Here is a 64212-nt window from a genome sequence, read left to right as displayed (position 1 = left end):
TGTGAGAAAAGCAACTTCTGGGTAGTTTGAAAAGTAGTCCACCATAACAAGGTAATCTTTCCCTGCCAGGTGAAACAAGTCTGCACTAACCTTTCTCCAAGGCTCGTTGGGTCTGCTGTGAGCGAGAAGTGGCTCCTTTTGTTGTTGGTATCTGTGTTGTTGACACGTCTCACAGCGTTGGATGTAACTGTCAATGTCCTGGTTCATTTGTGGCCAATACAGTAAAGCTCTTGCACGTCTTTTGCACTTTTCAATGCCTAAATGTCCTTCGTGTGTGAGATGTAACATTTGTGAGCGCATTGACATGGGGATGACAATCCTTTTTCCTTTCAGAAGAACTCCCTCCACTACGGACAGCTCCTTTTTGAAGTTTTGGTGTGGGTGGCTCAGGTTTTGTTCTCCTGGTAAACTGATCTTGTTTATCACATCTCGCAGCGTTGTGTCATTTGATGTAGCTCCTGCGATTAGTTTCCATTTGTCTTCCGACACAGGCATGTGCTTTCTCATGGTATCCACATGCACTTGCACATCATGTTCAGTGCTGCTTGGCTCTTTACAGTCCAGAGAAGCTCGGCTGAGAGCATCTGCCACAACGAGGTGTTTCCCAGGTTTAAACTCAAATGTGAGACTGTATTTTTGAAGGCGGAGCAGCAGGCGCTGAATGCGTGGTGGTGCTTCTCCCAGAGGTTGTGTGGAGATTGCGATCAGCGGCTTGTGATCCGTCTCTAGCACTACCTCTTGTCCATAAATGTACTCATGAAACTTTTCGCATCCAAATACTGCTCCCTGAGTCTCTTTTTCTATTTGTGCGTAGTTTCTCTCTGCTGCTGTTATAGTGCGAGAGGCATGCGCAATTGGAAACCATGTGTCCTCATGCTGCTGAAGCAACACCGCTCCTAACCCATCCTTAGAAGCGTCTGTGGAAACTTTGGTTGGAAGAGCAGGATCATAAAATTTCAGCACTGGCTCTCTTACAAGGCTGCTCTTTAGCATCTCCCATTCAGTGTTGTGCTCATGGCTCCACTGCCATTCTTTGGCGTTTTCCAGCAGGCTACGTAGTGCTTTTGTGTTAGCCGACAGGTTCGGAATGAAACGGCCTACTATGTTGATTAAGCCTAAGGCTCGCTGCAAGTCTGCTTTGTTTTGTGTGTGATTGCTCTCACCTTTTCGGGATCCGGCTGTATCCCTGCAGCAGACAGCTTGTCTCCCAGGTAAGTTATTTCACTCACCCCAAACTGACATTTTTGTTTATTCAGTTTCAGCCCTGCTTGCTTTGCTTTTTTCCATTACTTTTGCTAAGCGCTTGTCATGCTCAGCTTGTGTGGTTCCCCATATGACCACATCATCCAGGAATACTCCAACTGCTTCCACACCATCGAATATTTGTTGTACAGTCCGGTGAAAAACTTCAGGTGCGGAGGCAATTCCAAAAGGCAAAGGAAAAGTAACGTGCACCTGCCATTGCACTTGTAATGTCTGTCTTCGTAGGCAACTTGACATGTTCTCTCTTGATCCACTTATTCAAATCTCTTGGGTCTATGCACAATCTCAGATCTCTGTTTTTCTTCTCCACAATAACGAGAGAATTGACCCAGTCTGTCGGTTCCTCAACTTTTCGGATAATTCCTTTATCAATGAGTGTTTGTAACTCCTTCCTTAGTCTGTCTTTGAGTGCTACAGGCACTTTTCTTGCTGCATGTATCACTGGTTCTGCATTGGTTGTCTATCCTCCTCCACAAGGACAAACAGAGCATTGCAGAAACGACCGTCTCCTTTGATAGTCGCTCGAAACACTCCTTTGTGGGGAATAGGCTGGTTGTTGTATGCTCTCAAGTTCAGTTTCTTTGGTCTCACTTGCGGTTTTGGACTCAGTTTGTTGAAATATTTCAATGCGCAATCCATTCATCCTCAGTACCGTCCAGGTCCGTTAGTGTAACTGCATCCAGATACAGCGGTTCTTCCTCGTCGCTGCTGCTCGCTGACTTGTCCTGTCTCACCATGTGGACTTTTCTCTTTGCGTAACAGCACTTTGCAAAGTGGTTTCTGCCACCACATTTCCTGCAGTCTTTTCCATATGCTGGGCATTGCTTTGGACCGTGCTTATTCCCGCATCTTTCACAGTCCCTTTTGTCTCTCTTTTTGTCTTTAGTGTCTCTGAAACGCCTCTTCTCTGTCTCTCCTTTCTTTATGGCGTCCACAGCCGCTGGTCACCGTCATTGTCAAAAGTCTTTAGCTGTAACTTGGTGCTCTCGGATGCTTGACAGATGCGTATGGCTTTTTCCACCGTAAGATCCGTTTCTTTTAGCAATAGCATCCTCACCCTCTTGTCTTGTACTCCGATCACAATTTGGTCACGTATCATTGAGTCACAGAGGGGGCCAAAATGACAGGACTGACTTTTGAGACGTAGATCTGTTACATACTGCTCTATGGACTCGTTGTCCTTTTGCATCCTGTTTCTGAACACGTACCGTTCATAGGTTTCATTTCTTCGTGGCGTGCAGTAGTCCTAAAATCTTGCCAAACATCATCCAATTCAAAATCTTCATTGTCGAATTGAAATGTGTGGAACATATCCAGTGCTCCGCGGCCCGCAACCGTTAGCAACAATGCTACTTTGTGCTTTTTATCCGCGCCATCGAAGCCAGCTGCCAACAAATACAGCTCAAAACTCTGCCTGAAGGATTTCCAGTTTTGGTTTCTGGTGGTCGAATGTTGTTCATTTCAGTACATTTTCTTAACCCCACTCCTTGTACCATGTAATGACTGCACTCGTACTCAGGATGCCATTTCTAGTACAACGTTTATTCCGCACCAGGCAGTAACTATTAGGCAACAGCGCCACATAGTGGATGGATGTATGCATAGTATCAGTACACACGCTGCCTCTGTCCTTTTGGATTGAACCTTAGTGCCTTGATTCACAATTTTTCACTCTTTTTGGCCGTTTTCTGTCGAACAATAAACATTTATGACACTCAAGCAAAGTTGAGCCAAAATCAGGTCCATATTTTCACAGCAAAATGTTCCGCTGAATTATTAATTGTGCCCAGAGGGCATTCTTCCTTCTTCCTCCATCAGTTTAGTTTAGTTTATTTCACTATTTCGCTCACACAATCTGGAAATTCAACTTATAACCCATCAAGCAATGCTACATTGTTAAAATGGACACCCAAAAAGCAAAATGCTTTTCAACAGGGGTCCATAACCCACCTCCCTGGGCAAAGATACTTAGCATAAAAACAAGCAAGAATGGCTCAAATAAAAATAGTTCATCTTCCAAAAGGTGAAGGTGGACAATATCACCACATGCAGGTGGCCTGTGTTGTGACAGGTTTAGTTAAAGCTAAGCTGGTAACCAAACTGGCGCCCTGCCGCCGGGTGACCTGCTGGGTAACCAGACGGCTTCTTCCTGCACCCCAGACGGGGCACAATGTTTAGGTGCATTAAAGAGAATGAAATATCCTCGTTTAGTTTAAGTTCTTCAGGTTTATAATAATCACAGGTTACATTAGTGGAGGCACAGAGGTCATGTTCAAATATCTCATACTCAATACAACAATTTATCTCAGATATTCCCATTGTTTTATTGTGACACAATATTTTAGGGTGTAAGTGTTCATTCTATAAACAGAGCTTAGGACCACACTATACTTCTCCAGTAGTGAAACACCATGTGAAATAGAAAAAAAAAACATAAAATAAACAAAACAAAAGAGGTTGGACTACTATCCAAAACATTCTCAATGTCCCTGTATCACCTATAGATTCGAAAGCGTGCATTGTGCCACATATTCCGTAACAGTCAGTCCAATTATCAATTTTGAAATAATGGGGTGGTAAGCACTCTTCTTCTCACCATTTAGAAAATGAGGCCAACTTTACAAGTCATGTGAAGGTTGAGAGGAAAGCTTGGGCCTTGTTGGGGTCTTTGAAGGACTTGCGCTCTCTGTTCGCCTCAGAGGACAGCGTGGCAGGGTAGGTCATCCTCAAATGTATCCTGATAAGCAGTGCTTAACTTGATCCCCCGTTTGGGAACGCATTCCCCCAATTACATTTTTTCAGGGTAAAGGATCCGGGAAAAAATGTGTGTAATATAATGGTGTCTAATGAGAGTGTTCCGGCAAATGTTTTGGCCTGTTCCCCCAATCCATCAAATCAGACCAAAAGTGTTCCCTTAAAATACTAATTTACAAATCAAGCACTGCTGATGAGCTCCGCACAGAGAGTGTTGAACGCTCGTCTCGCAGCCCGGACATCTGGAGGCGTATCTGGGACAATTCCATAACTAATCTACTTGTACAGCCTGGCCTTGGACATTAAGTGCTCATTAGTTAACCTGGTTAAGTTTTAATAAAGGAAACGTCTCTTGTTGATTGGTCAACAATGTCAATGGGGAGGAGTTGGGAAGAGTCATCTGTTTAATATTTCTTTGTGAGAAACTCAGGATATAAACTTACCCAGCATGCAGCATTCACCTGCAGTCACACACAGACGAACCTGAAGCGTCTTGTCCAAGGACACGACCATCTGCACCTGCTGGATCCAGGATCCAAACCTTCAACCTTTCCATAAGACGACCTGCTCGGCCATTGTTGCCCAATACAAGTAAGTGAAGTTATACTTATACAATATTATTACTAAGTAGATGTAAAAAGAGATGTTGAAGTAAGAAGATGTAAGAAGAGTTGTTCTTCCTTACATGAACTATTGCACTGAGGTCTGGGGTAACACCTACATGACCCAGCTGATGACTGTCTATAGGCTTCAAAAAAGAGCCATTAGAATAGTGAATCATGCTGGTTTCAGGGACAATACAAATGCACTGTTCCTTAGATCGCAAATTCTGAAACACGAAGATTTCGTAAAATTTAAAACGCTAATAATAGTATATAAAGCAAGACATAACTTACTTCCAAGCAATTTCCAAAAAATGTTTAATAACAGAGATGGGAAATACAATTTGAGAGGACCACTCAATCTAAAGGTACTGTGCGTTCGTACCACCCTGAAAAAACAGACCATTACACATAGAGGTGTGAGCCTATGGAATAATCTAGATGACAATTTAAAAAGTGCTAAAAATGTATATCTTTTTAAAAGAGAACTAAAAGCCATTATCTTTAAGACCTACGCTGATGGTTGACAACCAAAATTTCTCTTGAATTACTCCTTCTGGAGATCTGTGAAATTATACAACTGAGACAAAGTAACAGACCTTGCAAATGTTGTCATTGATATTGCTGCTCAATATATTTAGAAGTTAACCAGGGTAGGCGAGATGTGGTTCTGCTGGTCTGAGAGGCCCCTCCCTGCCCAGCAGACTCATAAAACCTCGTCTTTTAAAGCATCTCACAGCTTTGGATACAACACCTCAACAACACAGTCCACTAGTGAGGGCAGCTGGGGGAGGGCTTGTTGGTTGGGGCTACTGCCCTTTCCTAACTGGCCCACTCCACACCCTGGCTTTTAATGCACCACACTATATAGGGCAAAAAAAAAAAAAATAATAATAATAATAATAATAATAATAAAAAATAAAAAATAAAACAACCAACACTTGTACATAAAAATATTGTAGTGGCAATAGTAATGACAACAAATGTTTTATCAGGATCTCAGTGTCTAGTAAACAAGATCCCACTTAATCTCAGAATATTAAATATGCCTGTATAATAGTATAATATTGTAATATTATAATATTCATTCGCAATATCTAGGATGTCATCATAAATAATAAAACAAATAATTATAATGATGGTAATAACATTCAAATATTAATAAAAAATAACACATTCACTTGTTTTGTATGATCATAATTCATAATTCTCATTTTTGATGTATGCAACAGCATAAATGTAAATCTTAAACGCAGTTGTATGAGCCTGGGTTTGGAAAATCGAATACATGAATTTTCTTATTTTCTTATTTTCTTGTTACTTGTTTAGTATCTAATAGGAAATGCTAGCTATGGAGTCTATGCGTTCCACTCATGTAATTTCATTTTGCTTTTATGCGCAAACTTCTTCTTGGTTGTGGATACAGTCCTCATGTATATCTGTAAATGGTAAACGTTTATTATAGGCGCTCATAAGCTTCTTGCTTCAGCCTACTCCTTTTGAGCATCTGTGACTGGTTGTATATGTGTATTTGTAAATCAGGTAAATGTAGTTGCTCAAATAAATTAAACTAAACCTAAAACCTAAAAAGTACTGTGTGGAAAATAATATTCAAGTACAAGTTGAAAAACACTTGACATGACTAAATGTGAATGAGAATGAATCACCTCTGACTAAACAACATGAACATAAAGCCAGGTCTGAACAAGGACTAAACTAGGGCTTTCATTTGACTTTATAAACTCATGGAGACTTTTACTAAAAAGTAAAACACTGAGGTTAATGTTCACATAAAAGCATTGGAACACTACAGTGTGATACATGTGTTCACCAGTAGTGAATCAGCAGCTCATGAAGTTGTTCCACGGCTCTTTTGTATTATGTTTTGCTCGTGTTAGTTTATGGACAATGTTTGCTATTACCTCCAAACACAGATGTCCATATCCTCCTTAGCTCCATAGACTGGACACTGGCTTTGCAGAAGTTCTGTTGTGACTTTCATCACAGGTTAATCCTCACATGTTTTGACCAAAGACACTTATTTTTCATTAAATTTTGCAATAAACCTGGAGCTTTGATCCGCACCTTTTGGTTCGGCTCCTCAACACTCGGGCCTATTGCCTTTTTTAACCATTCTGAACTTGACTGAATTGTCCAGAACATCCAAAGACTTGATGTCTGGGTCTTTCTTTGTGAACTTTTTATGTTCTCATGTAGCTCTGTCACTACACCACACAGTGATGCAGCTGCTCAGGAAGCTCTCTGTTGTCCCACAGAAGCTTCAAACAGATTCTGTATCTCTTTAATTGTTTAGTTTTTGCTGCTCTTTACCTGCAGAGTTTCTCCTTACACTCGTGGTCAGTGCTGGTCCAGTTCATCGTCTTCATCGTCTTCGTCTCCTTGGTGTTACAGAGATGTCCTCACGTCTGCGTCTGATCCTCCTGCCCAGCGCTCGCTGCATGTTCGACGACCCGCTGCAGATCCGTGTGACGGGGCTGAGCTCGCAGCAGGACGTGGTGCTGAGGGCCAGCGCCACCGACGAGAAGGGCTCCAGCTTCAGCTCCTGGGCAGAGTTCAGGGCGGACCACAGCGGACAGGTACTGCACACAGATTCATACATCAACTTTCATCAGGACCAGTCCTTACAGGGGCATTATGCATTAGGCTACAGTGGAGGAAAAAGTGAGTACACCGTGTGGAATCCATCCATTTCTGCCTAAGTTGGTCACGAAATGTGGTCCGAGCTTTATTAACATCACAAGAATTATTAAACAGTGTCTGCTTGAAAAAATAGCATCTGAGTGAAATGAGCGTCTAATCTGCAACGACAGGAAAGCAGTTATTGCTGCAAAAGAAGAGTCAGTCAGCTATTTAATACACGGGTGGACTCACTTATTCATATCTCAGGCTTTTCTGCAAAATATTGTGATAAACGCATGAATTGATTTAGATTAGCCTTAAAATTTAAGTTCGAAAAAGCGAACAAAATAAAAGTAAGAATAGGAGGCTAAACTACAGATTTATCTGAAAGAAGCAAGGTCTTGAACGTACGCATTTAGTCTGAAATAATAAACACAGACATTACCAAAGCAAACTGTGGTTTATGGAGGTTTAATGATCAGAATCAATTAACAGACGGCATTAAATACTAAAGTGCAAACAGGATAACCTAGAGGGCTTACATGATGAATAATCAGATAAAATGTTCTAAAATGGTATCTGAAAGTCAGTAAGGTTGTTTGCGTAGAAGTTATGTGGGTCTTATTGAGCCAGGTCTGTGAGATGCGCTTACGACCGTGAGAGAAAGGTTTTCCACGCCAACTGTGGTCCGGCGCTCCAAAGTCCTGGTGTCCTGGTGGTCGTGGTCTCTCGGGTGGCGATTTCAAGCTGATGAGGCAAGGCGGGGGGGGCAGCGGTCTCTCTCCAGCTCCTCTGGGCCTTGGGCCTTTAGCTTGACAAGCTAGACTCAAAATGGTTGCGCTGAAAGCTCAGCGATCAAAAATGTTGTTGTCTTGTCGGAAAAATGCAAATGTTCTTAAAAGAAGTAACTGATAGTTACAAATCACGTCAAATGACGGGCTCAAACTTAAAGATTCTTGCGGTCCCTCTGAGACAAAGAGAGGTCAGAGTTCAGCGGGGGATGTCACCATGCGCTCCCTTCCTGCCGTCTCTCCTTCTCCTTCTGTCTGAACTCCAAGAGAAATCTCAACTCTCGAACTCCAACTCAAGTCTTGCAATTCTCACAATTCTCACATTTCCGTATTTCTGTCCAACTAGTTCCATGCACCCTTCCTTTATACCGGGGGCGGCCCCTTTGTCTCCGCGGGACTCGACCAATCGATTCAGTCCGTAACTTGATATGATTGGGGCCCAAGTGGGAGGGGAAATACATTTCTATTGCGATAAACACATTAACAACTTCACAAACTTTCCAAATGCATTACCGACATTTCGACAGTATGTATGTACATTGCATCTTTGTTGACCTTGGGAAGAATTCATCATTAGAACAGATTGGTTGAGTTCATTCTCACTGTCCATGAATTAAAGAATTGGCTTATTACTCAAATCGGAAGTTTTGAGACAAATATACAAATATAATAAAAATATAATAAAAACCTCAAAATCCACTGTTCCAAATTCTTATGCAACTCATCGTTTCAATACATTTTAAAGCTTGTAATTAACTGAAAAATGGTCATTTGTTGAATTTGTAGCATTAGGAGGTCATACTTACTGAAATCAAAAGCTATTTCAATCAAAAAAGTATCAACAGGTCAAGTTATGTTTTACCATAGGAGCCCTTGTGTGATAGCAGCTTCAAAATTCTTAAATCCATTAAAATTGTGAGTTTTTGGACAGTTTCTGCTTGGATTTCTTTGTAGGATGTCAGAATAGCCTCCCAGAGCTGCTGTTTGGATGAAAACTGCCTCCCACCCTCATAGAAGTTTTTTTTTGTTGAGGCTCCAAAGGTTCTCAATAGGGTTGAGGTCAGGAAAGGAGGGGGTCCACATCATGAGCTTCTCTCCTTTTATGCCCATAGCAGCCAGTGATGCAGAGGTTTTCTTTACAGCAGGACATGGTGCGTTGTCATGCATGGAGAGGATCTTGTTCGGGAAAACACGGCTCTTCTTTTTGTAGCATAGAAGACAGTGGTCAGTCAGAAACTCCACATATTTTTCAAAGGTAATTTTCACACCTTCAGGGAGCCTAAAGGGGCCGACCAGCTCTCTCCTCATGATTCTGGCCCAAAACATGACTCTGCCCCCTCCTTACTGACGTCACAGCCTTGTTGGGACATTGTGGCCATTCACCAACCATCCACTACTCCATCCATCTGACCATCCAGGGTCACACGGCCTCATCAGTGAACAAGACTGTTTGAAAATGAGTCCTCATGTATTTCTGAGCCACTGCAGCCGTTTCTGTTCATCAGCTTCAATTAACAGTTTAGGGGAGGCCCGGATAGAAGTTTTATGCACAACTGCAGCCTCTGGAGGGTCCTACACCTTGATGTTCGGGAGACTCCAGAGGGACCAGCAGCTTCAACTACCTGTATGCTGCTTTGTAGCATCTGTTCTGTTGTGTTTGTCTGGCAGAAACCGTCCATATTGTGCCTTTATCTGCACAAACCCGAGTGTGTCTGAATCATCCACAAATCTCTTATCAGTACGATGATTACGCTTAATCTTTCATGAAATATCGAAGGTTTTCAGACCTAGACCAAGGCATTCAACTATTAATGTGGAACACCCTTTTTCAGTAGTTTTTCCCTTAACTGGGCTTAACCTGAAAACTAATCATCCCAGGTCTCTGAGAGTAATGTCAGTGATTCATAGAGCCCCGAGACCCGATACCATCCATGAGTTTCATTATTTATTTATTTATTTTTTACCTTTTTGACACAAAAATACAATTTGCATAATAATTTGGAACGCAGTGTATTGTCAGAATATCGGGACTCCGGTTCACGGCTCCGCATCGTCCAGTTACTTCTGGTCATGGACGCCTCGTCGTGTATTATCCCTCATGCAAACTCTGTGCAGAAGTGCTGCCAATGCCACTGACACGATGAGAAAGAAGAGGTGAAGAAGAGTTATTTTTTGACACTGACATGTACTTTCTACTTTGAGTATTTTGGAGAGCAAATACTTAAGTACTCTCACTGAAGTAATAATACAATGGAGTGACTTTTACTTTTATAGCAGTATTTGATCAGTAGTTATAGTATTTGTGCAGCTCAATACAGTCCATTCTGGGCTGTGGCCACCAGATGGCGACACAGACCTGATCCATAAAGTATAAAGAAATTTTTCTACAAACATCAAACCTCGTGTTTCTAAACATTTACATTTTGAATAATGAGACACACTGTTGGAGCCATTTCAGCCATGTTTGATCCTCCTGCCACTGTGTGGCGCTGTGTGTGTTTATATAATTACCTGCCCTATATAAGGGGTGAGGAAGGGGCACTCAGGTGTTGCAGTATGGGGGCATACATCTTTTTGACCGTGTCCAGTGTCTATGGAGTCTGAAGTCTGTGTCCCTGTCGATGGCTGTGAGGTTTGCCAAATAAACCTTTGAAATACAGTATTCTTTGTTTTGGAAGACACGCGTCCGAGACGCCTCATTACTGCAGCCAGAGCGGACCTTTGCATAGGGCAAATCCTGGCCGCTTCACACACATTAATACTAAAAGTGTTCACACGTGTTTTAAAAGCACAGTCTGAGCTCATCCACTGACTCTGGACTGAAATGTTTTCAAAGCTGTGCAGATGATTAATGATGAGGTTATGTGTCAAAATGTTCTTATCGTCCTGTCACGCTCCTCTGCCTCAGGTCCACGTGTCACGGGACGCCCCCCTCAGGGGCTCCTACAGCGGGGTCCAGCCCATGGGTCTGTTCTGGTCCCTGAGCCCAGAAGTTCCACACAGAAAATTCTTCAAAAACCAGGCCCTGAGTCCACACGTGGTCCATTTCTCTGTGGTCGACAAGCAGGACGGGCAGATACTGGCGAAGGAGACCAACGAGAGGTGCATTCTGGGAGACGGAGTCCAGAGACAGACTGTGACGGGGCGGGGCTTCACCGGGGTCCTCTTCACTCCCCCTGGTCTGTGTCCTACTCAGTCTAATGTTTTTGAATAGAACCAGGAGAGGAATGATTGAAAATGTCTTTTTAACAGATAGTGATTTCTTGAAACCTGTTTATTAACAGTTATGTTTCTCTTGTGACGTCACAACATCACCTGCTCTCCAGGGTTTTAAGTCACTCTTAAAAACACGCCTCTATGCGTTGGCTTTCAACACGAGCTGAGTTGAGCATTCCATGTTGTTATTTTGTACTGTGTGTATATATATATACACTGTGTTCCAAATTATTATGCAAATGACATTTTTCTAAGATTTTCTAAATTGTCAACTCAAATTAGAGTCAGCATAATTTTCAAGTCTTTAACTGGTAGAGGATCATTTTAAATGTGGTGGGGAAAAAATTCCTAGTGATAACAGAATCAATAATCAATCAATCAATAATAATAATAATTTTTCAAAAATAAATGTAGTAAAAACCTCAAAATCCACTGTTCCAAGTTCCAAATTATTTTACAGTTTCTGCTTGGATTTCTTTGCAGGATGTTAAAATAGCCTCCCAGAGCTGCCGTTTGGATGAAAACTGCCTCCCACCCTCATAGAAGTTTTTTTTTGTTGAGGCTCCAAAGGTTCTCAATAGGGTTGAGGTCAGGGGAGGAGGGGGTCCACATCATGAGCTTCTCTCCTTTTATGCCCATAGCAGCCAGTACAGTATGACATGGTGCGTTGTCATGCATGAAGAGGATTTTTTCAGGGAAAACACGGCTCTTCTTTTTGTAGCATAGAAGACAGTGGTCAGTCAGAAACTCCACATATTTTTCAAAGGTAATTTTCACACCTTCAGGGATCCTAAAGGGGCGACCAGCTCTCTCACCATGACTCTGGCCCAAAACATGACTAAAAACTAATCATCCCAGGTCTCTGAGAGTAATGTCAGTGATGCATAGAGCCCCGAGACCGATACCATCCATGAGTTTCATTATTATTGTTTTTTTTTTTTACCTTTTTGACACAAAAATCCAATTTGCGCAATAACTTGGAACGCAGTGTATATATTTGTCTCACTGAAACATGTACAGCACGTTGGGCCATGTCAACTGTATGTTAAATGTGCTTTATAAATATACTTTGACCATGACCTTGACCTTCAGTCCTGGAGCTCACACCTGGCTTTGAGTGTTGAAGAGAATAATACGCCTCTTTAACATGTGTCCTGTTGTCCCAGGCTCCGGGCCATTTCCCGCGGTGCTCGACCTCCCCACCTTCCCGTCAGAGAAGAGGGCGGGGCTTCTGGCGAACAAAGGCTTCGTGGTGATGACTGTCCCGATCTTCACCTGCAAACCGGACCAGACTGAGCGGCTTCATCTGGATCAGTACGAGGCGGCCGTGCAGTATCTACTGCAGCACAGCAAGGTCTGAGTCTGAACTGCTCTGTTCTTCTGTAGCCGCTCCTCCAGGAGCAGGACCCGACTCACACCAGAGGCCCGACTCACACCAGGGCCCGACTCACACCAGGACCCGACTCACACCGGAACATTCAAATTGCCAAAGCAATTGTCCGTGTATAGCAGGAAAAGGTTGTCTTGTGTTGAATATTTGCTATTTTGCGAAGCTTTGAGTGATGATGATGGTGGGGGTTTAAAACAGTGCTATTCTCAAAAGTGACCAGCAGGAGGAGCTCTAAGCACAGCTCACTTTGTTCTGCTTTGATGAAAATCCAACTTCGTAACTCGACCTGTGGGGCTTGTGAGAGAAACTTTTGTGAGATTGTAAACTCAGAACACGATACAGTGTGGCTAAGGCTACGTGATCCTGGAGTAACCTTCTGTGCTGTGTTCCAGGTGGGCGGTGCGGAGGTGGGGGTGGTGGGCCTCTCTAAAGGGGCCGACGTGGCTCTGTCTGTGGCCGCGTTCGTGCGAGGCGTTGGGGCCGTCGTCTCGATCAACGGCTGCAGCGCTGCCGCTCAACTGCCGCTCTTCTACAAACAACAGCAGATCCTCCCAGCGCTAAGACCTGATCCGTCCAAACGCATCGCCCTGACCTCTGACCTTTATATGGTCAAAAACGCCCTGCCCATCCCGACGTCCGCAGAGCACCGTGACTCGGTCGTGCCCATAGAAAAGGCCAGTGCTCAGTTCCTGTTCGTGGCCTCGGAGGACGACCTGAACTGGGACAGTGTGGCGTTTATGGAGCAGATGGTGGAGCGGATGAAGCGTCACGGGAGGAATAATTTTGAGGCGGTTTCGTACCCTCAGGCGGGACACATGTTGGACCCTCCGTTCTCACCGTTCGAAGTGTCTGGGTTCCATGGAGTTGAAAACATGGCGGTGCTTTGGGGAGGAGAACCCGCGGCGCACGCAAGAGCCGAGGTGCAACTGTGGAAGAAGATACAGGAGTTTTTCAGGAAGCACCTCAAGTGTGAGGCTAACCAGGCTAATGTTAAACTGTGAGGCTAACCGGGCTAATGCTAAACTGTGAGGCTAACCAGGCTAATGTTAAACTGTGAGGCTAACCAGGCTAATGCTAAACTGTGAGGCTAACCGGGCTAATGCTAAACTGTGAGGCTAACCAGGCTAATGCTAAACTGTGAGGCTAACCAGGCTAATGCTAAACTGTGATGATTCAGCGTGAAAGCATTCTGTTTTCTCTCACACTTCAGCGCAAAATTGATCGAAGCTTCTGTGCCGCAAAGTAAATTTTAGAAGATGCAGAACGACGGAAAAAAGGGTTTAGTTTTTTGACGTAGACATGGCTCGACAAAGACACAGCAGTTCAGATTGAGTATCGTCCAATTCACTTCAATTTTGTGTCCAAAACGCGCCAAAACCAAAGAGGGTGTAAAAATGGAGATTTACTTTACATGTACTTTACATGACCATTAACAAAACCCCACATAATAGTTTTATTGAAGATTGTATTGAATTACTTTCAGTTGTGTGCACTGAATTTGATTTAGTGATTACAGGTGATTGTTCATGTGAATGAAGCCAATAACAGGCACGTTAAAGAACTAAAGAGCAAAATGTCGTTCTCAAGGAGGAACTGAAATTAATGAGTTTGTGAATGTAGTAACTCTTGAAAAAAATTAAATTTATAAATGTATCAATAAATATATGGAATCATAAATTAACAAGACAATTGTATTTATTTCCTCTGTATGATGGTAACAAATAATCATTGGTTGTTATACTGTTTATGTCAGCAGCTTATTGCTTTGGCTACTCCTCCTGGGGTCTTTTTTTTGCAACAAACAAATGCAATAAGTACTAGCAATCATTATCAATACATTTTGATATACATAAAACACAATCAAGCTTTTTGTTTAGTTACAACAGTAATCTGATTTTTTTTGTTTCTATTCCCTGTCCATTCTACACAGGGAAGTTAGTCTGGTAACGGAGCAGGGCGGGCCTAACGCGCACAAATGGTCAATGAACTAAACCAATCAGCAGCAAGCAGATTCTGCATCTCACCAAGCGCAAAGCATGCTGGTCCAGGTTAAAGGTCAGGACTACCCAGATTGAATCCCAAACAATGGCCGCTGGCTGCTCTGCTTTAAAACGACGACACTAGAGGCCACCATTGCTCCGCCGTTGCTGCAGTACCTCCATGTAGCCGCTAATGCATTGGACTTTAGACACGTGAAAAACAACTTTAGGGCCGGTACCTAATTTTCTTAAACTTAAACTGATTCAGAGCACACAAATACATCAGATTAAGAGAACAGCTGCTACAAAGCAGCAGACAGGTATTTGAAGCTGCTGGTGCCTCTGGAGTCTCCCGAACATCAAGGTGTAGGACCCTCCAGAGGCTGCAGTTGTGCATAAACCTTCTATCCGGCCTCCCCTAAACTGTTCATTGAAGCTCATGAACAGAAATACATGAAGACTCATTTTCAAACATTCTTGTTCACTGATGAGGCCGTGTAACCCTGGATGGTCAAATCAATGCAGTAGTGGATAGTTGGTGAATGGCCAAGGTGTCCCAACAAGTCTCATGGATTCTTCCCCAAAACTGTAATGACTATAAATCATAAACCTACAAAAATCCTCCCCAAATCCCCCAGTTTTACCATGACATGATGGTAATCCGCCACACAAGGGGGCGTGGCCAAGCCGAGAGGGAAGAAAACCTCTCATGGGAATCACAATTTTTCAGTCTTTTTACCTGTTTTCTGGCGAACAATAAACATATTTATCACAGTCCAGTAAAGTCGAGCCAAATTCTGGTCCATATTTTCACAGCAAAATGTTCAGCTGAATTATTAATTGTGCCGTGGGGGCATTCTTCCTCCTTCCTCCATAACTAATCTATTTGTACAGCCTGGCCTTGGACATTAAGTGCTCTTTAGTTAACCTGGTTACGTATAAACGTATTAATGAGGGAAACTTCTATTGTCAATAATGTCAATGGGGAGGAGTTGGGAAGAGTCATCTGTTTAATGTGTCTTTGGGAGCAACTCAGGATATAAATGTACCCAGCATGCAGCATTCACCTGCAGTCACACACAGAGGAACCTGAAGCGTCTTGTCCAAGGACACGACCATCTGCACCTGCTGGATCCAGGATCCAAACCTTCAACCTTTCCATAAGACGACCTGCTCGGCCATTGTTGCCCAATACAAGTAAGTGCAGTTATACTTATACAATATTATTACTAAGTAGATGTAAAAAGTATTGTGTGGAAAATAATATTCAAGTACAAGTTCAAAAACACTTGACCTCGACTAAATGTGAATGAGAATGAATCACGTCTGACTAAACCACATGAACATAAAGCCAGGTCTGAACAAGGACTAAACTAGGGCTTTCATTTGACTTTATAAACTAATGGAGACTTTAATAATCCTCAAATGTTTTGACCAAAGACACTTATTTTTCATTAAATTTTGCAATAAACCTGGAGCTTTGATCCGCACCATTTGGTTCGGCTCTTCAACACTTGGGCCTATTGCCTTTTTTAACCATTCTGAACTTGACTGAATTGTCCAGAACATCCAAAGACTTGATGTCTGGGTCTTTCTTTGTGAACTTTTTATGTTCTCATGTAGCTCTGTCACTACACCACACAGTGATGCAGCTGCTCAGGAAGCTCTCTGTTGTCCCACAGAAGCTTCAAATAGATTCTGTATCTCTTTAATTGTTTAGTTTTTTCTTTACCTGCAGAGTTTCTCCTTACACTCGTGGTCAGTGCTGGTCCAGTTTATCGTCTTCATCGTCTTCGTCTCCTTGGTGTTACAGAGATGTCCTCACGTCTGCGTCTGATCCTCCTGCCCAGCGCTCGCTGCATGTTCGACGACCCGCTGCAGATCCGTGTGACGGGGCTGAGCTCGCAGCAGGACGTGATGCTGAGGGCCAGCGCCACCGACGAGAAGGGCTCCAGCTTCAGCTCCTGGGCAGAGTTCAGGGCGGACCACAGCGGACAGGTACTGCACACAGATTCATACATCAACTTTCATCAGGACCAGTCCTTACAGGGGCATTATGCATTAGGCTACAGTGGAGGAAAAAGTGAGTACACCGTGTGGAATTTCTTACATTTCTGCCTAAGTTGGTCACTAAATGTGGTCCGAGCTTCATTAACATCACAAGAATTATTAAACAGTGTCTGCTTGAAAAAATAGCTTCTGAGTGAAATGAGCGTCTAATCTGCAACGACAGGAAAGCAGTTATTGCTGCAAAAGAAGAGTCAGTCAGCTATTTAATACACGGGTGTACTCACTTATTCACATCTCAGGCTTTTCTGCAAAACATCGTGATAAACGCATGAATTGATTTTTCTATTGATGTTTGCACGTTGTCCAGGCCCTGAGGCAACAAAACAGCCCCACACATGATTCTCCTGCTCCAGACTCCACAGTGAGGGGAGGGTTTTGATGTCGGTGCTGTTCCATTTTTACTCCACAAATGACATTGTGTTTTCCTCTAAAACTATTCAACTTTGGGTCCAACCGTCCACTGAATGTTTTGCCAGTTGTGCTGTGGACCATCTCAGTGCTCTGTCGCAAACCCTATCCCCACTGTAAAGTATGATGCAAGAGCATCAAGAGAACGAAACTATAACTAGTGATTATAAGTGTAAAACTACAACTAAAACATGTGGTCCTGTTGTGGCTTAAAGGGATATTTCAGGATTTTGACATAGGGCCTCATTTCCTAGTTATCCAGAGTGTTGCTGATTTCTGGAGATATTTTTTTTTTTGTAATTCATGCAGTTCTTTTATTTGAAGAGTTTCGTGGCGCTAGGCTAGTGCAAGGCTAGTGTATTTCTATGGTATCAGCTAGCCTGCATTAAAAACAGTCTGACCCGCTCCACAGTGCACCTGAGGCCAATCACTTATAACACCAGACTAACCATATAAATGTCTGTGTCCATAGAATCATGTTTGGAATATAACTGACCTGCATCACATGAATGATCGCATTTTGAGGGGCTATTTTCTAGCATTTCACTTTGCGCAGCGTGGCCACCAGATGGCGACACAGACCTGATCCATAAAGTATAAAGACATTTTTCTACAAACATCAAACCTTGTGTTTCTAAACATTTACATTTTGAATAATGAGACACACTGTTGGAGCCATTTCAGCCATGTTTGATCCTCCTGCCACTGTGTGGCGCTGTGTGTGTTGATATAATGACCTGCCCTATATAAGGGGTGAGGAAGGGGCACTCAGGTGTTGCAGTATGGGGGCATACATCTTTTTGACCGTGTCCAGTGTCTATGGAGTCTGAAGTCTGTGTCCCTGTCGATGGCTGTGAGGTTTGCCAAATAAACCTTTGAAATACAGTATTCTTTGTTTTGGAAGACACGCGTCCGAGACGCCTCATTACTGCAGCCAGAGCGGACCTTTGCATAGGGCAAATCCTGGCCGCTTCACACACATTAATACTAAAAGTGTTCACACGTGTTTTAAAAGCACAGTCTGAGCTCATCCACTGACTCTGGACTGAAATGTTTTCAAAGCTGTGCAAATGATTAATGATGAGGTTATGTGTCAAAATGTTCTTATCGTCCTGTCACGCTCCTCTGCCTCAGGTCCACGTGTCACGGGACGCCCCCCTCAGAGGCTCCTACAGCGGGGTCCAGCCCATGGGTCTGTTCTGGTCCCTGAGCCCAGAAGTTCCACATGCAAGATTCTTCAAAAACCAGGCCCTGAGTCCACACGTGGTCCACTTCTCTGTGGTCGACAAGCAGGACGGGCAGATACTGGCGAAGGAGACCAACGAGAGGTGCATTCTGGGAGACGGAGTCCAGAGACAGACTGTGACGGGGCGGGGCTTCACCGGGGTCCTCTTCACTCCCCCAGGTCTGTGTCCTACTCAGTCTAATGTTTTTGAATAGAACCAGGAGAGGAATGACTGAAAATGTCTTTTTAACAGATAGTGATTTCTTCAAACCTGTTTATTAACAGTCCTGTTTCTCTTGTGACGTCACAACATCACCTGCTCTCCAGGGTTTTAAGTCACTCTTAAAAACACGCCTCTATGCGTTGGCTTTCAACACGAGCTGAGTTGAGCATTCCATGTTGTTATTTTGTACTGTGTGTGTATATATATATACATATATATATATATATATATATATATATATATATATGTATATATTTGTCTCTCACTGAAACATGTACAGCACTTTGGGCCGTGTCAACTGTATGTTAAATGTGCTTTATACACTGCTCACAAAAACTTCCAGGGATATCAGACTGTCCAGTTAGGAAGCCACGTTTATTGTGAATCAGTTTCACTTGGTGTTGTGGAAATTAAACAGACACAGGTGGAAATGAGAGGCAATTAGCAAGATCACTCCAAAAGAGGAATGGTTTTGCAGGTGGCGATCACAGACCATTTCCCTGTCTTCATCCTTTGTACCGTATTTTTGGAACACTTTTGCATTTGTCCAGTGTTCTCACCACTAGAGGTATCATGAGGAGCATCTACAACCCACAGAAGTTGCTCAGGGAGTGATGCTCATCCAAAATGGCACGTCTATTCGTGCTGTGGCAAGAAGGTTTGCTGTGTCTCCCAGCGCAGTGTCCAGAGCATGGAGGAGATACCAGGAGACAGGCCAGTACACCAGGAGACCTGGGGGGGGGCGACCGAGGTCAACAACCCAGCAGCAGGACCGCTATCTGCTCATTTGTGCACGGAGAAACCGGAGAAGCACTGCCCGAGCCCTACAAAATGACCTCCAGAGGGCCACAAATGTGCATGTTGGTCCTCAAACGGTCAGAACCCGACTCCATGAGGGTGGTATGAAGGCCCGATGTCCACAAGTTGGGCCAGTGCTTACTGCCCAACACCGTGCAGCCCAATTGGCATTTGCCCGAGAACACAGCGATTGGCAGATTGGCCAATGGTGCCTGTGCTCTTCACGGATGAGAGCAGGTTCACCCTGAGCACATGTGACAGACGTGACAGAGTCTGGAGACGCCCTGGAGAACGTTCTGCTGCTGCAACATCATCCAGCATGACCGGTTTGGTGGTGGGTCAGTGATGGTCTGGGGAGGCATTTCATTGGAGGGCCGCACAGCCCTCCATGTGCGAGCCAGAGGTTCCCTGACTGGCATTGGGGACCGGGATGAGATCCTCAGACCTATTGTAAGACCATATGCTGGTGCTGTGGGCCCTGGGTTCCTTCTGATGCATGATGATGCCAGGCCACATGTGGCAAGAGTGTGTCAGCAGGTCCTGCATGATGAAGGTATTGATGTTCTGGACTGGCCTGCCCGTTCCCCAGACTTAAATCCAATAGAGCACATCTGGGACATCATGTCTCGGTCCATCCATCAACGCCACGTCGCACCACAGACTGTCCAGGAGCTGATTGATGCTCTAATCCAGGTCTGGGAGGAGATCCCTCAGGAGGACATCCGTGGTCTCATCAGGAGCATGTCCAGGCGTTGTAGGGAGTGCATTCAGGCACGTGGAGGCCACACACACGACTGAGGATGATACAGACTCGTTTGGAGGAATTTCTACAGAATTTGGATCAACCAGTGACCTGATTTGTCACTTTGATTTTGACTATAATTTTGGATCCAGACCTCCAGGGGCTGAGAATTTGATTTCCATTTATCATTCTTATGTTATTTTGTTCTCAACACATTGCCCTACACCAGGGGTGGCCAACACGCGGCTCTCGAGCCGCATGCGGCTCTTGGCCAATCAGAGTGCGGCTCTTTGCATGATTGGAGATGTTTAATACAATGCGGCTCTTTGCAAAATAATTGGTAAATATTTCCCATAAACTGTAACAGTCTTTGACCAAAAATCCAACCATAGTCCTACAGACCATGTTTCCATCTCTACACACATGAATGAGAGTCCGAATCTCTCTCCTTTTCGAGGCGGCGTGTAAAAGTTGCCCGTGCAGCCTCACTCAAAGCGGGATGTAGGTTGAACAACAGGCAGGCAGATCGTGGCTCTGGGATCAGCTTCTGTGCTCTTCAGGTTTCTGATCAGCTACTCTTTATTTGATGTAATTTGGCTTCATATTCACAGAAAAAGATCAAAATTAGGAAATGGAAAAAAGCGGAGCTCTAATAAAGCACATGTGACAGAAACTGTAACAGATGCAAGATGAAAACAGACTCTCAGACGTCCTCCAGAGGCTCCTGGTTAAAGTTTATGAACTTTGTGCAGCCTAGAGTGCGTTCTCTGCACAGTCCAGTCGGGACCAGGCTGCAGGCACAGAGCGCACAGGCCAGGGGCGAATCAGAGAAGGGGGCTCAGTGGGAAGGGCCCCACATACAAACACACCCCAGCATTAAAAAAAAAAAAAAAAAATCTAATTCTGTCTCAGTCAGAGCAGAAAGCACAAAATTTCAGTTAATATACATGTATTTCAATCTTGGTGAGGAGTAAAACCATTCAATCTAACACAATTATTTAAAAAAAAGAGAAAAAGGCCAGACATAAAGTTATAGTTTATTGGGATTAAATAAAACGGTCACATTCTATTTAATCACAATAAACTAAAGCCCCGGGATCTCGCTAATGGTCGGTGCCTTTGTGGCTCTTCACGGGATCAAGGTTGAAAATTTTGGCTCTTGGTCTCTGATTAGTTGGCCACCCCTGCCCTACACTATGAATAAAGATTTTCATCCGAAAAATCGAATTGATTGACATCCAGGATGTGTTTTTTGAGTATGCCCTAAGTTTTTGTGAGCAGTGTCAATAAACTTTGACCTTGACCTTCAGTCCTGGAGCTCACACCTGGTTTCGAGTGTTGAAGAGAATAACAGGCCTCTTTAACTTGTGTCCTGTTGTCCCAGGCTCCGGGCCGTTTCCCGCGGTGCTCAACCCTTCCACCTTCCCGTCAGAGAAGAGGGCGGGGCTTCTGGCAAACAAAGGCTTCGTGGTGATGACTGTCCCGATCTTCAACCGCAAATTGGACAAGAGCGAGCGGCTTCATCTGGATCAGTACGAGGCGGCCGTGCAGTATCTACTGCAGCACAGCAAGGTCTGAGTCTGAACTGCTCTGTTCTTCTGTAGCCGCTCCTCCAGGAGCAGGGCCAGACTCACACCAGGACCCGACTCACACCAGGGACCCGACTCACACCAGGGCCTGACTCACACCAGGGACCCGACTCACACCAGGGACCCGACTCACACCGGAACATTCAAATTGCCAAAGCAATTTTCTGTGTATACCAGGAAAATGTTGTCTTGTGTTTGAATATTTACTATTTTGCGAAGATTTGCGTGATGATGGTGATGGGGGTTTAAAACAGTGTTATTCTCAAAAGTGACCAGCAGGAGGAGCTCTAAGCACAGCTCACTTTGTTCTGCTTTAATGAAAATCCAACTTCGTAACTCGACCTGTGGGGCTTGTGAGAGAAAGTTTTTGTGAGATTGTAAACTCAGAACACGATACAGTTTGGCTAAGGCCACGTGATCCTGGAGTAACCTTCTGTGCTGTGTTCCAGGTGGGCGGTGCGGAGGTGGGGGTGGTGGGCCTCTCTAAAGGGGCCGACGTGGCTCTGTCTGTGGCCGCGTTCGTGCGAGGCGTTGGGGCCGTCGTCTCGATCAACGGCTGCAGCGCTAACGTTCAACTGCCGCTCTTCTACAAACAACAGCAGATCCTCCCAGCGCTAAGACCTGATCTGTCCAAATGCATCACCCTGACCTCTGACCTTTATATGGTCAAAAACGCCCTGCCCATCCCGACGTCCGCAGAGCACCGTGACTCGGTCGTGCCCATAGAAAAGGCCAGCGCTCAGTTCCTGTTCGTGGCCTCGGAGGACGACCTGAACTGGGACAGTGTGGCGTTTATGGAGCAGATGGTGGAGCGGATGAAGCGTCACGGGAGGAATAATTTTGAGGCGGTTTCGTACCCTCAGGCGGGACACATCTTGGACACTCCGTTCTCACCGTTTGAAGTGTCTGGGTTCCATGGAGTTGTAAACATGGTGATGCTTTGGGGAGGAGAACCCGCGGCGCACGCAAGAGCCGAGGTGCAACTGTGGAAGAAGATACAGGAGTTTTTCAGGAAGCACCTCAAGTGTGAGGCTAACCAGGCTAATGCTAAACTGTGAGGCTAACCAGGCTAATGCTAAACTGTGAGGCTAACCAGGCTAATGCTAAACTGTGATGATTCAGCGTGAAAGCATTTGTTGCGTAAGTTTAACTGTTTTCTCTCACACTTCAGCACAAAGTTGATCGAAGCTTCTGTGCCGCAAAGTAAATTTTAGAAGATGCAGAACGACGGAAAAAAGGGTTTAGTTTTTTGACGTAGACATGGCTCGACAAAGTCACAGCAGTTCAGATTGAGTGTCGTCCAACTCACTTCAATTTTGTGTCCGAAACACGCCAAACCCAAAGAGGGTGTAAAAATGGAGATTTACTTTACATGTACTTTACATGACCATTAACAAAACCCCACATAATAGTTTTATTGAAGATTGTATTGAAATACTTTCAGTTGTGTGCACTGAATTTGATTTAGTGATTACAGGTGATTGTTCATGTGAATGAAGCCAATAACAGGCACGTTAAAGAACTAAAGAGCAAAATGTTGTTCTCAAGGTGGAACTGAAATTAACGAGTTTGTGAATGTAATAACTCTTGAAAAAAATAACATTTATAAATGTATCAATAAATATATGGAATCATAAATTAACAAGGCAATTGTATTTATTTCCTCTGTATGATGGTAACAAATAATCATTGGTTGTTATAACGACTGTTTATGTCAACAGCTTATTGCTTTGGCTACTCTTCCTGAGGTCCTCTTTTTTGCAACAAACAAATGCAGTAAGTACTAGCAATCATTATCAATACATTTTGATATACATAAAACACAATCAAGCTTTTTGTTTAGTTACAACAGTAATCAGATTTTTTTGTTTCTATTCCCTGTCCATTCTACACGGGGAAGTTAGTCTGGTAACGGAGCAGGGCGGGCCTAACGCGCACAAATGGTCAATGAACTAAACCAATCAGCAACAAGCGGATTCTGCATCTCACCAAACGCAAAGCATGCTGGTCCAGGTTAAAGGTCAGGACTACCCAGATCGAATCCCAAACAATGGCCGCTGGCTGCTCTGCTTTGCAACAACGACACTAGAGGCCGCCATTGCTCCGCCGTTGCTGCAGTACCTCCATGTAGCCGCTAATGCATTGGACTTTAGACACGTGAAAAACAACTTTAGGGCCGGTACCTAATTTTCTTAAACTTAAACTGATTCAGAGCACACAAATACATCAGATTAAGAGAACAGCTGCTACAAAGCAGCAAACAGGTATTTGAAGCTGCTGGTGCCTCTGGAGTCTCCCGAACATCAAGGTGTAGGACCCTCCAGAGGCTGCAGTTGTGCATAAACCTTCTATCCGGCCTCCCCTAAACTGTTCATTGAAGCTCATGAACAGAAATCCATGAAGACTCATTTTCAAACAGTCTTGTTCACTGATGAGGCCGTGTAACCCTGGATGGTCAAATCAATGCAGTAGTGGATAGTTGGTGAATGGCCAAGGTGTCCCAACAAGTCTCATGGATTCTTCCCCAAAACTGTAATGACTATAAATCATAAACCTACAAAAATCCTCCCCAAATCCCCCAGTTTTACCATGACATGATGGTAATCCGTCACACAAGGGGGCGTGGCCAAGCCGAGAGGGAAGAAAACCTCTCATGGGAATCACAATTTTTCAGTCTTTTTACCCGTTTTCTCTCGAACAATAAACATATTTATCACAGTCCAGTAAAGTCGAGCCAAATTCAGGTCCATATTTTCACAGCAAAATGTTCAGCTGAATTATTCATTGTGCCGTGGGGGCATTCTTCCTCCTTCCTCCATAACTAATCCATTTGTACAGCCAGGCCTTGGACATTAAGTGCTCTTTAGTTAACCTGGTTACGTATAAACGTATTAATGAGGGAAACTTCTATTGTCAATAATGTCAATGGGGAGGAGTTGGGAAGAGTCATCTGTTTAATGTGTCTTCGGGAGCAACTCAGGACATAAACTTACCCAGCATGCAGCATTCACCTGCAGTCACACACAGACAAACCTGAAGCGTCTTGTCGAAGGACACGACCATCTGCACCTGCTGGATCCAGGATCCAAACCTTCAACCTTTCCATAAGACGACCTGCTCGACCATTGTTGCCCAATACAAGTAAGTGCAGTTATACTTATACAATATTATTACTAAGTAGATGTAAAAAGTATTGTGTGGAAAATAATATTCAAGTACAAGTTGAAAAACACTTGACCTCGACTAAATGTGAATGAGAATGAATCACCTCTGACTAAACCACATGAACATAAAGCCAGGTCTGAACAAGGACTAAACTAGGGCTTTCATTTGACTTTATAAACTAATAGAGACTTTAATAATCCTCAAATGTTTTGACCAAAGACACTTATTTTTCATTAAATTTTGCAATAAACCTGGAGCTTTGATCCGCACCATTTGGTTCGGCTTTTCAACACTCGGGCCTATTGCCTTTTTTAACCATTCTGAACTTGACTGAATTGTCCAGAACATCCAAAGACTTGATGTCTGGGTCTTTCTTTGTGAATTTTTTATGTTCTCATGTAGCTCTGTCACTACACCACACAGTGATGCAGCTGCTCAGGAAGCTCTCTGTTGTCCCACAGAAGCTTCAAACAGATTCTGTATCTCTTTAATTGTGTAGTTTTTTCTGCTCTTTACCTGCAGAGTTTCTCCTTACACTCGTGGTCAGTGCTGGTCCAGTTTATCGTCTTCATCGTCTTCGTCTCCTTGGTGTTACAGAGATGTCCTCACGTCTGCGTCTGATCCTCCTGCCCAGCGCTCGCTGCATGTTCGACGACCCGCTGCAGATCCGTGTGACGGGGCTGAGCTCGCAGCAGGACGTGGTGCTGAGGGCCAGCGCCACCGACGAGAAGGGCTCCAGCTTCAGCTCCTGGGCAGAGTTCAGGGCGGACCACAGCGGACAGGTACTGCACACAGATTCATACATCAACTTTCATCAGGACCAGTCCTTACAGGGGCATTATGCATTAGGCTACAGTGGAGGAAAAAGTGAGTACACCGTGTGGAATTTCTTACATTTCTGCCTAAGTTGGTCACGAAATGTGGTCCGAGCTTTATTAACTTCACAAGAATTATTAAACAGTGTCTGCTTGAAAAAATAGCATCTGAGTGAAATGAGCGTCTAATCTGCAACGACAGGAAAGCAGTTATTGCTGCAAAAGAAGAGTCAGTCAGCTATTTAATACACGGGTGGACTCACTTATTCACATCTCAGGCTTTTCTGCAAAACATCGTGATAAACGCATGAATTGATTTTTCTATTGATGATTGCACGTTGTCCAGGCCCTGAGGCAACAAAACAGCCCCACACATGATTCTCCTGCTCCAGACTCCACAGTGAGGGGAGGGTTTTGATGTCGGTGCTGTTCCATTTTTACTCCACAAATGACGTTGTGTTTTCCTCCAAAACTATTCAACTTTGGGTCCAACAGTCCACTGAATGTTTTGCCAGTAGTGCTGTGGAGATTCTGGGGAGATAAATGCTAATGGCGCAGCGGCTACGCTAACCCCGGAAGTACCGACTTTAGTAAATATTAGTTTTTTAACAGAAGGTGCTGCATTTAATGAGTCCGAGAAATAAGTATGTTCAGTAACTCTCTGTTGAGTTTCAGAAATATTGATTGTTGTTTTTAAGAGTTTGTTTTTTTCTCACATATTTGCCGGTCTGCTAGCACCCGGAAGCGGAAGTCGTGACGTCACACTTAACAAACGCACCAAACTCTCCGTCTCACTCCAAATCAATTGCTTTGGCAGCTACCTGAGCATGGAGATGTAACTGCACCGTTGACCAGCCTCTCCCAACAGCATGTGCTCTCATCTGCGAACTTGTGATTAGCTTGTTTTGTTTACTTCATTGCAGTAACTTTTGTAAGGTAATTAGAATGTTTTATGACCAAATATACAGTTATATTTCACTTCAATCAGGCATCACTCCAAGAATCAATGTCTCTTGTGGAATAAGACAAGGATGTCCAATTTCACCTAAATTATTCATTCTTTGTACGCAGCTTTTGGCTTATTTTGTCGTAAATAATAAAGACCTTGAAGGAATAAAAGTTTGTGACAAAGAATTGAAAATAAGCCAATTTGCTGACGATACAGTGATATTTCTAAAAGACAAATCAATTCTTCAGAAAGCTTTAAATGTGATTTCTGTTTTTTCCAGGGCATCAGGCCTTTGCCTAAATCTAAAAAAATGTGAAATATTACCGTTGTATAATTGCACTGAGACCTACTTGGAGATGATTCCAGTACAAAATGATGTGAAATACTTGGGCATTCATCTATCTAAAAACTTGGAATTAAGAGAGTCCAAAAATATCAAAGAGAGATTTGAAGAAATAAAAAGAAACCTAAATCATTGGTTGACAAGAGACTTAACTATTTTAGGACGTAACCTCTTGTCAAAATCAGAAGGTATTTCTAAATTGATTTATCCAAGTTACTCTCTTTACATTAGTCCACAAAACATAAGAAAAGCAAATACTATAATTTACCAATTCATATGGCGTAATAAAACGTATTACTTAAAAAATCACAACTTGTAAAGGATTATAACAAAGGTGGCTTAAAAACAATTGATTTTGAATCTATGGTTGGAGTTTTTAGAGTAAACTGGATAAAAGCCTTTTTAGATAAACCTGATTCTATATGGTTCCATATTCCCAAAAGTATTTTTGCTTAAGTGGGAGGTTTAGAATTTCTTTTGAAGTGTGATTTCGAGGTATCCAAATTGCCAGTAAAACTGTCTGATTATCATAAGCAAGTTCTGCATTACTGGAAGATGGTATTTGCTCATAATTTTACACCACATGGCTCCACCTTGTGGAACAACAGAGTGATAACAATAAGTAGAAAAACGCTTTTTTTCAGAAGTTGGTTTGAAAAAGGAATAATGTTTTATCACAGATTTATTAGATGAACAAGGTAATTTTTTTAGATTTAAGGATTTTAAAACAAAATTCAATATACAAAGTTCAATAAGAGAGTATAATAAGGTGTGTAAAGCAATACCAATAGCCTTATTAAATATGATACAAAACTATTTACATTATTCTAAAAGTCAAATAAATTTGCCTAAATTGCAAATAAACCAGACTCCTTTAAATAGTAAAAAGTGTAACAATAATTATATTAGTAAAATGCTCAAATATAAACTATTTCATGATTTTGACCAAAATGCAAAAACAAGACACTATGATGACAAAACAACAAATAAATACATCAAATTCATGAAATGGCCAATTCCTCCTAAATCCAAAGAAATGCAATTCAAAATTATAAATGGATATTATCCAGCAGCTGCAATGCTGAAAAAGAGGTTTGGTTTTGAGGTGGAGCCATGTGTGTTCTGTTCCCAGGAAGATGAAACTATTGAACATTTGTTTTTCTTTTGTCCAGTGATAAAAAGTTTCTGGCAAGACGTCATGAATTGGCTGAAAACAAAAATGAAGAAAATTACACAATTAAAGTTAGGACAAATTCTTTTTGGAAATGACAACCTGCCGAAGGAACTTTTTAGAATTTACAATATCATAACAATTATGGGTAAATACCACATACATAAAAGTAAATGGCAAAACAAGAATCCGTCCCTATTGGTTTTTAAAATAGAATTGAGGGAGTTCTTTGCTTCCTTGAATATTCTGAAAGACTCAAGCGATAACATTTACTCTCTATGTGAAGATGTCTCAGAATATTTGTCGTTTTAATTTGTGACGCTTCCATGTGACTCTGTCCTACAAGATTGAGGAAAATGTATGTATGTAAATTGCCTTGACATGCCTAATGGACTGAAGTCCCTTCGCTTAATTTATTTGATCTATTTTAATTTTTGTTTTCTACTTTTTTATAGAAATGTTTTATTTTAATTGTATATGTTCAGCATCTTTTATCTCCCAACGAGAGTTTTCTGTAAATAAAAATAAATAAATAAATAAATAAAAAAAAACCTCCGCTGTCTTGCTCACTCCAAACTTTCTTTCTGCTGCTCGATTAGCCTGCAGTGCCCTCTAGTGGCATGTGAAAGTATATATTGGAACTTTTAAAATGAGGAAAAATCACATAGTTGGCCTAACTAATCAGACACACCCCGACTTTGTCACTTTTATAAGGTTGCTTCTGGAAATGTAACTCAAGCTGTGTAAACAAGGAGCAAATGAACCTTGCTCTGTGCACAAAATGTGAACTCACTGAAGCTGAACGTGTGCAACTGTGTGTTAACTGAAGCTGTGAATGAAACAATGAACTAAAGTATAAAACAAGACACGGAAAGATAAAAACTGTGTTAAAGGAACACGTTGTAATGACTGCACTCGTTCTCAGGATGCCATTTCTAGTACAACGTTTATTCCACACCAGGCAGTAACTATTAGGCAACAGCGCCACATAGTGGATGGATGGATGCATAGTAGCAATACATCTCCCTTTTTTTAAGTAAATGTGTCATAACAATATAGACAAATCAAATTTATATATATATATTTTAAAATATATATATCTGTATATAACAGTACCATAGCAAACATCGGCTCACATGACTAGTCAATAGCATGTCAATAAAACAGGCATAAGGCACTTCTTTTTTTGGTTTTTTATAGCTCGCTCAAGATTCTTCAATAAGTCTTTTAGGTTTCACAATGTTTCTGCGTGGTCTTTCCTGGACTGCACTTTCAGGCGTCGCATTGGTGGTGTCACTTGGAGCATGCGCAATGTCACTAGTACCTTGTGTGGAAGTTGGACGCTTTAGACTGGTGGTCCATCTTGTCTGTTCTCGATCTCCACGAAAGATGTTTTAGGTACTTTTAGTTGGTGGCGTCGATTCCTTCTCAGTGTGCTGCCGTACTCAGTGATGACTTCATAGGACCTGGGTGCCGTCTCTCTGATAATCTTTGCAACAGGTCCCCATCTCCCATCACATCCGACACGTACCACGTCCTCTTGTGATAGTGGGCTTAACGGTTTAGCAGTTTTGTTGTAAGCCTGGTTTTGTTCGGCTTGGTTTGTACGATGTTCTTTCTCCTTTTCCAGCAAGTGTGAAGCTGAAGGTAGACGGGTTCTCAGTTCTCTATTCATCAGAAGTTCAGCTGGAGATTTTCCACACTCCAGTGGAGAAGTCCGATAGTTAAGCAATGCTAGGTAAATGTCATTGTGTGTTTCCGCTGTCTTTTCACAATCTGCACTACCTTTTCTGCCAAGCCATTTGACTGTGGAAACAGTGGGCTAGATGTTACGTGGTTGAACCCATAGTTGTCAGCAAAGTCCTTGAACTCTTCCGTGTCTTGCAAAAATGGCTTTGCAGTGCTTGATCACTTGTTTTGCAGTAGTATCTGTGAGAAAAGCAACTAGTTTGAAAAGTAGTCCACCATAACAAGGTAATCTTTCCCTGCCAGGTGAAACAAATCTGCTCTAACCTTTCTCCAAAGCTCGTTGGGTCTGCTGTGAGCGAGAAGTGGCTCCTTTTGTTGTTGGTATCTGTGTTGTTGACACGTCTCACAGTGTTGGATGTAACTGTCAATGTCCTGGTTCATTTGTGGCCAATACAGTAAAGCTCTTGCACGTCTTTTGCACTTTTCAATGCCTAAATGTCCTTCGTGTGTGAGATGCAACATTTGTGAGCGCATTGACATGGGGATGACAATCCTTTTTCCTTTCAGAACTCCCTCCACTAAGGACAGCTCCTCTTTGAAGTTTTGGTATGGGTGGCTGTAGCTGCCGCGGTCGAAAAGATGGTCTCTCAAACTGATGGTTCACATTGTTTTTTATTTAGCCTTGCCTTGCATGTGAACACACCGTAAGAGCTACAATACAAACAGAAAACAATACAATCAGTAACTCATACAGCATGTAATTTACCTTAAACCTTTTTAACCATGTGACAATCTCTATTTTGAGTGCTATAATTATGTAAATTCTATGTATAATTATTAAACATTCAAACCTGGTCCTTTAACCTTATATCTGTACCGTGAAAGAATTATCATTGCCTTTTTACTATACATTACGTTACTTATGGCTTTAACCGAAGAGCGTTGGCACCCTCTAGTGGGTAAAAGTTACCGTTACGCAACAGTTATAAATATAAACTCCGCAAAAACGATTAAAATATAAAATGTCATAACAAAACCCTACTACCAACCTTGTTCCCTCATCAACCGGGTGCTAGCGAATTGTAAGTAATAGACCAATAAATCTTAAATAAATCTTTTGTCCATCTTTTTACAGGACGCGCACCTTTCTCCGCCTATAACGTTAGCAGCAGGACTTCCCTCTGGTTACCATAGTTACATCCGCACGCTGAGCCTTCTCTAAGCTCCTTCAAAGTAAAAGCATATGAATTATAATGCAACAAAATAACACCTTAGAAGCAATTTACAAAATGGGGGAAATATTATTACGGTCATTTACAGTGGCTCAGGTTTTGTTCTCCTGGTAAACTGATCTTGTTTATCACATCTCGCAGCGTTGTGTCATTTGATGTAGCTCCTGCGATTAGTTTCCATTTGTCTTCCGACACAGGCATGTGCTTTCTCATGGCATCCACATGCACTTGCACATCATGTTCAGTGCTGCTTGGCTCTTTACAGTCCAGAGAAGCTCGGCTGAGAGCATCTGCCACAACGAGGTGTTTCCCAGGTGTAAACTCAAATGTGAGACTGTATTTTTGAAGGCGGAGCAGCAGGCGCTGAATGCGTGGTGGTTCTTCTCCCAGAGGTTTTGTGGAGATTGCGATCAGCGGTTTGTGATCCGTCTCTAGCACTACCTCTTGTCCATAAATGTACTCATGAAACTTTTCGCATCCAAATACTGCTCCCTGAGTCTCTTTTTCTATTTGTGCGTAGTTTCTCTCTGCTGCTGTTATAGTGCGAGAGGCATGCGCAATTGGAAACCATGTGTCCTCATGCTGCTGAAGCAACACCGCTCCTAACCCATCCTTAGAAGCGTCTGTGGAAACTTTGGTTGGAGGAGCAGGATCATAAAATTTCAGCACTGGCTCTCTTACAAGGCTGCTCTTTAGCATCTCCCATTCAGTGTTGTGCTCGTGGCTCCACTGCCATTCTTTGGCGTTTTCCAGCAGGCTACGTAGTGCTTTTGTGTTAGCCGACAGGTTCGGAATGAAACGGCCTACTATGTTGATTAAGCCTAAGGCTCGCTGCAAGTCTGCTTTGTTTTGTGTATGATTGCTCTCACCTTTTCGGGATCCGGCTGTATCCCTGCAGCAGACAGCTTGTCTCCCAGGTAAGTTATTTCACGCACCCCAAACTGACATTTTTGTTTATTCAGTTTCAGCCCTGCTTGCTTTGCTTTTTCCATTACTTTTGCTAAGCGCTTGTCATGCTCAGCTTGTGTGGTTCCCCATATGACCACATCATCCAGGAATACTCCAACTGCTTCCACACCATCGAATATTTGTTGTACAGTCCGGTGAAAAACTTCAGGTGCGGAGGCAATTCCAAAAGGCAAAGGAAAAGTAACGTGCACCTGCCAATGCACATGTAATGTCTGTCTTCGTAGGCAACTTGAAATGTTCTCTCTTGATCCACTTATTCAAATCTCTTGGGTCTATGCACAATCTCAGATCTCCGTTTTTCTTTTCCACAATAACGAGAGAATTGACCCAGTCTGTCGGTTCCTCAACTTTTCGGATAATTCCTTTATCAATGAGTGTTTGTAACTCCTTCCTTAGTCTGTCTTTGAGTGCTACGGGCACTTTTCTTGCTGCATGTATCACTGGTTCTGCATTGGTTGTCTATCCTCCTCCACAAGGACAAACAGAGCATTGCAGAAACGACCGTCTCCTTTGATAGTCGCTCGAAACACTCCTTTGTGGGGAATAGGCTGGTTGTTGTATGCTCTCAAGTTCAGTTTCTTTGGTCTCACTTGCGGTTTTGGACTCAGTTTGTTGAAATATTTCAATGCGCAATCCATTCATCCTCAGTACCGTCCAGGTCCGTTAGTGTAACTGCATCCAGATACAGCGGTTCTTCCTCGTCGCTGCTGCTCGCTGACTTGTCCTGTCTCACCATGTGGACTTTTCTCTTTGCGTAACAGCACTTTGCAAAGTGGTTTCTGCCACCACATTTCCTGCAGTCTTTTCCATATGCTGGGCATTGCTTTGGACCATGCTTATTCCCGCATCTTTCACAGTCCCTTTTGTCTCTCTTTTTGTCTTTAGTGTCTCTGAAACGCCTCTTCTCTGTCTCTCCTTTCTTTATGGCGTCCACAGCCGCTGGTCACCGTCATTGTCAAAAGTCTTTAGCTGTAACTTGGTGCTCTCGGATGCTTGACAGATGCGTATGGCTTTTTCCACCGTAAGATCCGTTTCTTTTAGCAATAGCATCCTCACCCTCTTGTCTTGTACTCCGATCACAATTTGGTCACGTATCATTGAGTCACAGAGGGGGCCAAAATTACAGGACTGACTTTTGAGACGTAGATCTGTTACATACTGCTCTATGGACTCGTTGTCCTTTTGCATCCTGTTTCTGAACACGTACCGTTCATAGGTTTCATTTCTTCGTGGCGTGCAGTAGTCCTAAAATCTTGCCAAACATCATCATCATCATCCAAACATCGACAATCTTCATTGTCGAATTGAAATGTGTGGAACATATCCAGTGCTCCGCGGCCCGCAACCATTAGCAACAATGCTACTTTGTGCTTTTTATCCGCGCCATCGAAGCCAGCTGCCAACAAATACAGCTCAAAACTCTGCCTGAAGGATTTCCAGTTTTGGTTTCTGGTGGTCGAATGTTGTTCATTTCAGTACATTTTCTTAACCCCACTCCTTGTACCATGTAATGACTGCACTCGTACTCAGGATGCCATTTCTAGTACAACGTTTATTCCGCACCAGGCAGTAACTATTAGGCAACAGCGCCACATAGTGGATGGATGTATGCATAGTATCAGTACACACGCTGCCTCTGTCCTTTTGGATTGAACCTTAGTGCCTTGATTCACAATTTTTCACTCTTTTTGGCCGTTTTCTGTCGAACAATAAACATTTATGACACTCAAGCAAAGTTGAGCCAAAATCAGGTCCATATTTTCACAGCAAAATGTTCCGCTGAATTATTAATTGTGCCCAGAGGGCATTCTTCCTTCTTCCTCCATCAGTTTAGTTTAGTTTATTTCACTATTTCGCTCACACAATCAGGAAATTCAACTTATAACCCATCAAGCAATGCTACATTGTTAAAATGGACACCCAAAAAGCAAAATGCTTTTCAACAGGGGTCCATAACCCACCTCCCTGGGCAAAGATACTTAGCATAAAAACAAGCAAGAATGGCTCAAATAAAAATAGTTCATCTTCCAAAAGGTGAAGATGGACAATATCACCACATGCAGGTGGCCTGTGTTGTGACAGGTTTAGTTAAAGCTAAGCTGGTAACCAAACTGGCGCCCTGCCGCCGGGTGACCTGCTGGGTAACCAGACGGCTTCTTCCTGCACCCCAGACGGGGCACAATGTTTAGGTGCATTAAAGAGAATGAAATATCCTCGTTTAGTTTAAGTTCTTCAGGTTTATAATAATCACAGGTTACATTAGTGGAGGCACGGAGGTCATGTTCAAATATCTCATACTCAATACAACAATTTATCTCAGATATTCCCATTGTTTTATTGTGACACAATATTTTAGGGTGTAAGTGTTCATTCTATAAACAGAGCTTAGGACCACACTATACTTCTCCAGTAGTGAAACACCATGTGAAATAGAAAAAAAAAACATAAAATAAACAAAACAAAAGAGGTTGAACTACTATCCAAAACATTCTCAATGTCCCTATATCACCTATAGATTCGAAAGCGTGCATTGTGCCACATATTCCGTAACAGTCAATCCAATTATCGATTTTGAAATAATGGGGTGGTAAGCACTCTTCTTCTCACCATTTAGAAAATGAGGCCAACTTTACAAGTCATGTGAAGGTTGAGAGGAAAGCTTGGGCCTTGTTGGGGTCTTTGAAGGACTTGCGCTCTCTGTTCGCCTCAGAGGACAGCGTGGCAGGGTAGGTCATCCTCAAACGTATCCTGATAAGCAGGGCTTAACTTGATCCCCCGTTTGGGAACGCATTCCCCCAATTACATTTTTTCAGGGTAAAGGATCCGGGAAAAAATGTGTGTAATATAATGGTGTCTAATGAGAGTGTTCCGGCAAATGTTTTGGCCTGTTCCCCCAATCCATCAAATCAGACCAAAAGTGTTCCCTTAAAATACTAATTTACAAATCAAGCACTGCTGATGAGCTCCGCACAGAGAGTGTTGAACGCTCGTCTCGCAGCCCGAACATCTGGAGGCGTATCTGGGACAATTCCATAACTAATCTACTTGTACAGCCTGGCCTTGGACATTAAGTGCTCATTAGTTAACCTGGTTAAAGGAATAGGCCACCGTTTTTATATACTAAGATATGTTCTTACCTCACTTTAGTCGAGTTAATATATCCCCGTCTGGTCATTGTCCGCGCGCTCTGTCACGCAAACGGAGCACATACGCAGCCTCTCCCATATGTGACATAGCTCCGAAAAAGCTCACGATAGAAGCTACCAAGCTCTTCCACGTGTTCCCTATTTAAATAAAGTTACGTGAAGTGTTTTCATGCGAAGTATATTTACACAGAAATGTAACGTGTCGATTTTATAAGCAAATAAAAAGGGGGACTATATTGTGAGGCGTAATGATACGAGGAGCACAGCGTCCGCGTAGTAACTCCTAAAGACTTCCCCCGCTCACTTCCGTCAATAACCTTTAGGAGTTACTGCGCGGACGTTTTACTCCTCGTATCATTACGCCTCACAATATAGTCCCCCTTTTTATTTGCTTATAAAATCGACACGTTACATTTCTGTGTAAATATACTTCGCATGAAAACACTTCACGTAACTTTATTTAAATAGGGAACACGTGGAAGAGCTTGGTAGCTTCTATCGTGAGCTTTTTCGGAGCTATGTCACATATGGGAGAGGCTGCGTATGTGCTCCGTTTGCGTGACAGAGCGCACGGACAAAGACCAGACGGGGATATATTAACTCGACTAAAGTGAGGTAAGAACATATCTTAGTATATAAAAACGGTGGCCTATTCCTTTAAGTTTTAATAAAGGAAACGTCTCTTGTTGATTGGTCAACAATGTCAATGGGGAGGAGTTGGGAAGAGTCATCTGTTTAATATTTCTTTGTGAGAAACTCAGGATATAAACTTACCCAGCATGCAGCATTCACCTGCAGTCACACACAGACAAACCTGAAGCGTCTTGTCCAAGGACACGACCATCTGCACCTGCTGGATCCAGGATCCAAACCTTCAACCTTTCCATAAGACGACCTGCTCGGCCATTGTTGCCCAATACAAGTAAGTGAAGTTATACTTATACAATATTATTACTAAGTAGATGTAAAAAGAGATGTTGAAGTAAGAAGATGTAAGAAGAGTTGTTCTTCCTTACATGAACTATTGCACTGAGGTCTGGGGTAACACCTACAAGACCCAGCTGATGACTGTCTATAGGCTTCAAAAAAGAGCCATTAGAATAGTGAATCATGCTGGTTTCAGGGACAATACAAATGCACTGTTCCTTAGATCGCAAATTCTGAAACTCGAAGATTTCGTAAAATTTAAAACGCTAATAATAGTATATAAAGCAAGACATAACTTACTTCCAAGCAATTTCCAAAAAATGTTTAATAACAGAGATGGGAAATACAATTTGAGAGGACCACTCAATCTAAAGGTACTGTGCGTTCGTACCACCCTGAAAAAACAGACCATTACACATAGAGGTGTGAGCCTATGGAATAATCTAGATGACAATTTAAAAAGTGCTAAAAATGTATATCTTTTCAAAAGAGAACTAAAAGCCATTATCTTTAAGACCTACGCTGATGGTTGACAACCAAAATTTCTCTTGAATTACTCCTTCTGGAGATCTGTGAAATTATACAACTGAGACAAAGTAACAGACCTTGCAAATGTTGTCATTGATATTGCTGCTCAATATATTTAGAAGTTAACCAGGGTAGGCGAGATGTGGTTCTGCTGGTCTGAGAGGCCCCTCCCTGCCCAGCAGACTCATAAAACCTTGTCTTTTAAAGCATCTCACAGCTTTGGATACAACACCTCAACAACACAGTCCACTAGTGAGGGCAGCTGGGGGAGGGCTTGTTGGCTGGGGCTACTGCCCTTTCCTAACTGGCCCACTCCACACCCTGGCTTTTAATGCACCACACTATATAGGGCAAAAAAATAATAATAATAATAATAATAATAAAAAATAAAAAATAAAACAACCAACACTTGTACATAAAAATATTGTAGTGGCAATAGTAATGGCAACAAATGTTTTATCAGGATCTGAGTGTCTAGTAAACAAGATCCCACTTAATCTCAGAATATTAAATATGCCTGTATAATAGTATAATATTGTAATATTATAATATTCATTCGCAATATCTAGGATGTCATCATAAATAATAAAACAAATAATTATAATGATGGTAATAACATTCAAATATTAATAAAAAATAACACATTCACTTGTTTTGTATGATCATAATTCATAATTCTCATTTTTGATGTATGCAACAGCATAAATGTAAATCTTAAACGCAGTTGTATGAGCCTGGGTTTGGAAAATCGAATACATGAATTTTCTTATTTTCTTATTTTCTTGTTACTTGTTTAGTATCTAATAGGAAATGCTAGCTATGGAGTCTATGCGTTCCACTCATGTAATTTCATTTTGCTTTTATGTGCAAACTTCTTCTTGGTTGTGGATACAGTCCTCATGTATTTCTGTAAATGGTAAACGTTTATTATGTTGAATGTGGGGCAGGCGCTCATAAGCTTCTTGCTTCAGCCGACTCCTTTTGAGCATCTGTGACTGGTTGTATATGTGTATTTGTAAATCAGGTAAATGTAGTTGCTCAAATAAATTAAACTAAACCTAAAACCTAAAAAGTACTGTGTGGAAAATAATATTCAAGTACAAGTTGAAAAACACTTGACCTCGACTAAATGTGAATGAGAATGAATCACCTCTGACTAAACTACATGAACATAAAGCCAGGTCTGAACAAGGACTAAACTAGGGCTTTCATTTGACTTTGTAAACTCATGGAGACTTTTACTAAAAAGTAAAACACTGAGGTTAATGTTCACATAAAAGCATTGGAACACTACAGTGTGATACATGTGTTCACCAGTAGTGAATCAGCAGCTCATGAAGTTGTTCCACGGCTCTTTTGTATTATGTTTTGCTCGTGTTAGTTTATGGACAATGTTTGCTATTACCTCCAAACACAGATGTCCAAATTCTCCTGAGCTCCATAGACTGGACACTGGCTTTGCAGGAGTTCTGTTGTGACTTTCATCACAGGTTAATCCTCACATGTTTTGACCAAAGACACTTATTTTTCATTACATTTTGCAATAAACCTGGAGCTTTGATCCGGACCTTTTGGTTCGGCTCCTCAACACTCGGGCCTACTGCCTTTTTTAACCATTCTGAACTTGACTGAATTGTCCAGAACATCCAAAGACTTGATGTGTGGGTCTTTCTTTGTGAACTTTTTATGTTCTCATGTAGCTCTGTCACTACACCACACAGTGATGCAGCTGCTCAGGAAGCTCTCTATTGTCCCTCAGAAGCTTCAAACAGATTCTGTATCTCTTTAATTGTTTAGTTTTTTCTGCTCTTTACCTGCAGAGTTTCTCCTTACACTCGTGGTCAGTGCTGATCCAGTTTATCGTCTTCATCGTCTTCGTCTCCTTGGTGTTACAGAGATGTCCTCACGTCTGCGTCTGATCCTCCTGCCCAGCGCTCGCTGCATGTTCGACGACCCGCTGCAGATCCGTGTGACGGGGCTGAGCTCGCAGCAGGACGTGGTGCTGAGGGCCAGCGCCACCGACGAGAAGGGCTCCAGCTTCAGCTCCTGGGCAGAGTTCAGGGCGGACCACAGCGGACAGGTACTGCACACAGATTCATCCATCAACTTTCATCAGGACCAGTCCTTACAGGGGCATTATGCATTAGGCTACAGTGGAGGAAAAAGTGAGTACACCGTGTGGAATTTCTTACATTTCTGCCTAAGTTGGTCACTAAATGTGGTCCGAGCTTTATTAACATCACAAGAATTATTAAACAGTGTCTGCTTGAAAAAATAGCTTCTGAGTGAAATGAGCGTCTAATCTGCAATGACAGGAAAGCAGTTATTGCTGCAAAAGAAGAGTCAGTCAGCTATTTAATACACGGGTGCACTCACGGGTGATTTGTAACTGATAGTTACAAATCACGTCAAATGACGGGCTCAAACTTAAAGATTCTTGCGGTCCATCAAAGAGAGGTCAGAGTTCAGCGGGGGATGTCGCCATGCGCTCCCTTCCTGCCGTCTCTCCTTCTCCTTCTGTCTGAACTCCAAGAGAAATCTCAACTCTCTCGAACTCCAACTCAAGTCTTGCAATTCTCACAATTCTCACATTTCCGTATTTCTGTCCAACTAGTTCCATGCACCCTTCCTTTATACCGGGGGCGGCCCCTTTGTCTCCGCGGGACTCGACCAATCGATTCAGTCCGTAACTTGATATGATTGGGGCCCAAGTGGGAGGGGAAATACATTTCTATTGCGATAAACACATTAACAACTTCACAAACTTTCCAAATGCATTACCGACATTTCGACAGTATGTATGTACATTGCATCTTTGTTGACCTTGGGAAGAATTCATCATTAGAACAGATTGGTTGAGTTCATTCTCGCTGTCCATGAATTAAAGAATTGGCTTATTACTCAAATCGGAAGTTTTGAGACAAATATACAAATATAATAAAAATATAATAAAAACCTCAAAATCCACTGTTCCAAATTCTTATGCAACTCATCGTTTCAATACATTTTAAAGCTTGTAATTAACTGAAAAATGGTCATTTGTTGAATTTGTAGCATTAGGAGGTCATACTTACTGAAATCAAAAGCTATTTCAATCAAAAAAGTATCAACAGGTCAAGTTATGTTTTACCATAGGAGCCCTTGTGTGATAGCAGCTTCAAAATTCTTAAATCCATTAAAATTGTGAGTTTTTGGACAGTTTCTGCTTGGATGTTAGAATAGCCTCCCAGAGCTGCTGTTTGGATGAAAACTGCCTCCCACCCTCATAGAAGTTTTTTTTTGTTGAGGCTCCAAAGGTTCTCAATAGGGTTAAAGTCAGGGGAGGAGGGGGTCCACATCATGAGCTTCTCTCCTTTTATGCCCATAGCAGCCAGTGATGCAGAGGTATTCTTTACAGCGGGACATGGTGCGTTGTCATGCATGAGGAGGATCTTGTTCGGGAAAGCACGGCTCTTCTTTTTGTAGCATAGAAGACAGTGGTCAGTCAGAAACTCCAAATATTTTTCAAAGGTCATTTTCACACCTTCAGGGAGCCTAAAAGGGCCTAAAGGGGCCGACCAGCTCTCTCACCATGACTCTGGCCCAAAACATGACTCCGCCCCCTCCTTACTGACGTCACAGCCTTGTTGGGACATTGTGGCCGTTCACCAACCATTCACTACTCCATTGCTTTGACCATCCAGGGCTACACGGCCTCATCAGTGAACAAGACTGTTTGAAAATGAGTCCTCATGTATTTCTGAGCCACTGCAGCCGTTTCTGTTCATCAGCTTCAATTAACAGTTTAGGGGAGGCCCGGATAGAAGTTTTATGCACAACTGCAGCCTCTGGAGGGTCCTACACCTTGATGCTCGGGAGTCTCCAGAGGGACCAGCAGCTTCAACTACCTGTATGCTGCTTTGTGGCATCTGTTCTGTTGTGTTTGTCTGGCAGAAACCGTCCATATTGTGCCTTTATCTGCACAAACCCAAGTGTGTCTGAATCATCCACAAATCTCTTATCAGTACGATGATTACGCTTAATCTTTCATGAAATATCGAAGGTTTTCATACCTAGACCAAGGCATTCAACTATTAATGTGGAACACCCTTTTTCAGTAGTTTTTCCCTTAACTGGGCTTAACCTGAAAACTAATCATCCCAGGTCTCTGAGAGTAATGTCAGTGATTCAAAGAGCCCCGAGACCCGATACCATCCATGAGTTTCATTATTTATTTATTTATTTTTTACCTTTTTGACACAAAAATACAATTTGCATAATAATTTGGAACGCAGTGTATTGTCAGAATATCGGGACTCCGGTTTACGGCTCCGCATCGTCCAGTTACTTCTGGTCATGGACGCCTCGTCGTGTATTATCCCTCATGCAAACTCTGTGCAGAAGTGCTGCCAATGCCACTGACACGATGAGAAAGAAGAGGTTAAGAAGAGTTATTTTTTGACACTGACATGTACTTTCTACTTTGAGTATTTTGGAGAGCAAATACTTAAGTACTCTCACTGAAGTAATAATACAATGGAGTGACTTTTACTTTTATAGCAGTATTTGATCAGTAGTTATAGTATTTGTGCAGCTCAATACAGTCCATTCTGGGCTGTGGCCACCAGATGGCGACACAGACCTGATCCATAAAGTATAAAGACATTTTTCTACAAACATCAAACCTTGTGTTTCTAAACATTTACATTTTGAATAATGAGACACACTGTTGGAGCCATTTCAGCCATGTTTGATCCTCCTGCCACTGTGTGGCGCTGTGTGTGTTTATATAATGACCTGCCCTATATAAGGGGTGAGGAAGGGGCACTCAGGTGTTGCAGTATGGGGGCATACATCTTTTTGACCGTGTCCAGTGTCTATGGAGTCTGAAGTCTGTGTCCCTGTCGATGGCTGTGAGGTTTGCCAAATAAACCTTTGAAATACAGTATTCTTTGTTTTGGAAGACACGCGTCCGAGACGCCTCATTACTGCAGCCAGAGCGGACCTTTGCATAGGGCAAATCCTGGCCGCTTCACACACATTAATGATAAAAGTGTTCACACGTGTTTTAAAAGCACAGTCTGAGCTCATCCACTGACTCTGGACTGAAATGTTTTCAAAGCTGTGCAGATGATTAATGATGAGGTTATGTGTCAAAATGTTCTTATCGTCCTGTCACGCTCCTCTGCCTCAGGTCCACGTGTCACGGGACGCCCCCCTCAGGGGCTCCTACAGCGGGGTCCAGCCCATGGGTCTGTTCTGGTCCCTGAGCCCAGAAGTTCCACACAGAAAATTCTTCAAAAACCAGGCTCTGAGTCCACACGTGGTCCATTTCTCTGTGGTCGACAAGCAGGACGGGCAGATACTGGCGAAGGAGACCAACGAGAGGTGCATTCTGGGAGACGGAGTCCAGAGACAGACTGTGACGGGGCAGGGCTTCACCGGGGTCCTCTTCACTCCCCCAGGTCTGTGTTCTACTCAGTCTAATGTTTTTGAATAGAATCAGGAGAGGAATGACTGAAAATGTCTTTTTAACAGATAGTGATTTCTTCAAACCTGTTTATTAACAGTTATGTTTCTCTTGTGACGTCACAACATCACCTGCTCTCCAGAGTTTTAAGTCACTCTTAAAAACACGCCTCTATGCGTTGGCTTTCAACACGAGCTGAGTTGAGCATTCCATGTTGTTATTTTGTACTGTGTGTATATATATATACACTGTGTTCCAAATTATTATGCAAATGACATTTTTCTAAGATTTTCTAAATTGTCAACTCAAATTAGAGTCAGCATAATTTTCAAGTCTTTAACTGGTAGAGGATCATTTTAAATGTGGTGGGGGAAAAATTCCTAGTGATAACAGAATCAATAATAAATCAATCAATAATAATAATAATTTTTCAAAAATAAATGTAGTAAAAACCTCAAAATCCACTGTTCCAAGTTCCAAATTATTTTACAGTTTCTGCTTGGATTTCTTTGCAGGATGTTAAAATAGCCTCCCAGAGCTGCCGTTTGGATGAAAACTGCCTCCCACCCTCATAGAAGTTTTTTTTTGTTGAGGCTCCAAAGGTTCTCAATAGGGTTGAGGTCCGGGGAGGAGGGGGTCCACATCATGAGTTTTTCTCCTTTTATGCCCATAGCAGCCAGTACAGTATGACATGGTGCGTTGTCATGCATGAAGAGGATTTTTTCAGGGAAAACACGACTCTTCTTTTTGTAGCATAGAAGACAGTGGTCAGTCAGAAACTCCACATATTTTTCAAAGGTAATTTTCAGGGGGCGACCAGCTCTCTCACCATGACTCTGGCCCAAAACATGACTAAAAACTAATCATCCCAGGTCTCTGAGAGTAATGTCAGTGATGCATAGAGCCCCGAGACCGATACCATCCATGAGTTTCATTATTATTGTTTTTTTTTTTTACCTTTTTGACAAAAAAATCCAATTTGCGCAATAACTTGGAACGCAGTGTATATATTTGTCTCACTGAAACATGTACAGCACGTTGGGCCATGTCAACTGTATGTTAAATGTGCTTTATAAATATACTTTGACCATGACCTTGACCTTCAGTCCTGGAGCTCACACCTGGTTTCGAGTGTTGAAGAGAATAATACGCCTCTTTAACATGTGTCCTGTTGTCCCAGGCTCCGGGCCGTTTCCCGCGGTGCTCGACCTCCCCACCTTCCCGTCAGAGAAGAGGGCGGGGCTTCTGGCGAACAAAGGCTTCGTGGTGATGACTGTCCCGATCTTCACCTGCAAACCGGACCAGACTGAGCGGCTTCATCTGGATCAGTACGAGGCGGCCGTGCAGTATCTACTGCAGCACAGCAAGGTCTGAGTCTGAACTGCTCTGTTCTTCTGTAGCCGCTCCTCCAGGAGCAGGACCCGACTTACACCAGGGACCCGACTCACACCAGGGCCCGACTCACACCAGGGCCCGACTCACACCAGGGACCCGACTCACACCGGAACATTCAAATTGCCAAAGCAATTGTCCGTGTATAGCAGGAAAAGGTTGTCTTGTGTTGAATATTTGCTATTTTGCGAAGCTTTGAGTGATGATGATGGTGGGGGTTTAAAACAGTGCTATTCTCAAAAGTGACCAGCAGGAGGAGCTCTAAGCACAGCTCACTTTGTTCTGCTTTGATGAAAATCCAACTTCGTAACTCGACCTGTGGGGCTTGTGAGAGAAATTTTTGTGAGATTGTAAACTCAGAACACGATACAGTGTGGCTAAGGCCACGTGATCCTGGAGTAACCTTCTGTGCTGTGTTCCAGGTGGGCGGTGCGGAGGTGGGGGTCATGGGCCTCTCTAAAGGGGCCGACGTGGCTCTGTCTGTGGCCGCGTTAGTGCGAGGCGTTGGGGCCGTCGTCTCGATCAACGGCTGCAACGCTGCCGCTCAACTGCCGCTCTTCTACAAACAACAGCAGATCCTCCCAGTGCTAAGACCTGATCTGTCCAAACGCATCGCCCTGACCTCTGACCTTTATATGGTCAAAAACGCCCTGCCCATACCGACGTCCGCAGAGCACCGAGACTCGGTCGTGCCCATAGAAAAGGCCAGTGCTCAGTTCCTGTTCGTGGCCTCGGAGGACGACCTGAACTGGGACAGTGTGGCGTTTATGGAGCAGATGGTGGAGCGGATGAAGCGTCACGGGAGGAATAATTTTGAGGCGGTTTCGTACCCTCAGGCGGGACACATGTTGGACCCTCCGTTCTCACCATTCGAAGTGTCTGGGTTCCATGGAGTTGAAAACATGGCGGTGCTTTGGGGAGGAGAACCCGCGGCGCACGCAAGAGCCGAGGTGCAACTGTGGAAGAAGATACAGGAGTTTTTCAGGAAGCACCTCAAGTGTGAGGCTAACCAGGCTAATGCTAAACTGTGAGGCTAACCGGGCTAATGCTAAACTGTGAGGCTAACCAGGCTAATGCTAAACTGTGAGGCTAACCAGGCTAATGCTAAACTGTGATGATTCAGCGTGAAAGCATTCTGTTTTCTCTCACACTTCAGCGCAAAATTGATCGAAGCTTCTGTGCCGCAAAGTAAATTTTAGAAGATGCAGAACGACGGAAAAAAGGGTTTAGTTTTTTGACGTAGACATGGCTCGACAAAGACACAGCAGTTCAGATTGAGTATCGTCCAATTCACTTCAATTTTGTGTCTGAAACACGCCAAACCCAAAGAGGGTGTAAAAATGGAGATTTACTTTACATGTACTTTACATGACCATTTACAAAACCCCACATAATAGTTTTATTGAAGATTGTATTGAATTACTTTCAGTTGTGTGCACTGATTTTGATTTAGTGATTACAGGTGATTGTTCATGTGAATGAAGCCAATAACAGGCACGTTAAAGAACTAAAGAGCAAAATGTCGTTCTCAAGGAGGAACTTAAATTAATGAGTTTGTGAATGTAATAACTTTTGAAAAAAATTAAATTTATAAATGTATCAATAAATATATGGAATCATAAATTAACAAGACAATTGTATTTATTTCCTCTGTGTGATGGTAACAAATAATCATTGGTTGTTATACTGTTTATGTCAGCAGCTTATTGCTTTGGCTACTCTTCCTGGGGTCTTTTTTTTTGCAACAAACAAATGCAATAAGTACTAGCAATCATTATCAATACATTTTGATATACTTAAAACACAAGCTTTTTGTTTAGTTACAACAGTAATCAGATTTTTTTTGTTTCTATTCCCTGTCCATTCTACACAGGGAAGTTAGTCTGGTAACGGAGCAGGGCGGGCCTAACGCGCACAAATGGTCAATGAACTAAACCAATCAGCAGCAAGCAGATTCTGCATCTCACCAAGCGCAAAGCATGCTGGTCCAGGTTAAAGGTCAGGACTACCCAGATTGAATCCCAAACAATGGCCGCTGGCTGCTCTGCTTTAAAACGACGACACTAGAGGCCGCCATTGCTCCGCCGTTGCTGCAGTACCTCCATGTAGCCGCTAATGCATTGGACTTTAGACACGTGAAAAACAACTTTAGGGCCGGTACCTAATTTTCTTAAACTTAAACTGATTCAGAGCACACAAATACATCAGATTAAGAGAACAGGTGCTACAAAGAAGCAAACAGGTATTTGAAGCTGCTGGTGCCTCTGGAGTCTCCCGAACATCAAGGTGTAGGACCCTCCAGAGGCTGCAGTTGTGCATAAACCTTCTATCCGGCCTCCCCTAAACTGTTCATTGAAGCTCATGAACAGAAAAACATGAAGACTCATTTTCAAACATTCTTGTTCACTGATGAGGCCGTGTAACCCTGGATGGTCAAATCAATGCAGTAGTGGATAGTTGGTGAATGGCCACCGTGTCCCAACAAGTCTCATGGATTCTTCCCTAAAACTGTAATGACTATAAATCATAAACCTACAAAAATCCTCCCCAAATCCCCCAGTTTTACCATGACATGATGGTAATCCGTCACACAAGGGGGCGTGGCCAAGCCGAGAGGGAAGAAAACCTCTCATGGGAATCACAATTTTTCAGTCTTTTTACCTGTTTTCTGGCGAACAATAAACATATTTATCACAGTCCAGTAAAGTCGAGCCAAATTCAGGTCCATATTTTCACAGCAAAATGTTCCGCTGAATTATTCATTGTGCCGAGGGGGCATTCTTCCTCCTTCCTCCATAACTAATCCATTCGTGGAGCCTGGCCTTGGACATTAAGTGCTCTTTAGTTAACCTGGTTACGTATAAACGTATTAATGAGGGAAACTTCTATTGTCAATAATGTCAATGGGGAGGAGTTGGGAAGAGTCATCTGTTTAATGTGTCTTTGGGAGCAACTCAGGATATAAATTTACCCAGCATGCAGCATTCACCTGCAGTCACACACAGAGGAACCTAAAGCGTCTTGTCCAAGGACACGACCATCTGCACCTGCTGGATCCAGGATCCAAACCTTCAACCTTTCCATAAGACGACCTGCTCGACCATTGTTGCCCAATACAAGTAAGTGCAGTTATACTTATACAATATTATTACTAAGTAGATGTAAAAAGTATTGTGTGGAAAATAATATTCAAGTACAAGTTGAAAAACACTTGACCTCGACTAAATGTGAATGAGAATGAATCACGTCTGACTAAACTACATGAACATAAAGCCAAGTCTGAACAAGGACTAAACTAGGGCTTTCATTTGACTTTATAAACTAATGGAGACTTTAATAATCCTCAAATGTTTTGACCAAAGACACTTATTTTTCATTAAATTTTGCAATAAACCTGGAGCTTTGATCCGCACCATTTGGTTCGGCTCTTCAACACTTGGGCCTATTGCCTTTTTTAACCATTCTGAACTTGACTGAATTGTCCAGAACATCCAAAGACTTGATGTCTGGGTCTTTCTTTGTGAACTTTTTATGTTCTCATGTAGCTCTGTCACTACACCACACAGTGATGCAGCTGCTCAGGAAGCTCTCTATTGTCCCTCAGAAGCTTCAAACAGATTATGTATCTCTTTAATTGTTTAGTTTTTTCTGCTCTTTACCTGCAGAGTTTCTCCTTACACTCGTGGTCAGTGCTGGTCCAGTTTATCGTCTTCATCGTCTTCGTCTCCTTGGTGTTACAGAGATGTCCTCACGTCTGCGTCTGATCCTCCTGCCCAGCGCTCGCTGCATGTTCGACGACCCGCTGCAGATCCGTGTGACGGGGCTGAGCTCGCAGCAGGACGTGGTGCTGAGGGCCAGCGCCACCGACGAGAAGGGCTCCAGCTTCAGCTCCTGGGCAGAGTTCAGGGCGGACCACAGCGGACAGGTACTGCACACAGATTCATCCATCAACTTTCATCAGGACCAGTCCTTACAGGGGCATTATGCATTAGGCTACAGTGGAGGAAAAAGTGAGTACACCGTGTGGAATTTCTTACATTTCTGCCTAAGTTGGTCACGAAATGTGGTCCGAGCTTTATTAACATCACTTATCAATTATTAAACAGTGTCTGCTTGAAAAAATAGCTTCTGAGTGAAATGAGCGTCTAATCTGCAACGACAGGAAAGCAGTTATTGCTGCAAAAGAAGAGTCAGTCAGCTATTTAATACACGGGTGTACTCACTTATTCACATCTCAGGCTTTTCTGCGAAACATCGTGATAAACGTATGAATTGATTTTTCTATTGATGATTGCACGTTGTCCAGGCCCTGAGGCAACAAAACAGCCCCACACATGATTCTCCTGCTCCAGACTCCACAGTGAGGGGAGGGTTTTGATGTTGGTGCTGTTCCATTTTTACTCCACACATGACGTTGTGTTTTCCTCCAAAACTATTCAACTTTGGGTCCAACAGTCCACTGAATGTTTTGCCAGCAGTGCTGTGGACCATCTCAGTGCTCTGTCGCAAACCCTATCCCCACTGTAAAGTATGATGCAAGAGCATCAAGAGAATGAAACTAAAACTAGTGATTATAAGTGTAAAACTACAACTAAAACATGTGGTCCTGTTGTGGCTTAAAGGGATATTTCAGGATTTTGACATAGGGCCTCATTTCCTAGTTATCCAGAGTGTTGCTGATTTCTGGAGATATTTTTTTTTTTGTAATTCATGCAGTTCTTATATTTGAAGAGTTTCGTGGCGCTAGGCTAGTGCAAGGCTAGCGCATTTCTATGGTATCAGCTAGCCTGCATTAAAAACAGTCTGACCCGCTCCACAGAGCACCTGAGGCCAATCACTTATAACACCAGACTAACCATATAAATGTCTGTGTCCATAGAATCATGTTTGGAATATAACTGACCTGCATCACATGAATGATCGCATTTTGAGGGGCTATTTTCTAGCAGATCACTTTGCGCAGCGTGGCCACCAGATGGCGACACAGACCTGATCCATAAAGTATAAAGACATTTTTCTACAAACATCAAACCTTGTGTTTCTAAACATTTACATTTTGAATAATGAGACACACTGTTGGAGCCATTTCAGCCATGTTTGATCCTCCTGCCACTGTGTGGCGCTGTGTGTGTTTATATAATGACCTGCCCTATATAAGGGGTGAGGAAGGGGCACTCAGGTGTTGCAGTATGGGGGCATACATCTTTTTGACCGTGTCTAGTGTCTATGGAGTCTGAAGTCTGTGTCCCTGTCGATGGCTGTGAGGTTTGCCAAATAAACCTTTGAAATACAGTATTCTTTGTTTTGGAAAACACGCGTCCGAGACGCCTCATTACTGCAGCCAGAGCGGACCTTTGCATAGGGCAAATCCTGGCCGCTTCACACACATTAATGATAAAAGTGTTCACACGTGTTTTAAAAGCACAGTCTGAGCTCATCCACTGACTCTGGACTGAAATGTTTTCAAAGCTGAGAATATGATTAATGATGAGGTTATGTGTCAAAATGTTCTTATCGTCCTGTCACGCTCCTCTGCCTCAGGTCCACGTGTCACGGGACGCCCCCCTCAGGGGCTCCTACAGCGGGGTCCAGCCCATGGGTCTGTTCTGGTCCCTGAGCCCAGAAGTTCCACATGCAAGATTCTTCAAAAACCAGGCCCTGAGTCCACACGTGGTCCACTTCTCTGTGGTCGACAAGCAGGACGGGCAGATACTGGCGAAGGAGACCAACGAGAGGTGCATTCTGGGAGACGGAGTCCAGAGACAGACTGTGACGGGGCGGGGCTTCACCGGGGTCCTCTTCACTCCCCCAGGTCTGTGTCCTACTCAGTCTAATGTTTTTGAATAGAACCAGGAGAGGAATGACTGAAAATGTCTTTTTAACAGATAGTGATTTCTTCAAACCTGTTTATTAACAGTTATGTTTCTCTTGTGACGTCACAACATCACCTGCTCTCCAGAGTTTTAATTCACTCTTAAAACACGCCTCTATGCGTTGGCTTTCAACACGAGCTGAGTTGAGCATTCCATGTTGTTATTTTGTACTGTGTGTGTATATATATATACATATATATATATATATATATATATATATATATGTATATATTTGTCTCTCACTGAAACATGTACAGCACTTTGGGCCGTGTCAACTGTATGTTAAATGTGCTTTATACACTGCTCACAAAAACTTCCAGGGATATCAGACTGTCCAGTTAGGAAGCCACGTTTATTGTGAACCAATTTCACTTGGTGTTGTGGAAATTAAACAAACAACAGGTGTAAATGAGAGGCAATTAGCAAGATCACTCCAAAAGAGGAATGGTTTTGCAGGTGGCGATCACAGACCATTTCCCTGTCTTCATCCTTTGTACCGTATTTTTGGAACACTTTTGCATTTGTCCAGTGTTCTCACCACTAGAGGCATCATGAGGAGCATCTACAACCCACAGAAGTCGCTCAGGGAGTGATGCTCATCCAAAATGGCACGTCTATTCGTGCTGTGGCAAGAAGGTTTGCTGTGTCTCCCAGCGCAGTGTCCAGAGCATGGAGGAGATACCAGGAGACAGGCCAGTACACCAGGAGACCTGGGGGGGCCGACCGAGGTCAACAACCCAGCAGCAGGACCGCTATCTGCTCATTTGTGCACGGAGAAACCGGAGAAGCACTGCCCGAGCCCTTCAAAATGACCTCCAGAGGGCCACAAATGTGCATGTTGGTCCTCAAACGGTCAGAACCCGACTCCATGAGGGTGGTATGAGGGCCCGACGTCCACAAGTTGGGCCGGTGCTTACTGCCCAACACCGTGCAGCCCCATTGGCATTTGCCCGAGAACACAGCGATTGGCACATTGGCCAATGGTGCCCTGTGCTCTTCACGGATGAGAGCAGGTTCACCCTGAGCACATGTGACAGACGTGACAGAGTCTGGAGACGCCCTGGAGAACGTTCTGCTGCTGCAACATCATCAGCATGACCGGTTTGGTGGTGGGTCAGTGATGGTCTGGGGAGGCATTTCATTGGAGGGCCGCACAGCCCTCCATGTGCGAGCCAGAGGTTCCCTGACTGGCATTGGGGACCGGGATGAGATCCTCAGACCTATTGTAAGACCATATGCTGGTGCTGTGGGCCCTGGGTTCCTTCTGATGCCTGATAATGCCAGGCCACATGTGGCAAGAGTGTGTCAGCAGGCAGGGGCGTCGGACTGGGGGGGTAAAGGGTACTGAGTACCCAGGGCCCAGAGCAGGGTGGGGCCCTCAAAAATGCTGCAAAAAGCGTTATGTATTGTAGTTTCTAAGTTTCCTCATAATTGATACTATAAGAACTGAACAACCGGGCTAAAATACAATGGTTGCTACACAGAATTTTGCACAAACAATAATGATTGATAATATCTCAGGGCCTGACACCCCTTTAAAAATGTGCCAAATGGTTCAGCCCACACACCTGCGTTCAGCACCGTGCGCTTCAACTCTGCAGTGACTTTGATGAGATGGACTCTGTAATGTAATGACACAGAGCTGGGAAAGACAGATATTTGTCTTACCTCGCTCTAATCTGCTTTTATTCAACACTAGCCTGTTCTAGCGGAGCTGAGAGGAAACTTTCTTGTCATAAATGACACTTAAACATGAGGTGAGGTGAGTCCTGCCTCTGCCTGCGCTGAGAAGTGGGCGGTGCAGAGTCAGAGACAGAGCTCCTTCTCTCCTCGTTTTAACCTCTAAAGTTTCTCTTTCCTCATGTTTATTATAATTGAGCCATCAGGCCAATACAGTGACAAAAGCCTCAGGTCGCGCACGCCGTTTTCGCCGAATTAATTATGCTAATTAGCCGCGCGCATTTGAAATTATGCATTATAAATGCGCAGCTTTGGAGACGAGTTAACGTCGTTCTACTGAAACGGTGGAGCTCGTGCTTTTGGCTATTCCAGCGTAACTTTTTACAACAACAATATACTGACAATACACTTTAAGGTAGGCCTAAAGGCTTCAAATATGGTGAGACTCAATGAGGCTGAAGCCCTTGAGTTTTTTGTTCAGGCCTGTGGCCCACGGAGACATCATATAGTATAATATTTTTTGTAAAATAGCATTGTAATGCATATTTTAAAGTCGTGTTATTCTCAGCACAAATATCCCATGTCCCTGGTGCAGTCCTCCTGTTTAATGTGGTCTGATAATCATCATTATGCTCTACCTAAAACTAGCCATTTCAATTGGCCCAATGAAAGTAGAATATTCTATATTCCTAATCTAAATATCTATGTCATTACAGGATTAAAGGTTATTACATTTCTGTAACTGACTCCAAATCAGATGCAATTACAAGTCAAAATTGCACTTTTTTGGCCAACCCATTTTTTCACTTAGTTAAGGTATATATAATAAAGTTATAATAGAATATAAATGAACTGCACTGTCAAACCACCAAACCACTGTTATGTGGTCAAAGAACATAGAATATGAAAAGTGAATTTCATATGGGGGGGGTGGGGGTCCACCAAGATAGTTTGTACCCAGGGCCCAGAATTTGGTGCTACGCCCCTGTCAGCAGGTCCTGCATGATGAAGGTATTGATGTTATGGACTGGCCTGCCCGTTCCCCAGACTTAAATCCAATAGAGCACATCTGGGACATCATGTCTCGGTCCATCCATCAACGCCACGTCGCACCACAGACTGTCCAGGAGCTGACTGATGCTGTAATCCAGGTCTGGGAGGAGATCCCTCAGGAGGACATCCGTGGTCTCATCAGGAGCGTGCCCAGGCGTTGTAGGGAGTGCATTCAGGCACGTGGAGGCCACACACACGACTGAGGATGATACAGACTCGTTTGGAGGAATTTCTACAGAATTTGGATCAACCAGTGACCTGATTTGTCACTTTGATTTTGACTATAATTTTGGATCCAGACCTCCAGGGGCTGAGAATTTGATTTCCATTTATCATTCTTATGTTATTTTGTTCTCAACACATTGCCCTACACCAGGGGTGGCCAACACGCGGCTCTCGAGCCGCATGCGGCTCTTGGCCAATCAGAGTGCGGCTCTTTGCATGATTGGAGATGTTTAATACAATGCGGCTCTTTGCAAAATAATTGGTAAATATTTCCCATAAACTGTAACAGTCTTTGACCAAAAATCCAACCATAGTCCTACAGACCCTGTTTCCATCTCTACACACATGAATGAGAGTCCGAATCTCTCTCCTTTTCGAGGCGGCGTGTAAAAGGTGCCCGTACAGCCTCACTCAAAGCGGGATGTAGGTTGAACAACAGGCAGGCAGATCGTGGCTCTGGGATCAGCTTCTGTGCTCTTCAGGTTTCTGATCAGCTACTCTTTATTTGATGTAATTTGGCTTCATATTCACAGAAAAAGATCAAAATTAGGAAATGGAAAAAAGCGGAGCTCTAATAAAGCACATGTGACAGAAACTGTAACAGATGCAAGATGAAAACAGACTCTCAGACGTCCTCCAGAGGCTCCTGGTTAAAGTTTATGAACTTTGTGCAGCCTAGAGTGCGTTCTCTGCACAGTCCAGTCGGGACCAGGCTGCAGGCACAGAGCGCACAGGCCAGGGGCGAATCAGAGAAGGGGGCTCAGTGGGAAGGGCCCCACATACAAACACACCCCAGCATTAAAAAAAAAAAAAAAAAATCTAATGCTGTCTCAGTCAGAGCAGAAAGCTCAAAATTTCAGTTAATATACATGTATTTCCATCTTGGTGAGGAGTAAAACCATTCAATCTAACACAATTATTAAAAAAAAAGAGAAAAAGGCCAGACATAAAGTTATAGTTTATTGGGATTAAATAAAACGGTCACATTCTATTTAATCACAATAAACTAAAGCCCCGGGATCTCGCTAATGGTCGGTGCCTTTGTGGCTCTTCACGGGATCAAGGTTGAAAATTTCGGCTCTTGGTCTCTGACTAGTTGGCCACCCCTGCCCTACACTATGAATAAAGATTTTCATCCGAAAAATCGAATTGATTGACATCCAGGATGTGTTTTTTGAGTATGCCCTAAGTTTTTGTGAGCAGTGTCAATAAACTTTGACCTTGACCTTCAGTCCTGGAGCTCACACCTGGTTTCGAGTGTTGAAGAGAATAACAGGCCTCTTTAACTTGTGTCCTGTTGTCCCAGGCTCCGGGCCGTTTCCCGCGGTGCTCAACCCTTCCACCTTCCCGTCAGAGAAGAGGGCGGGGCTTCTGGCAAACAAAGGCTTCGTGGTGATGACTGTCCCGGTCTTCAACCGCAAATTGGACAAGAGCGAGCGGCTTCATCTGGATCAGTACGAAGCGGCCGTGCAGTATCTACTGCAGCACAGCAAGGTCTGAGTCTGAACTGCTCTGTTCTTCTGTAGACGCTCCTCCAGGAGCAGGGCCAGACTCACACCAGGACCCGACTCACACCAGGGACCCGACTCACACCAGGGCCCGACTCACACCGGAACATTCAAATTGCCAAAGCAATTTTCTGTGTATACCAGGAAAATGTTGTCTTGTGTTTGAATATTTACTATTTTGCGAAGATTTGCGTGATGATGGTGATGGGGGTTTAAAACAGTGCTATTCTCAAAAGTGACCAGCAGGAGGAGCTCTAAGCACAGCTCACTTTGTTCTGCTTTAATGAAAATCCAACTTCGTAACTCGACCTGTGGGGCTTGTGAGAGAAAGTTTTTGTGCCATTGTAAACTCAGAACACAATACAGTTTGGCTCAGGCCACGTGATCCTGGAGTCACCTTCTGTGCTGTGTTCCAGGTGGGCGGTGCGGAGGTGGGGGTCATGGGCCTCTCTAAAGGGGCAGACGTGGCTCTGTCTGTGGCCGCGTTCGTGCGAGGCGTTGGGGCCGTCGTCTCGATCAACGGGTGCAACGCTAACGTTCAACTGCCGCTCTTCTACAAACAACAGCAGATCCTCCCAGCGCTAAGACCTGATCTGTCCAAATGCATCGCCCTGACCTCTGGCCTTTATATGGTCAAAAACGCCCTGCCCATCCCGACGTCCGCGGAGCACCGAGACTCGGTCGTGCCCATAGAAAAGGCCAGCGCTCAGTTCCTGTTCGTGGCCTCGGAGGACGACCTGAACTGGGACAGTGTGGCGTTTATGGAGCAGATGGTGGAGCGGATGAAGCGTCACGGGAGGAATAATTTTGAGGCGGTTTCGTACCCTCAGGCGGGACACATCTTGGACACTCCGTTCTCACCGTTTGAAGTGTCTGGGTTCCATGGAGTTGAAAACATGGCGGTGCTTTGGGGAGGAGAACCCGCGGCGCACGCAAGAGCCGAGGTGCAACTGTGGAAGAAGATACAGGAGTTTTTCAGGAAGCACCTCAAGTGTGAGGCTAACCAGGCTAATGCTAAACTGTGAGGCTAACCAGGCTAATGCTAAACTGTGAGGCTAACCAGGCTAATGCTAAACTGTGAGGCTAACCAGGCTAATGCTAAACTGTGATGATTCAGCGTGAAAGCATTTGTTGCGTAAGTTTAACTGTTTTCTCTCACACTTCAGCACAAAGTTGATAGAAGCTTCTGTGCCGTAAAGTAAATTTTAGAAGATGCAGAACGACGGAAAAAAGGGTTTAGTTTTTTGACGTAGACATGGCTCGACAAAGACACAGCAGTTCAGATTGAGTGTCGTCCAACTCACTTCAATTTTGTGTCCGAAACGCGCCAAACCCAAAGAGGGTGTAAAAATGGAGATTTACTTTACATGTACTTTACATGACCATTAACAAAACCCCACAGAATAGTTTTAATGAAGATTGTATTGAATTACTTTCAGTTGTGTGCACTGAATTTGATTTAGTGATTACAGGTGATTGTTCATGTGAATGAAGCCAATAACAGGCACGTTAAAGAACTAAAGAGCAAAATGTTGTTCTCAAGGTGGAACTGAAATTAACGAGTTTGTGGATGTAATAACTCTTGAAAAAAATAACATTTATAAATGTATCAATAAATATATGGAATCATAAATTAACAAGGCAATTGTATTTATTTCCTCTGTGTGATGGTAACAAATAATCATTGGTTGTTATAACGACTGTTTATGTCAACAGCTTATTGCTTTGGCTACTCTTCCTGAGGTCCTCTTTTTTGCAACAAACAAATGCAGTAAGTACTAGCAATCACTATCAATACATTTTGATATACATAAAACACAATCAAGCTTTTTGTTTAGTTACAACAGTAATCAGATTTTTTTGTTTCTATTCCCTGTCCATTCTACACAGGGAAGTTAGTCTGGTAACGGAGCAGGGCGGGCCTAACGCGCACAAATGGTCAATGAACTAAACCAATCAGCAATAAGTAGATTCTGCATCTCACCAAACGCAAAGCATGCTGGTCCAGGTTAAAGGTCAGGACTACCCAGATCGAATCCCAAACAATGGCCGCTGGCTGCTCTGCTTTGCAACAACGACACTAGAGGCCGCCATTGCTCCGCCGTTGCTACAGTACCTCCATGTAGCCGCTAATGCGTTGGACTTTAGACACGTGAAAAACAACTTTAGGGCCGGTACCTAATTTTCTTAAACTTAAACTGATTCAGAGCACACAAATACATCAGATTAAGAGAACAGCTGCTACAAAGCAGCAAACAGGTATTTGAAGCTGCTGGTGCCTCTGGAGTCTCCCGAACATCAAGGTGTAGGACCCTCCAGAGGCTGCAGTTGTGCATAAACCTTCTATCCGGCCTCCCCTAAACTGTTCATTGAAGCTCATGAACAGAAATCCATGAAGACTCATTTTCAAACAGTCTTGTTCACTGATGAGGCCGTGGATGGTCAGATGGATGGAGTAGTGGATAGTTGGTGAATGGCCACAATGTCCCAACAAGGCTGTGACGTCAGTAAGGAGGGGGCGGAGTCATGTTTTGGGCCAGAATCATGGTGAGAGAGCTGGTCGCCCCTTTAGGATCCCTGAAGGTGTGAAAATGACCGCTAAAAAATATGTGGAGTTTCTGACTGACCACTGTCTTCTGTGCTACAAAAAGAAGATATAAAGTTGTTGCTCATGTTTGAGGCTCCGCCCACAAACATGAGCTCGTTGTCGCTTCTGACATTCTTCAAACATTCCACTTATTTGTGTCTCCTTTGCAGATGTTTGTGTGTTGCTGGTCCAGGTGAAGGGGTCTCACTCCAAGGTTGAGTGAAAAGTTGACAGCCCTGATAAAATAAAGTCTTGAATCTACATCTGGGACAAACTGAGAATTTTCCAAGTCTCATGGATTCTTCCCCAAAAGTGTAATGACTATAAAGCAAAATGTTCAGCTGAATTATTAATTGTGCCGAGGGGGCATTCTTCCTCCTTCCTCCATAAGTAATCCATTCGTACAGCCTGGCCTTGGACATTAAAGAACAACTAAACACCAGTGCCCAGCCTTACCACAAGACAATTTGAAAATTCCATCTAAAAAGGGCGTTGCTCAGCGGACCAGGGGGCAAGCAGGGGGGCTTAGAGTTGGGCGTGGTCTGGGCTCTGATTGACACATTGGCGCCGTGACTGACAGCTAGCTAATGATGGAGAGTGACAGTGACAGCAGCTTCGCGACCGAGAGGTCTTTTGAGGAGGAGGATTTCTCTCCACCTTCATCACCGGAGGTGGAGGATGTTGATGTGGAGGAGGCAGGCGGCCCTGAGCCGTACATGTTTGAGCCGATGGTTCGCTCGTTGCCCGAGGCTCCGGTGCGGCCGGTACTGACGAGCCCGCCAAGGATGGGTCCCGTTGGCGAATGGTAAATTGGTGTTAGCGCTAGGTTTATCTGATTTAGAGCAAACACAATCGAAAGGTTCATATTTATATTCAATTGTAGATGTGTTCATACATGGATATTGAGGTATCATACAGACATAATAAGCTATGACTGCATCAACAGGTGTTTATGAGGCCACTGCACGTCCTTGTCCCCAGTGGAGAATGTGTGCTGCAGGGAGACACCAAAGGTGTAATTGAATAAAATAAAAGCACAAGACATAATAATTCAATGTTTAGTTATGTAGTAATATGCACAAAACATTACAACTTTTTCCTCCGCAACTTTCGCTAGCATTAATTGTCCCATTTGCCGTAGGTAATGCACAGATGTCAGCAGGTGGGGGTCAACACCTGCATTACTGAGCACCCGGGTTTTGAGGCAGTTGCCCTCAACCCATATGTACTGCAGGCAGTCTATGGGACATATGTGCAGCTCTTTAGGGAGATGCCAGAGACTTTGGTGCACAGGTTAGTTTTTGCAGGATAGCCTATTGATTTAAAATTATGTGGTTGACAACACATGCATCACCTCTTTCAGCAATTACCGGCACCTTGCGTACCGGAATGTGGTCAGGTGGTGCTGGGGCTACCTCGGTCAGCACATTCGAGTGGTGATCCCGTCCTGTGCTGTCACCCGCATCAGGCAGGAGTTCCCGGAGAATGTGGCCTATACAGGGTTCCTTCCAGCCCTGGATTTTCATGGCCAATAAAAAATATCAAAAGAACACAATTGCCATTCTGAACATTTTTATTGCTTGTCTTGTCATATAAATTTAAACACCTGTCATTACATAGCACACACCACAAATTATCATTCCACCCTTATATACACACTTATATAATTGTATAGCTAGACAGCTGAAGCTGAGCCTCAGAATGGGATCTATTAGCCTATCTCAGTTGCAGTGTCTCTCAACTGAAGTTGACCCTCCTACATTTCAAGGAAAGCCATTTGACTTTAAAAAAAAAATTACATATTTGGCATTTTAGCCATCATTGTAAACTATATAAATGCCAAAACACATAATTCTAGTTTTTTTTGAAATTTGCCTTGAAGTTTACTGTGCAACACACCAGTTGATAACCAATCAATCAAAGTTTATCGCTATGGCACTTTACAACTACATCTTGGGAGACGAATTAATGAAAAAATAGTATAAAAAAGCCATGTTCTGTAAAAGCACAGGCAAAAACAATGGGAGTGAATTAAGGCACTGTCACGACAAAAGCACGATTGCGCCACTGCCTGTACCTGGACACATACAAAACATCTTAGAAGAGGAGCGCAGGGCTCTGCAGGAGTTATTCTATTGCATGTAATTTATCTGTTACAGACACTTTGCATATCGCACTGTAGTTCTGTGTGACAGTGCATACCTTGGACAGTAAGTAATGCTTATTGGTTTCTTTTTTTTTTTTTTTTACATTTATTTACGTTATGGCCCCTTGAAATGAATCATCTTTCAAGGAGTTCCTTGATTAAATCATTATAATACTTTGCCAAAATGCAGAGTACAGATTTTTTTTTTTTTGCTGGTGTAACATGTAAATTACAATTGCTAAATTATTTTAAATTATATTCATTCATATTCATACAGAGCTATTGCTATTGTCACAGCGTGCTAAATGCCTATAATGTTATATAGAGGTAAAATTATTTTGAGGACATTTTTGGTCTTTCACAGACAAATCATAGACCCTGATACTTATATTAATGATCATTTTTGTAATTCATACATTTTCTTTTTAGATATGACTTGTGAGAGTTAATAGTTAATAGGAAAAACTGGCTCCTGCCCCCCACTGGGTCCTGTGACATCATCACATTCTAGAACCTGCAAACAACCAATTCCTGACAAATGGCTTTACCCCGACATTACATACACATTTACATGTATAATCTACACTTGTATACATTCTCCGGCGACAGTGGTGCAGAGAGTGGAGAAGGTCGTCACACAGCTCAAAGTGACGTCACACAGAGGCCAGAGCAAATGGAGAGGCCGGGCACGAAATTCAAATAGCTCAACCGAAAATGGAGAGAGAGAACCACACAGACGTTTTTTGGCTCAAAAGTGAGATTTTATCTAATTTGCACTAAAATGTAAAAAAAATGACCAGGACGTGTAGAGAGCACTATAAGAAACATATTTATGCAGTTATAAGCTAAAAAAAGTTGATTTGGTGCTTAGTTGTTCTTTAAAGGGGCTGGAAGCAAGTTTGCCATTTTATACTCACTACTGCCACCTCAGGCCATATGTGTAACTGCACCTTCTATATTAAGCTCGTGCATGACGGCAATTCGGGCCGAAGTGACACATTTTTGAGTGACCGTACAGGATTTTAGAGGCAGTTGTGGTGAACAGGTCTGAGCTCATTCTACACATTAGGACATGGCTGGAACATGTAGGGGGAGGAAAATACTTAATTTTAACATTTTTAAACTCCTTATAGTCCCTTTAAGTGCTCATCAGTTAACCTCCATCCATCCATCCATTTTCTTCCGCTTTATCCGGGGCCGGGTCGCGGGGGCAGCAGTCTCAGCAGAGATGCCCAAACTTCCCGATCCACACACACCTCCTCCAGCTGTTCTGGGGGGACCCCGAGGCGACACCAGGCCAGCTCGGAGACATAGTCCCACCACCGTGTCCTGGGCCTTCCACGAGGCCTTGTCCCACTAGGACATGCCTGGAACACCTCCCGCGGGAGGCGACCAGGAGGCATCCGAAACAGATGCCCGAGCCACCTCAGCTGGCTCCTTTCGACGTGAAGGAGCAGCGACTCTACTCCGAGCTCCTCCCGGGTAACTGAGCTCCTCACCCGATCTCGGAGGGTGCGCCCAGCCACCCTGCGAAGGAAACTCATTTCGGCCGCTTGTATTCGCGATCTTGTCCTTTCGGTCATGACCCAAATCTCATGACCATAGGTGAGGGTGGGAACGTAGATCGATCGGTAAATCGAGAGCTTTGCCCTCCGACTCAGCTCCCTCTTCACCACGACAGACCGATACAGCGACTGCATCACTGCTGACGCCGCACCGATCCGTCTGTCGATCTCACGCTCCATCCGTCCCCCACTCGTGAACAAGACCCCGAGATACTTGAACTCCTCCACTTGAGGCAAGGACTCCCCACCGACCTGAAGAGGGGAAGCCACCTTTTTCCGGTGGAGAACCATGGCCTCGGATTTGGAGGTGCTGATCCTCATCCCGGCCGCTACACACTCGGCTGCAAACCGCCCCAGTGCGTGCTGGAGGTCCTGGTTCGTTGAAGCCATCAGAACAACATCGTCCGCAAACAGCAGAGATGAGACTCTGAGGCTCCCAAACCGGACACCCTCCGGCCCCTGGCTGCGCCTAGAAATTCTGTCCATAAAAATAATGAACAGAACCGGTGACAAAGGGCAGCCCTGGCGGAGACCAACACGCACCGGGAACAGGTCTGACTTACTGCCGGCAATGCGAACCAAGCTCCTGCTGCGGTCATACAGGGAACGGACAGCCCTTAGCAGAGGGCCCCGGACCCCATACTCCCGGAGCACCCCCCACAGGGCACCACGAGGGACGCGGTCGAACGCTTTCTCCAGATCCACAAAACACATGTGGACTGGTTGGGCGAACTCCCACGAACCCTCGAGTACCCGATGAAGGGTATAGAGTTGGTCCAGTGTGCCACGACCAGGACGAAAACCGCATTGTTCCTCCTGGATCCGAGGTTCAACTATCGGCCGGATCCTCCTCTCCAGCACCCCGGAATAGACCTTACCGGGGAGGCTAAGGAGGGTGATTCCTCTGTAATTGGAACACACCCTCCGATCCCCCTTCTTAAAGAGAGGGACCACCACCCCAGTCTGCCAATCCAGGGGCACTGTCCCCGACCGCCACGCGATGTTGCAGAGACGTGTCAACCAAGACAGTCCTACAACATCCAGAGACTTAAGGTACTCAGGGCGAATCTCATCCACCCCCGGAGCCTTGCCACCAAGGAGCTTTCTCACCACCTTGGTGACTTCAGCCCCGGTGATGGGCGAGCCCACCTCCGAGTCCTCAGCCTCTGCTTCCAGTTCCAGTTAACCTGGTTACGTATAAACGTTTTACTGAAGGAAACTTCTATTGTCAATAATGTCAATGGGGAGGAGTTGGGAAGAGTCATCTGTTTAATGTGTCTTTGGGAGCAACTCAGGACATAAACTTACCCAGCATGCAGCATTCACCTGCAGTCACACACAGATGAACCTGAAGCGTCTTGTCCAAGGACACGACCATCTGCACCTGCTGGATCCAGGATCCAAACCTTCAACCTTTCCATTGCTCGACCATTGTTGCCCAATACAAGTAAGTGCGGTTATACTGATACAATATTATTACTAAGTAGATGTAAAAAGTATTGTGTGGAAAATAATATTCAAGTACAAGTTGAAAAACACTTGACCTCGACTAAATGCTGTGGAAATATGTGTCTTCTTGTTTTCAGTTTTCTATATATAATATGTTCTTAGCTTAAAGTGAGATAACAGTTGTTTCTCCTCCTCCTGTTGACCTAAGTTGGCCTTCCTGCTGACCATGCAATAAGGTTGGATTGCAGTTGTTCAATTGTTGTTACAGTTGTATTTACGACATCTGTTTAAAGATATCTGTTTTAGTGTCCTGTTAAAGAATGCTTTGATGTAAGACCTTATAGATCAGCTCCTTTGGTATAAAAGCTTGGTGTTTTGTTAAACCGGCAGACTCTCCTGCGACTGTCTTCACGCTGTCATCTTGTGCTAATAAAGGCTCTAAGAACTGCTTTGCTTTTAGCATTTTTCTTAGCATTTTTGTTAGTCACAACATTCACAATTTGGTGCATTGGCCGGGAAAAAAAACAGCAAATTGAAATCTTTTTCAAGAAAACCCACAATGATTGATTTCAGGCCTGACAAGTGACGCCATCGCAGGGAGTCTCCATACAGCCTTTTCCACCTTCATTCAAAAGAGAGCGCTCTCCTTTAACAGGAAATGCAGAATTTACAGAATATCCGCCAATTGGATTAATCTAAATTATTTTTTGAATGATTGGCTCTATGTTTGTGTTTTGTGTTTGTTTTGTTTTTGTTTGTTTATTTATGGAAACAGTACATTTTAAAGGAAATAAGTTATATGCGCAGTGAAATAAGTTGAAATAAGGATCCAGAGGGCGTATGAAATGCTGCTCATGTTAAGTTATGGAATAGGCCTACAGGTGATTTGATTGTGTTGAGATGTTTTTTACGCTTTTTCATTAAAATAAAGTCGATGTTTTTTACGCTTTTTTCATTAAAACTAAAAGTAGACTTTCTCGTTTTTTACGCTTTTTCGTCAAAATAAAGCAGACATTTTTTTAAAATGTTGCTAGGGTCTTTTTTGTCACGCTTTTTTTGGTAAAACAAGGTAGACATTTCACTTTTTATGCTTTTTTAGTACAAAAAAGTAGCCATTTCACGTTTTTTACGCTTTTTTCGTCAAAATAAAGTAGACACTTAGAAAATCCGACGTTATGACAGTACTTTAATTTAGATTTAGTGAACTAAACTACTATATTTTATCTTATGTGGGGAAGTTTGCCCGCAATGACAACCAGATAGTAACTTGTTTTATAAGTTTCTGGGATAACAAAAATAAGAAAATGAGAAAACAACAGAAAAATGTAAGTAGGGCACGATTTTATCCTTTTTACGAAAGAAATAACAAAAAAGTGGGAGTTATAAGGAAACTAAGAAGGGTTTTCTAAAATGTGGGGAAATTGATATTTTAGTACAAGGACTTGTTTGTCTTGTCTCTTTGTCTCTTTGTCTCTTTGTCTTGTCCTGTCTTGTTTTAGTCTTGAGCTATTGTTGCTTTTTGTATTGTTTTGTTTTGTTTTATTCAATATCTACGGTGACTGTGTCGGTGTTTGAGGTGAATTAATGGAATTTTATGTTTAGTTAGTTTTATGCGTTCTGAAAAAAGTAGAAAGTATAGAAGAAGAGAAAGAGAAAGTATAACAAATGTAGAAGTGTGTAAAAACTATATATGTATTAATGATATAAGGAAAGCTAGCTAGAAAAAGTGGGAAAATACAAAAATTAACTGGAAACTGTAATCACGAAGCCATTACGAATGACTGTGGAATTCACAGTGTAAATGTTGAAAATGATTTACTTGCTGAACTGCTGAAATTGCAGAAGCTGCAGAAATGGATTAAGTCCTATTCTATTAGTCCTAAACATACACATAACTGATAACTTGCGTAACTAGCCGATAACCTGTAACTTGAGTAAATTACTGAAATGATATTAAGGCTGTGAAATTGGCAGAAAATCTAAAAAAAACAAAAAAACAGTATCTCCTACTTTATTAGGGCTGTGTGTTGTGCTTTGTTTGTCTTTCACCCTGGGCGGATTCTCTATATTCTCCTCTTGAGCTGAGAGATATGCTTAACTCCGCCCCTTTCCCTTTGTTCAGGGTCACAGCAGAGCTTGAGGCAGTAAAACACTGTGAAAGCTTCCTAGCTTACTATCAAGTTTGTAAGAGTAGATAAGGCATATTAAAAACAGAAACAACAATTCTAGATAATTGAGTAATGTATCTAAAGATAAATGGACTCTGAGTAGTTTTAAGATCAGCAACCTCTTGTAAGTCTAAGTAATTGACAAATCATTTATCCAAACGAAATTGAGATTTTATTTTGGTCAAATCACCTAGTCCTGTTCATTCATTCATGTTTTCATTTATTCATTTATTTCAGGCAAAATGCAGTATATTGTGTGGAAACATGATGATCCAGCTTGGTGTTTTGTTAAACCTGCAGACTCTCCTGCGACTGTCTTCACTCTGTCATCTTGTGCTAATAAAGGCTCTAAGAACTGCTTTGCTTTTAGCATTTTTCTAAGCATTTTTGTTAGCCACAACATCCACAATGTGAATGAGAATGAATCACCTCTGACTAAACTACATGAACATAAAGCCAGGTCTGAACAAGGACTAAACTAGGGCTTTCATTT

The 64212-nt window shown here is 43.2% G+C and overlaps 4 protein-coding genes across 4 annotated transcripts; all 4 read left to right on the top strand.

Annotated features, from left to right (window-relative positions):
- Window positions 1–7033: 7033 nt before the first annotated feature.
- LOC306966696 (acyl-coenzyme A thioesterase 1-like) lies at window positions 7034–13657 on the top strand (the record flags this gene model as incomplete). Its single annotated transcript, XM_079561509.1, has 4 exons — window positions 7034–7216; window positions 10959–11229; window positions 12433–12620; window positions 13049–13657. The coding sequence occupies 4 exons, from the start codon at window positions 7034–7036 to the stop codon at window positions 13655–13657; spliced, it is 1251 nt and encodes a 416-aa protein (XP_079417635.1).
- A 2793-nt stretch (window positions 13658–16450) lies between these two features.
- On the top strand, window positions 16451–22748 carry LOC306966695 (acyl-coenzyme A thioesterase 1-like; the record flags this gene model as incomplete). The annotated part of the gene is made up of 4 exons (XM_079561508.1): window positions 16451–16633; window positions 18248–18518; window positions 21486–21673; window positions 22140–22748. 4 exons carry the CDS (start codon window positions 16451–16453, stop codon window positions 22746–22748), a joined length of 1251 nt encoding a protein of 416 aa, XP_079417634.1.
- Window positions 22749–38521: 15773 nt separating this feature from the next.
- On the top strand, window positions 38522–44496 carry LOC306966694 (acyl-coenzyme A thioesterase 1-like; the record flags this gene model as incomplete). Its single annotated transcript, XM_079561507.1, has 4 exons — window positions 38522–38704; window positions 41798–42068; window positions 43254–43441; window positions 43888–44496. The coding sequence occupies 4 exons, from the start codon at window positions 38522–38524 to the stop codon at window positions 44494–44496; spliced, it is 1251 nt and encodes a 416-aa protein (XP_079417633.1).
- A 2711-nt stretch (window positions 44497–47207) lies between these two features.
- Window positions 47208–54829, top strand: LOC306966693 (acyl-coenzyme A thioesterase 1-like; the record flags this gene model as incomplete). Its single annotated transcript, XM_079561506.1, has 4 exons — window positions 47208–47390; window positions 49007–49277; window positions 53603–53790; window positions 54221–54829. 4 exons carry the CDS (start codon window positions 47208–47210, stop codon window positions 54827–54829), a joined length of 1251 nt encoding a protein of 416 aa, XP_079417632.1.
- Between the last annotated feature and the right edge of the window lie 9383 nt (window positions 54830–64212).

Source organism: Gobius niger (genome assembly GCF_951799975.1).
Source record: "Gobius niger genome assembly, chromosome: 8".
In the NCBI taxonomy this organism is placed as follows: domain Eukaryota; kingdom Metazoa; phylum Chordata; class Actinopteri; order Gobiiformes; family Gobiidae; genus Gobius; species Gobius niger.
Note: the sequence above shows the minus strand (reverse complement) of the source record. Positions and strands in the feature narration are given on the sequence as shown.